We start from the raw sequence: 65861 nt of genomic DNA, 5'->3' as shown, positions 1-65861 counted from the left end.
TCAGGAGGAGTGTTAAATATAATTTTGTAATTTTTGAACTTTGCGCCTTGCAACACCAGCTCACGCTTGATCTTTTTCAAAGACAAGAGTTTGCTTCAGAATGAGACTACTTCCGTTACAAAGAATATAAGAGTAGCAGATAACTCTAGTATCCCAAACAGCAAAGTTATAACCAGTATAATATAAGTATAAATAAAAGCACGAATAAAATAAAATACCTATCACCGGTTAGAAAGTTCACATGGTTATTAAATCATACACACTTTATAACGAATCATTGTTAATAAAATGCTTGAAAGTATTTTTGAAAAATTCACGGAATTTTTTATAAACCGATTCTCTGAAACTAATTTCATGTACACATACCGACTGCTTGTACGAGTTGACCGACTGAACTTTGTAAAAATAAACTTTCTGCTTATTATTTGTGTTTCATGTGTAATTTTTAAACCATTGTTGCTTTTCCGATATCAGTATGGGTATATATTATAAATGTACTTTTTGGTCAATAATATCTCTCATTTGCTTAGTTATTTGATATGACTCTTCATAAAGGATGTACTGTTAAAAAATTGCCAATACTCTGGAACTTATGTTTCTGACCAATTATTTAAAGTATTTAGTGAAAGGCGCAATATTCTGCAAAAGTGTTAAGCAAACGCGAAACATGATAAAGTGGGTTCAATTAATTTGAGTTAAATGCAGCTTGGTGTTACATTTCTCTCGGCCACGTGAAATGTGGTGCAGCACATAAACTGGGGGCTGTAATGAGGGAATCCTCATTAAATAGATTTAATGTACACGTTAATAAATGTTTAGCAACCGCTTTCCTTACCTTAGTTCTTTAGTATAGATTAACTAGATTTTCGTAGGAGTTGTGGTTTGTGAAATGAGCCGCTTACTCAGCTTAATGAGTTACTAGTTTTGTAATGTTACTAGCAATTACATTACGCAAAGTCGATTTTAATATTATTAGGTGTTTACCTTTAAAAGTCGCTGTTATTTTGTGTTCGTGGTATAAACGCCCACGATAAGACTTGCTGCTATTAAAGTAATTATGATTGATTGTATATTTTTCATTGGAAGACTGGCCTTCCTATTATTTATTTTCGTTTTGTGATGTTTTTTTCTTCTAATTTTTTCCTGCCTTCAGTTTACAATTAAATTTACTACGAAGTTCGAGATATAACTTCGTTACAATATAGACCTTATTTTATTTATTTATACAGACTGATAACATAATACAATACAGCCAATAAAACTGCAATAGAGTGATCGAACAAACGCGATGCAGTGATAGTTAATAAACGTTAAACCTATCGCAAAGAGACGTTTTAATCACGTAGAAGCAATAAAACGACCGACGGCGTCTCTGTAGGCGCCACAACATAAATTTGCTTCACCAATATTAACTATATATTCTTCTTGCTTATTGCGTTTACTGCAATCGTATTAGCCCTAACATAGTTTCTGCTAAAATATAATAAATAGTTCTTGTTTTACATCTTTAAAAATACTCAAAGAAGTACAGTAGTATCAGTTTATCATTAATCTTTGTAGCGTTATTTGTAATATTTTATATTTTATATGTAATATTTTATGAATCTGTCTCAAATCAATGAATTGATTAATCGATCCAAAGCTTTAAACTATTTCGGACAAACTGTCGTTATTGACAAAAAAATCGTAGATACAATTTTATGTTAACATTTTGAAATTTCTAATCTACACGTAGATCGTACCAATTTATAGATTGGTTCGGTTTACAGTATTTTAATTTGGAAGACACCGACTGTTGGCGTAAACGCGTCGCCGTCGCCGTTTTTGGGTATAATTATTTAAATTAACTTTTTTTTATAAAAGCTGGTGATATATTGTTTTTGCCATATTTATTTCCTTCCACAAACGATTATATGTTCAATTTTTACCACAATTGTTCGAAATTACTTCGATGTTTCATATAAGCTAGACATTGGAGCATTTTTCAATCCTTTTATTTTCATTTACATGCCTGCATCGTGTATATGAACAATTTATTGCTTTATTAACATTTTATTTATTTAATTATGCTCAGATATTTTATTAAAGGTGTTTTACAGATCGTTAGTGACGCCACGCTCACCCGCATCTGTAAAGTAAAAGATATTTTCCTGGTGTCACAACTTTCATATCAGGAAAATATCTTTTCACAATATATTGGCGCAAAACCATAACATTTTAAGAGCGCTGTATTTCATTTAACAGGTGTGTCTCGTTCCTATTTAATTTAGCTCCGAAGTTGTTAGTTATATTTTCTATTTGTGGTGTCGTGGGTAAGGTTTAGTATTTTACATATGAGTGTGCACTCACTCTGATTAGCTTGTTTGAATGATATATAGACTACCTGTTTTATAATTCAATCGGAAAAATGCACTTTAAAACTAGATTCATTTATAAAAATTATATGTTGCTCTAGATATAAAAAATACGAAAAAAAAATTAAGTAACATTATTCTAAAGAACACATTAAGCGTATAAGTGTAATTATAACATTACTAGACGCTCATCCCAGCTCCACCCGGATATCAAGTTTCCTGTTTAATCCCAAATAAGTGTGATGATTTAAATCGTTATTTATTATGATTGGTAGTAAGTTAATTTGATTGGAAGAAATAAATTTACAATTCATTTGATTGAAACGCATTTAAGTTTATCATGGGATAATTTAGTATATGCTTCTTTTATACGGTTTGCTGGTGAAACAAGAAATCACGAGGTCATTGATATTGGCCCTTAGAAAAATTATTTTGTTCTTCTAGATGACACTTAAAAATTTATGTATGTAGGGAAAAAACAAAAGGATGATCTTCTAACTCGAAGATTAATAACTAACTAACTCGAATTAGTGGAACAGGAGCGTTACCGACGTCTTGAAGCAGTACCAATTCCATTGTGTGACAGCGATGGAGTTAGAGGACCTACATAGCTCTGTCCCTTGCCCCGCTGGAATGAGTACTGTTTTAAGACGTCACTGTGGCTCCAGATGAGAAATACCTTCGTTCGTAGGCACATCGGGATATTAGGCCTCACAATAGAATAAAGTAACGCGCCACGTGTTATCAAGCACGTACTGTTCATTGACTCCGCTTGTGCCCACGTCCTCTCGACAGCTCTTAATCACGAGTCACAAGACTCAACTAACCCATGTCCCTTTACGTGGGCTTAATATTAATCCAAGCGATTCAACGCGAATTCAAGCGATAAAACAGATAAAGTGATCCGTAGATTTGAACTGACGTTTTTTAGTTTTACGGTCATGTTTGCGAATGGTATACACGTCTGTCGCTTCGTTTCAATTGATAAAAATGGATGGATTTTTACCGTTGGAAATTGGAGTGCAAAGATGAAAAAACCGTGTTATTTTCCAAACTGCGAAGTATTTGTCGTATGAAAGCATATAAACGGTCGCGCTATTCGAATATGAAAACAAACTTAATTTATCGGCAATTATAACGTTTTTGATATTAATTTGTAGTTTGTAATTTATGTTTGTAGTTTGCAATAGTTCTTCATTATGTGTACCCACTTTAGGTACAAATGATAGAGAACTTCAACCAGTTATGAAAATATAAAATGGGACCACACAGAAGGCACCAGCTAATAAATAAAATAAGAATCTTCAAAATCATCAGTTCACCCAGTTGAAAGTTCTAAGGTAACAAACACAACAAAATGCAGTCGTATTGAGTACCTCCTTCTTTTTTGAAATCAGTTGAAAATATATGGAACTGCAATTTACAATAGAAATTGAATTATACAAGAATGAATTACCGATACTTACGACTGATTTTCCGAGGAAATCTAACGTTATCTATAGCACAGATAACATAACACTATACTCTAGGCATGTTTGTTATACCATACATTTAAAGTAATTAAAACAAAAAATACATTTAACTGCATAATCCAGCATTGATTCTAGCACTACAAGTATGGATTATCGTATGTTTATATCAAGAGATATTCAAATAAATTTTGTGGTAAGTTTTAAAATAACAGACAAATCGAAATTAAATGGGAAACAGTGGACGAAGCTGAATAAAGAGCTATATTTACAAAATATTACATGTATGCCAAGAGTTGAGGCAATAAGATTGCAAGACATTGTCACTGAATCAAAACAATAAGCGGAAGTGCATAAAGTTGTTATCAAAGTTAGTGCGGACTACGGTCTGCGGCTTGTCCCCATTAATAGTATAATAGTTTAATTTTACCATTACTTACTACAAACTAAATTGCTGAAAGTTCTAGAAACGTAATATGACGGTTTTCTTTTTGACATTTATAGTATAAAAGACAAGTGCACAAAAATTCAATCATTTCACATTCAAAATAAATCATAAAAATTGGCTAGAATAACTAATGTAATGTTAGATATATTTAATATCTCGAACCGAAAAGGCGCTTTGATTAATCGTAAAAAAGTTTACATGTACATGGCAATTCTAATGTAATTCATACACGATAATGGACATGAAATAAAACCTAACACACAGTTAATAGCTTTAACGCCGCTCATAAATTCAATATGAAAGAAACAGTGAAGAGTATACAGCACAGAATACAAAAGTGGGAGCACATTAAGAGGTGTGAGTTTATTGTAATGACCTATTATTATCCGGCGCTCATTATGGCAACTAGGAACGTCGTTTTCGCCGGATTTGCCCTATATTTAAGCATACACTTGGTTATTGTTTCGTTACATAATACATTCCCATCATATTTTCGTGATGTGAATATAGAATAGAGCGCAAATATTGTTATTATGTAATATCTTTCATATAAGCAATATTCGTTCTTTGTTCAAATAATCAAATCAAATACACATTATATTCTGCTGGATTATGCTACAGTGGATTTTATTATAAATATGTAGTTCGTATACTCACTGTTTCTGAATCATCCGGGTATAACATAACTGATGTGAAACGTTTATGCTTTTAATTTTCGTAGAAAAATATCTACTATAATTAGTCTACTTTATATATTGGTAGATGATTGTAGTTGATTTAAATTTAGTCAATTTGGGAGTTGAGAACGCTTTATTTTGAATTGGGCCAGCTCGCATCAGGGAAGATACGAACATAGAAAATGGGTGGCTACTACCACCTGTGGTGATCGCTAACCATCGCATGAACTACCATCTCGGTTGCCCTCTCTAACATAACATCATAAAAACGTTTGGTATCGCATGTGTCTGTTTTGTAACTTACTTAGCTATTTCCCGCGGCTTCGCTTTGAAATTTATTTTCTCACGACAATAAGATATTTCACAGCGGTAAAAATAAATGGTGAAAAAAAAAAACAGAAACACTTTCACATTTATAATATCAACTTTAGGATACGCTAGCTTCACAGGAGCAAAAATATTTCCATATTAAATTTCATCCCAATAGGCCGGTATTTCATTAGTGAAAGCGGAACTCCATACGAAATTTAACCTTGTAAATTATACCTAAACATCGGATTATAACAAAAAGTGTATAATATGTACATTTTCCATGTGTATAATATATAATTAACTATTTTTTTATAATTAGATATATTGATTGGAGATTTTTTTTATCTAAATACTTCATATTTTTGAATAAATATAGAACAAGAATAAATGATCCTCATCCTATTACCAGCTAACTAAAATATGTCCTTTCTGGACTTCTTTATCAGATTTTCCACTTTCCCATGAAATCAATAACTATTGAGAAAAAGCGGTGAACGAATGAGAACACGTAAACAAATTTGAGCTCTCAAATAGGAAAACATTAATCATGGAATAAAACGGAATAAAAAGCAATACATACGAACTACACTCATGAGAATTACAGTTTAATATCCGCCGTTATAACTGACGTGTCAAGAGTTGGTATATATAAACGCATTTACTGTAACCACCTTCTATCAAGCGTGTGGAGGCATAATTCAAACAATATTAAACGTTACAAGCCCTGGTCGGCAAAACATGGAATTCGTTAACAAGATCCGTCCATATTACTCACGGGAGTTTGCCAAATAAGCAAGCTTTTTTGCGTCAGTATTAAAGTTAATCGGATTGCTGTTTTGTGTTTTTGACACGTAACTCATCAGACCTACTTGATATAGCTAGAGTGGGGTGTACAGTTTATAGGAACGGAGATATGATAAATTTTAGTTGAAGTGAAGTAATATTAGTTAGTGAATATAAACTCGATATACGTGTTAAGTGCTTTCAGAGTAATCAATTTTGAGTGTGGCTAACTATCGATTCTTAGATGTTATAACACTATAGGGGTTGTTAGTTGCATCGACGTGCCACGTATATTTAATTGACTTATGTAACCAACAAGCTAAATTGAGAATTTATAGAGTATTGAAAACATATCGGAAATTTGAAATACCACTTAAAGGGAAAGTACTGTTGGAAAGTATTACAAAGAAAACATTCCTAAATTGTAATCATTTATCAATTGTGATAGACAATTAATTACCTGGGTAATGACCCAGAACCTAAGAGTGCTTTAACTTAAAAGTACAGTTTTCTTTCTTTTCATTAATAAAGGAATACTCTCTTTTGGTAAAAAATGACAGTATTAAGATTACTCTTCCTTAAAGTGGCATATAAGATACTATTTTTGAAATGAGTCACGTATTTTTACCAATAAAGCAGCTATTCGCCGGCGGCGTCACTCGTGTAGTCAAAGAAAAAGACAGTCCCGTGTTTTATAGGCATGGTTCCCGTTCCATGGGATTTCTGTGAAAAAACTATCGTAATATGTCCTTTTTCGGGTCTCAAACTACTTCTATACTAAATTTCATCTTAATCGGTTGAATGGTTTAGTGAAGATGAAACAGACAGAGTAACTTTCGCATTTATAGTAGTATGTAGGGATTCACCTAAGAAATATTTTCTATGGACATATTTTATTACAAATGTCTCAATAAATATCAAATTACGTCGTTGGAAAAGTAGCAGGCTGTTATTTTGATAATAAATTTGAATAAAACAGTATTGTGTAGGCAGACTACAGATATAATAAATAGCTGTCAATAAAACGTCATTATTACGAAATTTATTTGTACAATTCCATACGAGTTTATGTTCTATGCATAAATAAAACAGTAAAATAAAACACAATATAAGTAAAACGATTTATTATTTTAGTCAATTTACGTATGAACTTACAAAATATATTAAGACTGTAGACTGAATGTTTTGGCACACGTTGAGCTGTTAGCCACAAATGCTTTATATCTTCCGTTGTTTTTGTGAATTATCTAATATATTCCATAATTCTTTTACCGTGGTCAATTTTAAATACACAAATCTTATTTCTATCCTCAAACTTATTTCTATTTATATCGCACATTTACACTAATCGCAAGACCCAATGTTGGAGGTTACAACGATTTTCGATAGATTTTCGATAACATCACATTATACAGAAAACCAATATTGTCCAGGATTTCTGATTGTTTGAGATCCTTTTCAAAAACTAAACGCTATTTTGTTCAATAGAGTCGCTCCTGAATATTTCATTGGTCAATAAAAAAAGCAATTTGCTACAAATTTGACGGGCCAATTTCGTATTAGAATCAGAATTAACGATCAAATTTGGCAACCAAATCAAATTACACTGTTATTCGTAGCTTTGACAATATGTTGATTGCCAACATTGGATATTAACTTCTCTAACGCTTGAATATCAATCGGTAACCCGAAATAAACAAAAATTTATACCCGCTTTTATGACGTCATTGAGGTTGGTCGGATGTAGTGTAAATGAGCTGTAAAACACGACGTGAGCATTTTCAATTAATAATTGCGTAATTAGACGTACAAATAACACTTCGATTTATTTCTTTAAAACCAGTTTCGATATAATCTATTTGAATGAAATGATATTTACAATAGCTATGAGCAGCTTCAAATTACAATTATGGAAGATGACTTCTTACAGATAAATGTGTCTACTATTTACATCAAACTTGCATAATATTTGGCACAACTTTATTTGGCAAGTTTTAGTTCATTTAACGTATATCTTGAAGTCGAAAACATATCTAAGTCTAAAAATATTAAAATACGTACGTCACAACAATTTTATTGTATCTTAATTTATTCGATATGAGTTATATTATTTACACTGATCTCAGAAATACGGCAGTAGTTGTATATAGATAAGTAAATTTTTGTAAAAAGCGATCATAAACGCAACACCCATTGTACGATACATAATATTATTTGGTATATTTCGTTCCTATTATGTATTTGGCACATAATAAAACTCAATAGACAATATAAATCTGTTTGAACATGTCGTTTATAATAATTTACGTTTTAGTGTTACCTTTTAATCATTCATACTAATTTAAGAATATCTTCGCATCAGATTAATACAAGAGGCGAGAGAATTAAATTAATGACCGTCAACCAGTATCCTCGAGTTTGATATTGACGAATCGATAAAAAATTCATTACGATTTTTCCCATTTTCCTGAGTTTAATGTTTAAATTTGTTACGTTATCAGCCCATGCCTACACGTCACTGGGGGGCGCGAAGGCACGGTCTGCTCGCTAGTGGAGCTGACTTTTAGTACTGAATCCATAGTGCAAGTACGGGGAATCCGCCCCCTCCCGCGGCCCGCTGCCCCCTCCGCTCCCCCCACTTGGACACTTCAAAGCAGAACGTAGCTCCGATGCCATCTCTGAGCATAGCGACGCCTGAACGGACAAAGTAAACGGAACGCAGTAGAATTTATACTGGCGAGTAGATAAAGTAAACGTTTAGAAAAAGTTTACCTCCTCCTTCTGTTGATTAGTGTAGCATGAAAATATAAGAACCGGGTATTTATCATGGAAAATATAAGTACAACAGATCAAAGAATGGCGCTACTGTCTAGCTGTTTTGGGTAGTATAATAATTATGAAACACTCTCAAAAACACTAGCAATCAAAATGTGTCATCTGTTACATACATTTACCTATGTCGTTTAAAAATAAACCTAGAACAAAACAAAATATTAACATAAATAAAAAAGACGAAACTCCGAATTTTAAAATAATAATTATTTAAATGGTGTTAGTACTATTTAACACCATTTCAATAATTATTTCAATTTCAATGACCAGTATCAATTACAGTGGTGGCTGGATAACATCACCACTATAAGTAACGGTGAAGGAAAACATCGTGACGTAACCAGCATGCCGAAGAATGAAAAGTTCAACGAGATGTAGCATTTGTAAACCCGCATTTGGCTAAGCTGCTGGATTATTGACCTAAGCTCCTACGAGAGTCTTGTTCCTGCATTAGGAACGTATAGAGGTTGGTGAAGATGATGATGATGATGATGATGATGATTATGGTAAAACTTTAAAAAAAATATATAATCCAACATAACATGTAAAGTAAAATCTAAAACTTTTCCGCAATATATCATCATTACATCACAATTCAGAGACCAATAAAAAATATATTAAAGTTAATGAAACAAAATGGAACAATATTGAATAATAAAAGGTCATTGACTTCTCGCTCTAGTTTGAGCCCTATAAAAAATGTTATACTGAAACTTACCCGTTCGTCGACTGCCACCTTCCTAGACTTCCAGACGAATTCACAGACGGCTATGACGCAAGCGACCCCCATACCGCCCATCAGCACCACGAAAACGCCGCCCACGTTCGCTAAGCCCAGTTCGTTGGCAGTGGACGAAGATTTCGAGGTCTCGTCCTATTTATGAAACATTGAAACTGTGTGAATAAACGGGCTTCTTTTTACAATTCAAAAAATTCTAAAGAATTCCTATTGACACAATTTTTAATGCCATAGATTTTTATCTTCAGGCCTACATTTTTTTGTTGGAATATTATAAATTAAACAGCCTTGCCAGTTATTTAACGCTTAAACTAGGTTTAGGTGTCATCAAACTAAAAGCTACCGGAGATTGTAAACTATATTTGCATCCCGAAAAAGGCAAACAAAGGCGTCACACCGCAAGAGGTAGTGCATAATTCAACCACAATGAAAGACTGCTTTAAATTTTCGTCCGCTATTCAGATCATGGCACATTTTGAGTTCACAATCATTAAAATTCATGCTGTTTTTGGCGTTTAAAAACTAAACGGCTTTTGGATTGTAGGCCATGTAAACATGCTGTAAAAGCCTAACATGAACGTACTCTACAAGAGCCGCCGCCGCGTTTCTCCTTCCACCACTTTGTTTTCAATATGTGCAGTTTCCCTTCTTCTTGCAGTTTCAAAACAGCGCCACTTATAGCGGTACGGTATGGCGAATCTACAAAGTGAAAAGTTTATATTTAATGACCGAAATAAGCTCTTGCATGTTTTTCGTGTAGCGTTTGAGGACGTTTGTGGATTTCATTTTGTAGATAAGGTGATATATTAATAATTGTTGTTTGTTGTAATAGAGGCGCGTTATTAATCGTTCAATTTGTAAAGAACAAGACGACTGTAATGAGGAAAGGCTTTTTCTGTTAAATATAGGGCTCTTTTATAATACTGACTAACAAGTTATATCATTAGCATATTCATAAACTACTACTATTACTTTCATGTTTTATTACTTCTGTTAATTCTGAGGTAAACCAAGAGATAAGAATAGTCTTCTTTGGGTACCCAAAGCATATATAGAAGTGCATACCTCAATGAATTGATCCGATTTATTGACGGATAATTGTGTCGTAAAAATCAAGAACACTTTTGCGTGTATATTAAAAAATGATATTAGTTATTCCGTGAGACGATACGCCTAAATTAACGGGGTCAGTCGTGTACACGCGCAAAATGTTTTTCATAAATTGTAATGCGTTGATTCTGTCGCAAAATGTTTAGAGAATAAAACATAAGAGAATACTTTTCTTTAGAATAAGGTATTGAATTTGTAATTAGTATTTTAAAGAAGATGTTATTTAGTACATAATTTAACTGAATAAAATCTTAATAAAATAAATTACCTACTAAAGCACTTGTTGAGCTGATGGTCAATTAAAGAGATCATCAGAAATGGGCATTCCTTCACGGATTTTTTCTTCCTATAAAATCGTATTTATCTATTCTAACTTGGGAATCGAACAAAATACTCAGAATATTCAAGAAAAAGGGAATAAAATCTAATAAAATATATTGGAATAAAATGGAAATCCATTTCTACACAGGAATTTTAAGTAGGTAAAGCGACAAGGTTGTTATTCCTCACAGTACAAAGTGGATTAACAATGAATCTAATCTAATAAAAAAATAACAATTTTATTCAATTTTCAAATTGATTTCCATTATTTGCAACAAACACCTTTAACTATTACAAACGTAGAATAGTATAAACGAAGTGAAGAAACTCACTAGGCGGCATCGCTATTCCATATCCCTTTGAATCCAACATTCCACCAACTTGCGTCAAATCACAGTTTCTCTCTACAACGTATTCAATGGTAGTGGATTCCATTAGATATGCATACGACCCTTTCCCACGCATGACCCTTTCCTCCCCCTCTTTATTGCTGCTCGTAAATACCGAAGGTCTCGCAGATTCCATGAATGACCACATTCGTTGGTACGTAGAGAAATTTGAGTCCTATAGTAACAATGGTATAGTATAGATTTTGTAAAATAACCTGCTTGTAGGAATATTAGAATTTATTTTAAATCAAAATGAATAAAACACATTCATGCTAAAGTTATAAATCATATCATACATACCCTAAAAAATGCAGCTGTAGAACCTCCTTTCAACGCTCCATATTTTATTTTGGTTTGTTTAGCTAGATCTTCTGCACTTTCAATTGGCGAATCCATTCTTTCCACAGTAAGGAAAGCTGCTAAGTTAGCAGTGTACGAAGATATCATAATCAATGTAAAGAACCACCACATGCCAGCCACCATACGAGTCGAAACAGCTCTGGTTTGATAAAGTGGTGAGTATTAATAATCCATTGTTTAATGTATCATCACTCATTTTCTTATATAATAGGAATATAAATACTTTTAATAACCTTTGACGAAGTGTGAGAAGACATATATATACATATATACAGGTAGGTAGTACTATCTCAAAGATAGTATTTTAAAATGTGAAAAAGATTGTTATAGTTATTTTATATTTTAATGCATCCCTAACTTACCTCAAGAGAATTATTTCATAATTTAATAGCAATGTTTGAACTAGATACTCAAGCTTTCAACTACATCAGAAGATTGTTAGCAGAAGTTAATCTATTATCTGAACACAATTTCATAGCTACTGGAATTATGAGCTTTTACTAACACCACGAACACAGAGGTAGAAAATACAACAACATTGATTTATTTAACAATTATTATTTTGATGCAGCAAGCTATGGATACTACAGAAGCACTGTGGTGCGAGAACTTTATTTTCCTCCTCAAAATCAATTAGCAACTAAATAACAAACTGTTTAACTATCTAGCAAAAACCTGGGATAGTTGAAATCGCCAACACGCTTCTATTTAAATTGGTCGCTAAGCGGCCACCGAAACTTGAAATTCACAAAGGGCTGTGGTCGCTTTGTAACTAATTAGTTTAACGAAGTACTTTGAATTGAATGGAAGTTGTTCATTTTTTTGAGCCTTTGTGAATTCAATTTCGTAGTGCGGTGATTTCTGGCATAGATTTTCCAGTTGACTTACTTCGGTGCGATATCCGAACCTTGCTGCATCAATGATCCAATGGTGAACCATAGCGAGTTCAACAGTGTGAACTGATTCTCCAGGACTGGCGGCTCGTCAACACAGTTCCGGGGACTGTCCCACTCGTACGGACTGAACCTGCGCCCAAATATACCCCGTCATTCACTGAAGCTCCGTATCAGACGTGTTACGGAGGACTTCGACTGATCGCGGTGTCTGTTATACGCAGGTATACTTGAATGAACGTCAAACAAATGGAATTTGTGAATGTATAAACTCTATTGCAGATGGGCATTCGCATAAAAAGAACGGTAGCATACTTTTGAAATTATGAAATATTTACGTTAATTTAAAATAAGTAACAAGGAAACCTTCGTTGTTACTTTAATAGCATCTTTCAAGAAATATTACTGGGATAATGAATTTTGTATATCAACGCCGTATTTAGTAAAATATGTCAGAATGTAATCTTGATATTAATTTATGTAATTAATCTCTAAGGACATACAAAGTCGAGTTTCTATTTCGTTTATAAATCTGTATAGATTTCTTTATATGCTTTTATTTCGGTCTCTTGCTTGCCAAAATGTTCTATATTGTTCTATTGTGTTGGTTTACTTCAGTTTTCATTAGTATTTCCGATCTCATCACTCCTGTGGACTTCGCTGTGGTCACCATAAATAAAAATACCAGAAACAATCTTGCATTCAACAAGTTTGTATCTAATATCAAAGAGATCCATTGGTTTATCTTACTTGGGCAGAAAGTCACAGCTCTGTTGCATGAGCGAGCCGATCGCAAACCATAAACAATTTGCAAGGGAAAATATATTCTCCATTTTTTCACCGTCTGCCGTGCGAGATTGGTGCCATTCATATGGAGTGAACCTAATGAATTGTTTGAAACACACACAAAAAATAATTTTAACTGGAATAAAACTACGCTACGTGCTTTGATAATAACACTTTTTTACAGTTGATATTAATATAGTGAATTGCATAAAACACAAACAATAAATTCCAAAAATAAGCCTTTTAGTTGTATTTCTCTCTGCTGGAACATTTAATTAACTTACTACATGTTCTTCTTATTATATTCTTATAATGGTATTGACATTATTCTAAAATTTAAATTTCCTTAACGACTATCTTACCTTGCAAGTATAAATAGAAGAACGGACACTCCCAAGTACGCAGTTGCCATGTAGATCCAGACGTCCAAAGACAGAGGGGAGAGGAAGGAAAAGAGATTTGGTGGCTGCTTGATTGGTTTGCGGTAGAGCACAGATATACCGAGGTTCATAAACGGCATCGTGAAGTCTACGACTTGCTCTCTGGTATAATGAAACAGTTTATATTATTAGTTCTAAGGACAAGTTAAAACATTTTAGAAACAGACGCATCTATGTGCGATAGGTTATAAGGTATAGGGTATGTGCGATAGGTTATAGGGTATAGGGTATAACTTAACAGTTAAAAATACTCATAAACATAAGTATTGATGATTTTTAGATGTGGATGATTAAATTAAACTGATTTAGAATCCGATGAAAATAGATATTGTATTGAAAAAGATTTTACGCAACAGTTTATCAGCCACAGATCACAAAGAAGAGAGAAAATAAATGTTGCCAACCTAACATTTACAATTAGCATAAATTGAACAAAATAATGGTTGCGTTCTCAAATACCAACAAGTATAACCATGTATGTATGATATGAAATTTCAATCGTTACACATGTAACCTTACTTTGTGGAATATTTAATCAACGTTTATTGTGACAAGAACGTAGTCATACTCGTGATCTTATTGTTATAATGCCTAATACTTTCCCTACACAGCAATATTACTTCGCAAGGTGAAGCTAAAAATATGAACTCTTTAAATTAAATAATTAAACAAACACGTGATAACATTCCACCAGAGGAAATTAACATAGACCCAGACATGTGCATTAACGTGTAGCCCGAAGCAGTTAAATTAATGAACCTCGGAGTTAACTTGAAACATGATGACAAATTCAAAGAGTTTCACAATATCTGAAGACGTATAGTAATGCGACTACAAAAGTTTTTTGTAAATACTTAGATGATATTTCATTAACATGCTGCACATTTGCTGCGTTACTTTAACTAGATTTTTGCTTCGTCAACATTTCTTTTAATGCCACATGTAGCATAGAAATTTAAAGCAACGTTATCTTTTAAAATGTTTAGAAATATGTTAAAATTATCCAAGATGTTTTTTAGAAACTGTTATGTAATAAAATGTATACAATTTTCATTATCTGTCTGAAATTATAAATATATTCTTCCAGTACAACAAAGCAACAATCCAACGCAACAACAATTTCCATAAATGTATTTCCCGCCTAGTTCAATCCACAATTTCGCCATTATACTAAAATTGAATTCCAGTTCAATATATCAAAACATTATTGAATTACCTGTCATACGTGATTGTAAGGTCAGCGATCGCTAAATCAGCCCGTTGTTCCAGCAATTCTCGTATCATCCCATCCCACTCTTTGGTCTCACGATTGAACGAGCCGTATCGACCATCGGGAGCGAGCTTGAATGTGTAATTGAAGCCAAGGATTTTTGAAATCTCGTGAATTAGATCGATTGCGTAACCCTCAAATTGTGCGTTGCCGGTCAGTTTCTCGCTCGCCTCTTTCCTCATGCAGTAGGGTGCGCTCTAGGGAATCGATGTGAGAATTTAGTGCGATTATATCGTTGTTTATTGTTGATATACGCCGTTTATAGTTTCTAGATAAGATTTTTATAGTTTATAAATATATTGGGTGTTTAATATTTAACATTTTATTTTATTAAATCTCTGCCGAACCTCGAAAACGTCCGCTCTTTACAATTTCGAGTTAATATCGAAATTATGTTCGTAATTGAATGATACTCAACTAATTTTAATCATGCAGTAAAAGGAAATGTATTACAAAAATAAATAAATAAATTACCTCCATAACAATATAAGAATTTCATTAAGATTCATATTATCGCATGAGAAATATATCTTAAGCAAAATATTATTTTATTTAACCTAAGGATAACTTAGGAAATGATCTTTCTAACTGCTTTTAATAAACTAATTTTTTATTTTTATAAATATAAATATAACATAAGTATTTATTAAGAATCTAGTGCTTATCAGCTGAAAACGTTAGATACCCAAACGTGTCTGCATAAACAAAAATTATCAAACTTATCTCATTTATCTTTTCCCACATTGCGTCAAGCTACATAAAAATTAACGTAATCGCAGTTTTACAAACTCCAAATTGTAGCAAAGCACGTACCTCTAATAAGTGGACAACGCATACCTACACATTAAATACCGTTTGATTTAAATAATTTTCTACTTTCCTCTGAAATTTTGTGTGAATTTATCTGTTAGCTGGGCTAATTTCATTTTAGTGTGACACAGGGGTGCAATAAAATGTTTCAGTGGATGAGGTAGCACCGAAATTGTTTCTTACCAAAATTGTAGTTACGATGAGCGTTTTGTTTTGGAGTATTTCGACGATTTGCTTCTGGTTATCGCCGTAAGACCTTGTATAGTTGACGCCTTCAGATGCATTCCACGTCCCAGCCTTTTGTAGGCCATCCCTCGTCAGCTCTATTATGTCAAGGGTAAAATCGCTGCGGAAACCTTGATGATCGAACTTTATAACACCCGTTAAACCTTTCATTTCTACCTGTTTGTTGAATGGAATGAAAATTTTTAGTATGAAACTTTTAACGAAAAATCTTAAAATATATTGTAATACCTATAACAAAATATAATCTGATAAATCTTGAGTGCGTATTGGGGCATCTTGTGGTTTATGTCTTTTGTGCGTACTGCGTAGTGATTTTAAATGCGTAATAAAATTTCATATCACGTTTATAGCGGAAAATTTATAGTAAAAAGGGAAGCAAAGATGGAAAGATTATTATATATTATGAATAATAACACTTCTCCTATGAATCACACCACTGGACTGAATCGCTAATGCAAAATGTTGATAAAAGGACAGGGGTTTTTATCTTTTTCCATCATCTGATGAATTTGGATATGTTATATTCTATACAGTAATTAAGTACCATGTGATGTGAATATGAGTAAATTTAAATATCCTGTGTGATGTTTATTATTTTTACTAAAATATAATAGAAGTTTTTATAAGTTCTCCTTTAGAATCTTAATATTTTATTCTAGAACTTAGCATTCAACGAAATGAAAAATGGCAATTCAAAAGCAATTAGAACATTTGTTAATATTATGTATCTACATGCAATTATATTATTTTTATAAAATTTCAGTCCTTAAATATAACAGATATATAATACATATGTTGTATTAATTTGACCGTTTTGCTTCAAAGGGGTTAGTTCATTCAAGATGTGGTCAAAACTAATGCCCATCATTAGTTTTACACGACATGTTATAAATAGGACAGGGTACATACCATAATAACAAAACATTAGCAACCAGGAAGATTAAAACATCGTGAATGTTTCGAGGAAAGTTTTCATTCATTATGAAAGGAGCAAGATATGTTTCATATCTATAGGATGGAAATACAAATCATAAAACGTGGTTATTAAATTAAACACAATTCTGTATATGCTTTAGCGAATGCGATAATTAAAATAAACCGAAATGGTGTTTCGTATTTTAAATATTTGAAGCTTAATTATCACTTTGCTCATAATTAGGGATTGTACGCGTGTTAAAAATATAATTGATATTAGTTTTTGTTATGATTTCATAAAGTACATTTGGTAACATAGATTTCAAAGTTTAAATATATGTTTTGCTTGTATAATTGCGATTTTTTTTCAAGATTTATAATACTTTAAAACAAAAGGAAATTTAAATACAAGCTCATAAAATACGATTCGTATAAAAGTAGGGTGATAAACCGAATTTACATAATATTCTAGCGGCACCTTGTTTTTGACACTTACGCTTTCAAGGTATGTTCATATGAATGTAAATATTAATAGAATATAGAAATGTAATATACAATATAAATATATAAATGTATGCAGGTATGTATAATATATCAATTACTTATTTTATTCTCAACTTACAATTATTGCAATTTTATGACATCTGTATCAATATATTGGGAAATAATTTGTCAGCTTATGATAAAATACGGATGAAATTATAATTAACAGTTTAAGATTGAGAGTTAATATAGGTTTCTCTGTTGCGAATATTTATAAGTTTCCCAAAAGCCTAGTATAATCTTTTTAGTGTAAAGATAAAAGATGTCTTACGACCCTCAATAAATCACTTTTGGTACAGATTAAAAATTCGTGTAAGAATGAAAAAAACGTAGATACTAAAGCACTCACGCAAGGTCTTGCGAAGATTTATTTATAATGAAAACCATCCAGGTATCACGAACCTGTTCTACACACCGAATTACATTCATAGAGTAATAAGAAATACCTTTTTTATAATATATAAACCTGTAAAATACGTTTTATAAACGTATAATTTTACACAAAGTTGCTGTCACTGGCGCACACCAATCTTTAAAGCACATTATTTTAGAGCATCAATTACTCAAAGAAATGGCAACCATTTATTTATATTCGTGTAGTACTCACTATTTTCATATAGTTAATTAAGCTATATCCATGAGGCCATGTGTCCTCCGCTTCGCACGAGAGAGGCCGCACGTCAATTTGCTGCGACGTGTCGAGGTCGTGCAACGCTTTCGCGAACAAATGGACAGCGTCATACATCAACGCTGTTTCAGTCTTCATGAAAAAATACAAGATTTAACCTTGCGCTCAAAGAATACTAATTTTCAGCAACAGGTTCGCTCGAGGCATATTTTAAGCAAGATTGGTACTGCAGTTTAGTTAAATGTGGGTAGTCATTTATTTTGCCCTCGCGTTTTGTTTATTTAACTTTTTTTTTAACTATTGTAAATTAATAAATTACTAACAAGAGGGAAATGGACTCACCTTAATAAAAGTCATATTTTCCTGCGAACAAACAATACAATATTAAATCTCTGAACGTAAGCAAATACAGGATTATAAAACGAAATTACCTTCGCCGAGGTGTGTCCCAGTTGTAATTTCCTTCCCTTTCTCGCTTCATCATAAACCCAATCTCTGACTACTCTTTGTACCTCGGGTCTTTCTGGATCAAGTAATCTTAGAGCTGTTATGTTAGTACCGCCATATTTAAACTCTTCTAAGTCAACGCTGTGTAAATCCTAAATACAATTATAATATATTCAGTATCAAACTCAAATAATGAAATTATTTACAATAAAGTGTTCCGTATTGGCACATTTGAAACATAAATTACGTTTTTGAATAGGAACATAGTATGAATGGTCTTTCATGAATACTCGTTAAATGTGTGACTGGTCTACATTGATATGAAACATATATTTTGTTAATGAGTTAAGCCTCGAGCAAAATAACAGCTAAATAATTAGCAAAACGCACGATTAAAAACATTAATATGCTTATATCGTGTAATACATATTTAAGACCGCATTTAAAATCAGCCTAATCTACTGAGTTTTAAAGCCAAGAGTACTAAAGCAAAGTTCGAAAACAATAAGTAAACTTACTAAAGACGTGATGAGGTAACTGTGATAATCCGACATCATTCCAATCTGTTGCGCTTGCTGTAAAACATCCCTGATCCTCTCAGTGGCGCAGTCGAGTACAATGTGGGATTCCGCTGAGTTCTTTATTTGTTTCAAAAGTGGCCTACAAAAATAACGATAGCTTTCCGCAAGTGAGAAAAGAAACAACAATAACATGTTTATTTCAGATTTATTGAGCAAATGTGGGGATAAAATGAGTTCGGGCCTCATTGTGTCGATGAATCGCAATAACGCACTCACGAATAAAATCTATTTGTTAGATTATTCCATTGGTATTCGTAATTTTTCTATGAATATTTCTCTGCGAAATTGGTATTGAAAGTAATTGTTCGACGTTCAGTTATATCGTGTGTAGAAACAATTTCGAAATAAGCATTTTGGCTGATGTTTAAGCCATCGATTATTATGTATATTGAACATGTCATATTGTATATGACTAGACTATTTGAAATGCCTAAATACGAATCAGTAAATCACTTTTAATTGCTTTGAAGACAATGTTACGATACAATAAATTTTAGTTAATGTTGTTATAATATTCAAATCAGTGTACCGCGTAATATTGTAATTCATTGAGATGTTAGGAGGTAGTTAAGGCAAATCATAATAGGTCTCGAGAGAGACAACGCCAGCTCTCGCAATTGTAGATATTGGAATTCGTGGCATAGATATTCACAAATAATAATGAATATTTATATTAATTTGGAGTAATTGGGTTTTAAATCATGCCTTCTATTTGTGCAATGTGTTGTGTGTATATAATTGAAAATTATATATTATTTAAATTATATAAGAATGACACAAGAACTCAATATTAAGAAAAAATACTAGAAATAGAAGACAATATTTGCAAATATGAGTTGAGACTTTTATATGAAACGCTTTACAACATTCGTAACGCTAAACAATTACCAATGCCAAACAATTACCAATTATTTTTTGATGTTTAACTCACAAAAAATAAATTACGGAAATTTATGTAATTTCTATTTATGTATTATCTCTACCAAAATTAAACTTAAACCATAAATTACTAATCAACATGTTAATTAACCTGTAGTCATGAGAATCGGGCAGTTGTCTAACCGCAACCGGCAGTTCGGATGGCCCATGGGCTTTCAGTAATTCCTGCAGGCGAACTAGACCGTCGCTGTTCTCGTAAACTATTGTGAACGACTTCCATCCCCAGGCTTTGACGAGGTCTACGTATGCCTATAAGAAACATTGCATTGATATGTCTATACCGAATACCTAAACATAAAAAAATATAATGTTTTTTGTATTATTGAAATAACTGCTTATTACTTAATACATATAACGTTGATTTATACGGTACATGATACATCTACCAATTTTTTTTTTCAACTTTTGTCGGTTCCGCCTAATATAGAACTCTTGACTCGGCTCAAACGATTATGACGGGTAATTTTCTGACAGATATTTGACAAAGAATATTCTAGGCTACTTTTTGTTTCAAGCATTTGCAGGTCGCTGAATTTGAGAACATTGTTGGGTAACGATGTACCAGGGAAATATAGCTTCTTGAAAGTCACTCACGCGGCTAAGTGCAGCTGGGTGCGGGTACAAGTTGACGAGACAGGACTCCCGCCTCGTTCTATAATCCCATCTGGTCTCCAAATGTGGTAGTTCCATTGTATCGCATATGGACTGGACATGCGCCGCCGCGGGTGCCGATTGTGGTCCGAAGATAGCTGCCACTCCACTTCGTAGGAGGTGGCATACTATACCAATACATACAAGTATTGCAGGATTTTAATTTTTCTTTTTTATATACCGCCTATGGTTAATTATTTTATTTAAATGATAATAACTTTAACTCTATATTAAATAATTAAGTAAATTAGTATGTATACATTATTTTCTTATAGTTTTATCTCATTAAGCCATGTACTTCCTGTAGAATCTACGCTCACACATTCAGAAAATCTTAAGACGAAGACGACGTAACACATTTCACATACTAACTACACACAAACATATGTCATACGCTATAATTTTCAGGTCCAATCCCGTTTCCATCTTTTGTTAAATTAAAGTTTCTCCTAGAATTTAAGCAACACACGTCCCAGACGAGAGTTATATAAAAGCTATTAAAGTAACACAAAAAGAAAATTGAGCTTACACCGAAGTCTGCTACGTTTTATTTACGTATCGTACGAACCTCTTTTAGACGCGTGGAAACTGTCTTGAGGCGATATTGTTTCTACCTGAGCGAGTAATTTCGCTCGAGGCAACACAGCCCTGTCCGCGTTAACCCTTTCCACGGCGTATCGGAACGCAACTTCTTGCTTATCATCCTCGGGGTGGAATAGACCGCCTGTTACAATTATGTCACTTACAACACGAAAATTAATTAACAAGAATATCTTAAATGCGAGAAAATGTAAAATACAAGTTTAATTGGAATGAAACAATTGTGTATAACAAGTAAGAATAATTGAATGGCGAAACCGCGTTACGGAGCGCAATAAAAACTCGTCTTAACTGTTATTTCATTCATTAGTTAAAATGTTTGTGAAATGTGTATTAGTTAGTATTAGGTTGGCGCCGGTTTTTCTTCTTCTGTCTGACAATAAGAATTCGGCATATTAAGCTAAAAATTGAAGTCTACTATGTTTTCATAAGACTTAAACGTAGAAATTATAATGTATTAAAAAAAAATTACCACGTAACCTATTAATGTTGTATGTTAAAAAAATAACGAACTATAGAATAAGTAGACTTACCAATTCGTATTGTATCAGGCAGCGCTGAGAGGTGGCCGAAAAACAAAATGAGAAAAACTGCCTTCGCTCCTCTCATTCTGTAACACAGATAAAAACAAAAACTTTTACAATAACCGAAGTTTTATTTCAGTCAAGCAATATGAAGGCATTATTTGTTAACCCTTGCATGCCCTAAGATAATAAACCTACTTTTTCAACACAGATGGTGAAAATGAGACTAGCTGATGTTTAATTATTATTATATCCAAGTAAAAGCATTATTACAAATAAAAAACAAAAGTTTATTTTGATTAAAATATAGACTTACAGTCCAAAAATAATAACTGTCAGTTTTAGTTAAAGACAGACTACAAGTACAAATTTCAAATTAACTATATTAAAACAACTTGGTAAACATGCTTATGTCTAAACTTGGGTTTAATCCTAACAAGCTGTTGCCCGCGACTTCGTCCACGTGGTTATTTTGGTATTTATCACAAGCTCACTGTCACATCTTGCTGCTGCTGTGTTTTTAAGTAGAACTACAAAATAATAAAATAATTTGTAGTAAGTTAGACAAAATAATGAAATATTTTGTGAAAAATTAAAAATATAGTATTTGTGCATATAATAATAAAATATGATAGGGGTTCAAAACTACAATCATTACAAAAGTTATACATTAATAAAAATTGTCCCATAAATATACGTGCAGTACAAGACAGTACGTTTAAATGATACGGCTTCATATTTTCTTCATATAATTTTTTTTTATATTTTTTTTTTCCAACTGATATTAGCTCCCTTTGGGTTTAATTGTCAACATAAAGGTCAAATTTGAATAAGGTAATTGGTTTTTGGCAGCATCTGTAGCTATATTACAGTTATCTGACAAAATACAAATTGGCAATGTACAGCTTTTTCCTGACAGAGGACTGATAAAAAGCTTTTGTGGTAAAGTGTAGCTTGTTTTGGCCAGTTTTATCAGTGTCTTGGCACCAATGTTAAACGATTTAAAATTAAAGTGTCGATCATGGCCCGGATTAATTAAAGTATAGGATTGTGTATGTTTTTCACTTGATTTTTATACATTTACTAGCTGACCCGGCAAACGCTGTTCTCCCTTACTCTTATCATTTAGGGGGATGAAAAATAGATGTTGGCCGATTCTCATAGATACCGGATAAACAAAAGAATTTCATCAAAATCGGTCATGCCGTTTCGGAGGAGTATGGCAACGAAAACTGTCACACGAGAATTTTATATATTAGATATTTAATCATTTGAATATTTTAAGCGACGTTTTTATTTTGTATACGATATCAGCCTTATATCTTCGTATTAATAGTAAGATGTTTTTTTTTTTGACATATTTTGGCATAAAGCTTCCTAAACCCTTAATAGACGCCTTGCAATACGTATTTCGAGGTGCAGTTTAGCGAGAGACACATTTGTTATACACGGTTGAACCCAAGTAGCAAAATCTGAAAATTTCAACTAGTGGCATACCACAATCGATATTGTCGACCCCGCAGGAGTTATTTTTGATTACATGTCTAAACAAAATCACTAACCAGAATGTCCTAGATTTCAGGCTATGTAGCTTGACCACATTAATCAAACAAAACTCGTCTGCATTGAATAGGGCAGGTGGTGGGATGGAGTTTGTCGGCGCTTTATGTTAGGTGCAAAAGCCTACGCAAAAAGAGACATCGGAATACTCTAATAAATTTCACCATTACTTCGCTTCAAGGATTGCGCCAAGCCATAGCTACTTTCAAAATCAAGCGATGAAGTATGATTCAGAGTTCCCGCATACAGAAAAAAGATAAGACAGTAGGGCGACTCCGAATTGGCTACTGCAAATTTCCCTTGCCCGACGTCCGGGAGAGTAGCTCTCTCGAATTGGTTTATTTAGTCACAAGAAACATTACTCATGCATCGCACCATAAATCGCTTGAATTTTCGAATTGAGTCTGAAGACGCAAATGCCAAAGACGGCCTTACCAGTAGCCAGATATCAATTCAAACAAGCAAAATTGACGAAAAATCTATTTTGCATTTCTGAATGTTTTTCCGTTGTGTTATAAATGATTTAAGTAATCGGAATTACTGTTATATAGGTATAAGATAAGGAATCATTATAAACTAAGTCAGGTCAGCACGAAACACTACCCTGACTTAGTTTTTCTCTTGTAGAGTGTAATAGGTGTAGTCGAATAGATCTAGCTTTTTGGAACGATTATTAAAATTATGTAGTTAGCTAATTGTTACTTACAAATGAATTGGTAGTTAAGGCTGTAGGTAAATCGTATAATATTGGCATATCTGTATTCTGTAATACAACACAAGAAAATATTGATCAGGGAAACTCTACAGCGTCGAGCTGATTCCCAAACATTTTTACGATCTGAAAGGCACTTTTAAGTTAAGTTTCTATAGAAGTAATAACTAATCAATGATAACAATGGAAAAGAAAACGCGTTATGTTTAAAAGTATAATACAAAAAAAAATCGCTTGATTCGCGAATTATATAAATTTCGCTTGCAATGATTAATTATAAGAGAAATTAATAATATAACCACATCACAATATCATATGTTTTATATTAAAATAAATCCCGTCAATGATACCTGTCTAAAATGTATTTTGTCAAATGAAATGTGAGATCACAAAAGACTTACGAGATTTTAAATTTAATTGATAATTTATTATTCCGACAACCTAATGAAAGCATTAAATCTTAGATTGTAAGCTTTCTCCTTTATGTATAACTAACCTCAAGTTTCCTTGTCTTAATTGTTATAAAAAATCTGAGCTTTTGATCATCATCACTTTGTAATGTATACGTTAAGCTATAATAATGTTACGAAGTACCTAAATTATACATATATTAAGTTTGTTAATTTGTGGGTTTGGTGTTAGGGGGTGATCTCTCGATCTACTGAAGCAACTTTAAAGATTCTTTGACCGAACAGAGCAACGTTATCTGTGAGTGTCATGTCATTTTAATTTGTTTCTATCCCGAATCAACGCGAGGGAATCCGGGACGACCGGCTGGTATAAAATGAATATAGTAAAAAGAAGTTTATTTTTATTATTTTCATTAATTAAGTTAAGCACGGTTTTTTTTGTTCTGTGATATACGTATGAAAAAACACGTAACTGAATAAAACAAAAGCATGTGTAATGTAGGCGGTGTAAAACATCGTAAGTTATACAAATACTTTATACGCTCATAAATAAATGCAAATTCTAACTCACAAGGATCGTGTTAACATGAATAAGTCGTGGGTGTCGAAAATAATTCAAGATGTAAATAAAGGCTTCAAATTGGACTCCTCCTTTAGAATGTTGAATATTTTATTGTTTTTCCTCGTAATTATCAATAATTACTATACCGCGTCTATACCGCGTACAAACAAAGCAACCTTTAATTTCGCATATAATTTTTACTAATTATATAAAGATTTTAAGTAAGGATTATACGTACAATCAAGTAAAATAAAAGGTCAATCTGCAATACGCAATATTGATTAAAAATTAATATGTTTGAAACGGTGATTTAACTTTATTTTTAAATGCTTCTCTTCGTTCTTATTTACAGCATATCTTTTGCTTAACGTTTTTAGTAGTCTATTGTGTTCTTTAATTATATTAGATAAATGTGAAATCCCTTTTCTAAATAACTTTAAGATTTTATTCATTAAGTAACGGGTGCAAACCTTTTTATAAATTGAAATTAAAATGTTACAGAAATAAATAATGCATAAGGGACATTGTTGATTATTTTACGCTAATATCCGCTTTATCCGTTTATTATTTTGTTCGTGATATAAAGTATCGCATTTCACATAATCCGATACTCTAAAGTCCATAGCAAGCAACTTATTTAGTTAGTTTATAATTTGTGGTTTAAATAATGTTATATTGCAAATACTATAAGGCGCACGTGTAACAGATTTTGAATAGGAAGTATTTATAACTTTTGACGTTGGAGTACTTACTTATTCGTACAAATACCTCGCTTGCTTCTACTGTTACAACAACGATCAAATCAATCACATCTAAGCGTGGGAGCTCAGCTACTATAGCCTTTATTATTGCTCTAATTTTGCGTTCAATCCCCGATACTAAAAACATTTCTAATAACACTGACTTAGATTTTATTTCACAAACGTAGTCTCTGCTCTTAACATAACTTAACACACGTTAAAACACTAATTTAATAAAGTAAACAGCATTGACATTAACAAGGTCGTGCGTTTAGTTTTACAGAACAAAATCGCGTTTAATAAAATGTATTTTGTAAATACGTACCTGTTTAATTAATCGGTTGTAAATTCATCGCTTCATAATGATTTCATTGAGCTACGTTCATATTAAAACACTTCACAAACACCAATCACAGAAAAGGAAAAATCGTTTTAATTAAAACGGAGTCAATTTCAGGGGTTGAATGATTAGCGTAGTTGTTATGTGATTAACTCGATTTGATTATTATGATCGAGTGGGTATCGATTAAAATTCGAATCGTGAATGAATTTGGAAGTAAATAGGCCGGTAGGGACGGCCGCCCGCGAGGTTGGCGTCGTTAGGCTGGCGGGGCAACGCGTGGAAGCCTTACGGAGCATGCGCGCCGACACCCTTCCCGGTTGCCATTCTAAGGCTCCAAGACCGAATTCTGGGTTTATTAAATTACTTTAAAGGGAAATATTTTAATGATTTCCATTTTAATGTAAAGAATCTACTATTGATACTAAGAGCTTAGCAGTTGGCCTACTTAGATCAATACCGAGTAAATTATTAATGATGAGGTTCTTTGTAATTTTTTGCCCTGTCAAATTTGCTGCTAAAGAGGACAGATATAATTATATCAATGAGGAAACAGAATTGTATAAAATTCATAGGTCATTTTAACATTTAAAAGACTGCTTGCGTGTTCGATAGTGTTGTGCAATTCATTTTCTTAAACGAACCTCAACTTTTATATCACTACATTGAGGCCTTGGGTCAATAAACTGGTGAGAATTTCCATTGTTTTTTACCTACAATCTGCAAAATAAAATTTGTATCTGTAACACTAAGCACTTGTTTTGGTTGATTTAAATTAGTCAAAATATCCTTTATCAGTTTTAGTTTACTGTAACGTCCTTGATAAATCTTCTTAATTATTATAATTCGTTATTCATTAAATACGTAGCCTGCAATTAGCATGTAGGTATTCATTGAATTTAAGTCACTTAAAAGACAAATAAGCATATAGATAATAATGGCTGACGCACACCTAACAGTCGATCCGTTAGATGTGCGTCTTTAAACATGATCCTAATGGCAAAGTAATTCTGAAAGATTCCCTTATATATTTGCATTTATCCACCCGGAACAACATGAAAATCGGAGAAAAGTTCTAGAAAACATTCGAAAGCCAAAATCGCCATCAAATTATCGTGACAATTCAACCTTAATCTGTTTTATAAACATTTTCCCAAGAGATTTAAAGTTTTGGGTTACGTCCATTAGCGTAGGTCAGGTAGTCAACATAGATTTATTGTGGCGACTTGTGTTAAAATCAAACATAGACAGCGGAAGGGAGGTGAAATCCCTTCAGTGCTAGGCATAGTCGACTAGTAGGATTATTTATGTTGCTTATATTTGTATCGTATGTCGGTAACATTTTAATTGTGTGATTGACTTAAATATCTAAATTCCCTAATACATTAATATACTTAATTTAATTGTTATGAGCGCACTAACTATTCCATCATTCTCTTAATCTGATACGATAGATATTATAACAACAAACTGCATATATTACAAATATAGTGATATATAATATACTATAAATAACTATAAATCTGATAGACAAGGACCGAGGGCTGCTCAAGGGGGTCTTGGGTTGTCTGTAACATCATTCCGGTCCTGCGCTTGCTTTTTCCACATGATAATGGGTATGGTAAGCCACATAACTGTTTCATCATTCTCTTAATCTGATACGATAGATGATATAACAACAAACTGTATATATTACAAATAAAGATCTTCATATATCATCAAATCTGACAGTCAGTCGGATAGAGCTAATATTGGATGTGCAGAATGCAGATATATTTCTTGAAATTACATATAGGTACTAGCTGCGCCCCGCGGTTTCACCCGCGTAAGTCCGTATCCCGTAGGAATATCGGGATAAAAAATAGATGTTGGCCGATTCTCAGACCTACCCAATATGCTTACCAAATTTCAGAGGAATCGGTCAAGCCGTTTCGGAGGAGTATGGCAACGAAAACTGTGACACGAGAATTTTATATATATAGATGTTTTAAGCGAGCAACCATTTGAACTGCGGTCATACATTGATCGCGAATAAATCCCACATGTACTTTGTCTTTGCTAAATTGATCTTGAGTTACTTCCATTTTCGGTATATTGTTCTTTGAGCGAGATTTCGTACTTGCGATAACCTTTATTCTGTTGGCTTCTATCTCATTTTCAGAGACGTGCTGGCGACTGGTGATAAATGATTTGTATTTGTTTTATCACAATAGACAATAGTCGCAGCTCTATTGTCGAGAAATAACGTTTAATTCACTGAATGAAAGACCATTTTAAATGTTTTCAATCAATTTTTACTTTTAGCTTCATTCGAGACCATTTATTTTTTAATACTGCCTGTCCCTTTTTGCAAGCAGGGAAGTCTTGTCAGTCATGTATATGTAAATTGTTTAGTTCTCTAAAGCAAACGATTAATCATAAACATTAGCTGAATTGAATGTTGCCCAATTTGGAAGATAGCTAATATTAAAAAGCTACATATTTGCTAAATTGACCGCCTCCTTGGTACAGTGGTTAACGCGTGAGCGTAGAACCGAGGGGTCCTGGGTTCAATTCCCGGTGGGGACGCATAAAAAAAAAGAAATTCTCGGTCTGGCAGGACACAGAAGGCTGATCACCTACTTGCCCCTAAAGAAAATCGATCAGTGAAACGGATGTATATCATCTGCCCCATACCCCACTAGGGGACACGGGACTTCACTACACTATATTTGCTAAATGATTAAATGTTTTCATTTATAATCACAATAGAATAACTTAATTCCAAACCACTTATAGTAATGTTTGTAAACAATTGGTTTCTAGATATTTACGTACAACATAAAAAAACGTGATTTTTTCATTTCTTGAGATATTTTTAGTTTATCCAAAAAATCACTTTTCTATTCTCCGCTTGATCTCGTTAGTCGTTACAGTCTCAAATGATATTCTGCAAGAAAACAAATAACGGGAAACCTAAATATTATTGAAATTAATAAGAACGAACGGACATATGTAACATTAAATATATTGAACATAAATTACACTGTTAAATATAATAGTTTAAAAATACAAGCATCAATTTACAACACAAATTTTATATATTAAAATTGAAAATTGAATAAAATTAAACGCTAAACAATACTGCCTAGCTATTTGTAAGAATATAAGTAGAATAAAATCATGCTTCGCGTATATTCAAACATTTAGTTCAAACAATACATAACAAGAATCACAAGAAAAAAGAGCATAAACTTGATACATTTTTGATTTAACGTATAAACAACATATATTATTCGCTTTTTGCAAGTTATCACGTCATCGCGTTGATCTGTTAAATTTGGAATTCTCGATGAATATTGTTGGTCATCCCTCAACTGGAATAAACTGGAATAACCTCAATTGAATATAAACCGCCATCTCATGTAAGCTTATGATAGAAAAAACATATACATAACAGAGTGCTATTTTTGAGTTTTTGATACATTAGCTGCTCACCCTGGCTCTGTTCGGGTAGTCCTTGTCAATCCTAATTCAAGCAAAGACACTTCCAACAAACCAAAAACCACTATAAACTATTCAGCCGTTAATTAGTTATTCTTATGTGGTGAATGCACTTTTACGTATAAAATATTTTAAAAAGGGCATAGAATGTTACATTTTATTGAAAGGGTTTCAATTGATGTAATAAGACAATAACTAATCAAAACATATGTTTGATTATATTAATATTCATATTGAAAATATAATAAATCTTCGTATTTACGAGTAGTATATCTTTAAGTATTAATGTTCCTTCAAACTTCTAAAGTTCATCGCTACTATGACTATTATAGGTAGGTACCTACTCGAGTAGTAGTAAAGTTATTAAATAAATGTTATTCATTTCAGTGTTACGACGTACGACTTATATACGACGTTTGTAAAGAACGTAAAAATATTTTATAAGCTTTTTATTTATAGCATATATTGTATATGAATGGATTATTGGAAACTATGCACGTATGTGTCTATATTCGCTCTCAACTATATCGTGTAATTTTCTGATATTAATTCACAACCTCGAATGTCATAGAGTATGCGTATTTAACGATGCAATACTACGTTGTAATAACGCTTTACATTTCCCCGTATAGAATTAGGTTGTTGTCAATAAACATAATTAATTATTTTTAGATGTCCTCAGCATTTGCCATATACTACATCAATTCATTTGAATTTTATCAAGTTCGAAGTATTTCTTTGATAAAAAAGCACGGTGAAAACTCAGACAATTTCCGAAACAAATACATTACGCTTTTATGTGGTTTTCGACATCGATCCATATTTGCTCTCTTCAAACACGTTCATTTGAATACAATAAACTTTTGCAGGCATCTTACGGAGATAAGATATCTTTTGAGTATACTTTAAAAGGATTCTGAATAGATTCGTGAGAGCTCTAAAGTTAGGGGACATGTTGAGTAGCAATCTTTGGTTGGCGTTTCTCCAACAGATAAAAGTCAGGCGGACTAAGATGTAATACTAAGATATTAATATTCCCAATTTATGTATCCTATGCGTGGGACTCACTAATAATAACAAAACTTGAAGGAGAAAAATAAACTATAGAATGTTTTGTTAAATCTTGGCGTCAACAATGTTTAGCAGGCTAATAGAATAGGCAAATTTTGACTAATATGCATAATTCGAATGAATTATGAAAATTATCTTGCTGCTAATACAATAAGTATTCAGTTTGTGGCAACATTCAAGAGAAAACAATACTAACGTCGTAAACAAGAGGTCTCATTCCTTGAGCCCTAACGAGCAAAACTGAGTTTCAGATGACAATCCTTTGTGAAATTAACTTCGAATTTCTTATTTCGAATAAGTAACATGTTTGTTTTCTTGACATCTAAATATGGAATTATTTACCGTCGCGCGAAGCGACTCAGGGAGATTATGTTTTGCATCATTAAACGTGGCATCTTTTAAATGTTTAACTCGCCATGCCTTAAGCTAACACGCTACCATATTCTTGTGTGACATCGCATTAATTTCGGGTATTGAATAACAAAGGCTTTTTGTTATTAATATTCTTTATGTGCTTACATAAGGTTTTAAAATATATTATTTAGGAAATATAAAAACGATTTTTATTGGGTTTTGCATAATTTCTCGTGACAGTGGTGGTCAAGGTTAAGGTGCCAAAGCATTTATATCATATAGTAGGAGGTTCGAGAGCGTGCAAATTTGTTGCTGAAACCGGCATATCCAAGAACCAAAACTTCGACGACTTGTACTATCTGCCAACCAGCGTGGTGATTATGGCCTTGATCTTCATAAAAGGCCCACAAATGTGGGCTGATCATGATGACGCGGAATCTGGTATGGACTATTATGCTTTTTCTTTTTCCACAAATACGATAAAGTTGATTTTTCGTAAGCTTTATACCTACAGATTTGTAGATATTTATAGCAAAGAATAGGTTTTATAATTTAATGACTTGAATATTCTTTCTTTGGAATTAATGACCACGTAAATAGTGTATATTATATGGTATTAAAGAACAATGCTTAAAAGTGAAAATAAATGCAACGCAATATGTACTCGTAAATACGTAAACGCCTTTCATCAAAAAGGCATCACGTTTATTTTTTATAAAACTCTCAAACTAGGTTTCCCATATACGCTAGAAGGCAAAGAGTTAAAAGTTAAAAGATTTTTTCGCAACAAACCTTGCATTATTAATTCTTGTTCCATTGTAGAACACGACTAAACGAATTTTCAACCAGCTCGCACAGGTATCCAACGAAATATTAATGTCGCCTAGTCCATTGCACTCACTGCAATCTCGGCAGTCGGCGACTCTGATTAACAAGGTACTTGTGAAATGTTTTATTGGGAAGTGGTTAAAGTGTAGTGTTAGACTTAAACATTGTCGCAACAGTACTTAGTCGAGTTACTTTAAATTGGTTTGGACTTTTGTCTGTCAATGTGCAGAGTATAACCATGGAATATATTCAAAATAATTGCAAACCCAACTTATAAGCGGATATTTCATTTGTTTATAATATTTATATAAATTGAAATATAACGTTTTCTACGGCGTTGGTCTTGGATCTATCATGTCTGTGAATATGTATTTTTGATCACATGAATGTTGTTGATGGGGGGGGGGGTTCCTAAAACACAAAGATTATGAAGGAAGGAAGATATGTGGTTCCATAAATGAATATAAAAGTTATTGTAAAAAAAAAACATATTAACTTAAATAACGAATTTTCTTTTTTCTCTCTTTTTAGATTTATCACACTGCGATAATGGATTATCAATTAAACGAATCGCTATGAATCATATAAGACAATTTTACTAATCATTGAGTTCAGTGCTAAAAGTTGACGCACAAACAGCTGCCTTTTATTCCCTCAGAAGACGTAACAATGACTGGCTTGGTTGTTAAACTAGAGTGCCTCGTCAGCGGAAGGCTTATCTCGCGAAAAGTAGGTTACAGACCATTTCCTTTAATATGAAAGTTTTTCCTTAATAATATTTAAATATTATAGTTAAGAACGACGTCGGAAAATCTTTCCAGCTGCTTGTAATTGAGTTATGTGCCTTTTCATTTCGCAACTGTCAATAGGATTATTCAAAAGTTGTGGGTTTTTATAAAATGCATAATTATATAAGACGCATACAGGATACGTATAATAAGTACTCGAGTTGATAGTATATATAAAAAAAATCTTGAACCTATGGTCTGCATAGGCTTTTTTTTTTGCATAACGTGTATTGTTCGACTTATATTACGATATTTTAGTATTCCACAGCTGAATTATACGCGTACATTTGAACTAAAATTAATGATATAAGCCTGTTGAAATTTTCAATGGTTTAGTATTTAAACTTTTTATTTTATTTAGATGTACGTAGCAACGTTAAATACTAGATAGTAGATCATATCACACATCGAATAGTGAATCATAGTGCGATAAATGAATGTGCGTTGCGTTCATTATTTACTAATGAAAAGTAAGGATATTTTATTTTATTAAGAAAATAAACGCACAAACTTGTAATAAAAAAACAATGATGACACATGGGAGTTGAACCAATGTCGCGCGAAACCACACACGATCTGAACGTTGATGCGATTTCTTCTTTAAAAGGTTCTAGATGTTTAAAAAAAATTCAAACTTTTTAACGGATTTTAAACGCGATTTATTCATTATATTATTAACCCGACGTTTCGAACAGTTTACAGCGAGCGGTTTACGGGAGACTGCCCGTTAATCCGTTAAAAGGTTTTTATTTCTAAATGTTATAATACTCGCGTAAAATCAAACAAGAAAATACTAGGTTTTAGATGATTTTAAAATGCCATAATTAGTAAGGAGTATTTCATTTCGTGTGGGTTAGCCCAAATTTCATAGAGTTCAAGTAATATATAGTAATATTAAAAAGCTGAAGAGTTTTTTTGTTTGAACGCACTAATCTCAGGAACTACGGGTACGATTTGAAAAATTCTGTATTACATAGCCCATTTATTGAGGAAGGCTATAGGCTATATATGTACCACAGGCGAAGCCGGGGCGTACCGCTAGTGTTATATATATGTACACATTATAATTGTTTAATAAGTTTGTTAACATGCGGTATCTCGCTTAGGTAAATCCGATGTTGAATTTTGTTTCAGTCCAGGAGTAAAGCTTTCAGCTCTTCTCAATAATTCCCACAATCCCGGCGACCATTAACCGTTGGCTCAATATTTAATCAGAGAGCACTTTCCTACCGTTCATTGCTCTTTAGTGAGTCGAACGAAATTAGGGGTAAATATTGATGCCGTACGGAGACAATTTCATATCATTCAGACCCAATCTTGTTAATCAGTAAATTTTAATCGTCTTTCTATTTCTCCTTAACCAATATTGTAGTTGATTAAAATTAATACTATGTAATATCTAACCTGTTACAAAAGATTTTGTTATCGTTTGCCTAAGCTTATTGATAGTTAGAAATTACGGATTGTAATATTTTAAATTATGATAATTGAAACAGGAGAACGCATACAAAAATGTAATTGGTTTTTTTTTTTAATTTAAATACAAAGTAGAATGAATACATAAAAGTTCAGAAAACCTAACAATTATATTATTAAGGAATTTTTAAGGATATTTTATATTGTAAATTTGTTTAATTTTTTTCTATGCATGTAAGCGGGGGATAAAAATTAATAGGTGAATATGTCATTAATTGCGTGATAAACGACTTTTAAGTTGTAAAAAATATCATACTGCTTCTTCGAAAATAAACGAATAACAACATTTTTAAGTATAAACAAGCGAAGACGTGGTTAGTTCTAATATTCATAGGATAATAGTATGTATTAAGTTTTAAGAATTTAGTATTTTTATGTTAATGAGAAATACTCATCGTCAAACTTTAACTCTAATAATAAACAGCAATCATTAGCTGAAGTTGCTTCAAAGCAATATTTCGTCGGGCGTAATGAGTGCTTTTGTTATTCAAAATATTTCTGCGAAGACTTCGTATCAAATTGATCACATCTAATCAATAATGTAATACTTAGAAGTGTGAGCATTGGTGGCCTTTGAAAGTTTTTGGTTGCCAAGAGGGTTTTAGGTCGCCGTCCCTCTAATTAATGAGGGCTTGACCTAAGTAAAACTTCCAATCAGATGTAGGTGGTGTATTCTTGACGTTACGGATAGTTAACGTTCCCATTTCCGTAATGTAATTTTAAGGAAACTTCTGCGCAGAATAATATATAGTTCACAGTTCTGAAGTTTTGAGTACAATTGTAGGATTCCTACTTGTGAAAATAAATCACATCATGGAACCACATACGGCCAGTTTTCTAATTAAATTAATCACCTGATGAAAACTTGTTAATTCTAGAAGTTATGACTTATTCTCGAAAATAAAGCCAACTAGAAAGCTTCCCTCATTATGTTATATTAGACATTGCTTAAAAAATCTACGAATATTTACTATGTTAAAAATGCTAATAGCCCTATAAAGAGGGAAATTAAGATTGTTTTATACAAAAACAGGCAGAAGGAAAAACAATAAATTTTCATTAGATGGCGTCACAAATCTGGAAAGGGAACATTTGTTTTAATTCGTGATTTATTCTTCTGTATAAAGCACTTACGTAATCATTTCAATATTCCTTCATCCACTAAATAAATATTCTATTTATATCACTCTATTGAAATAACTATGTAGATTTTTATTTATGCAGTAACGAAAATCGATCGCTCAAAAATTTAGCATTGATAAACAAAAGTCAAATAACATTTTCTTTTATGTTTAAAACATGAAATCGGCAGATTGATATAAGGTCTTATATTAAGGTTTAAAACAATTCTTTGATATGGGTGAAGATGTTAGTTACATGTGTTAAAACAATGCATTTTCAATAATATTACATATCTCCTTTTGAATCTCTTGAGGTCGTTTAAAAATTAACCATGAAAATGATTCAATACATGAAACACTAAGGCTTCATTTTCCCTTTCCATGAGAACAAACTACGGATATTTGTTTGTAGAACAAACGCAATGTTGTTTACAATAACCGAAAAGTATGACATTATTTGTCAAAAAAAAACGAACATTTTAATTGTGAGGTACTTTTTATACAAAAGATTGTATCCGCATTCAATTATTTTATATAACGCGTTGCTACTAATAAAGCGTTAGCGGTTTACTGGTGAACGTGTAAAGCAAATTACGTGAACGTTATATGTACAAAATGTGACATGGTCATATATTAAGGAACGCGACCACAATTTTCCTTGCGACATAAATTTGCTGACTTAGAAGTTGATATTTTAATATAAAACTTCATATCTCACCGGAAACAAGAACGTCGAGCTATGAATATTAAGTGTTTTTAATGTTATATTTACATTTTGTGTTAGTGAGTTTCAAGCCACCGGGGAAAGTTTTTATGGTGTCACGGTGTGGTATCGTTCCACTCGTAGTGATGTCTCGCGTGTCTCACAAATTTCGAAATATAGGGAGAAGCTGGAACGTGAGACTCGGTTATTGGTTTACTAGTTCTATTTTCCTTGTCGTTTATTACAGATACAGCGCCACAACAACGCAGCATGATACATCAGAACGGATAATCATAATTAATGATGTATTCATAACGTTAGTTTACTTACTTTCCATTTAACATTCGAAGCGCTCAAATATTGGAAATCTCAATCATTTTGACGTTGAAAAGCCAATGATAGTTTATATAAAACAACTCTGGAGCCTCCTAAAACAATTTCAAACATTATACCAATAAATTGAACAGGGTCGACAAATAGCATAGCGTATCAATAGATATGACATGTTTCAATTACCGTGGGTTGGCGACCCTACATCGTGGTTCAGCGTCATCCAATTTTTACATGAACTGAATAAACACTGAATTTGCGATTGATAATACATTTGTTTTTCGTGATTCGATAGAGAAAATAAAGGAAGAATAAATATCAGGTTGCGTAGAGTTTCAAAAATATTTGACTATGTTATGGCTGGTTCGTTAGGAGCACAATGTAAGTACAGCAATGGATTGTTAATGTATAAAAAGGTAGAACAAAAAAACAAGATTGGGTCATCAATTGCTATTCATAATAAAAGGAGATTGTATTACTTTTAAAATATGAAAACATAATATAAGTTTCATTGCTTGCACTACTAGAAATGCAACATAATAGGAGAAATAGTAATGTTTTTTTCACACCAGTACGGCCGACATTCTACCTGGTCTCTTTTTTATGTGAACGAGGACAATGCTTTTTGCGAAATAGCTTTTAAATGATTTAGGTCTTTTAAAGCGTTTAAAGTGTGTTCAAATAATTTCAGAGTGTTATATAAGTGAATTTAAATCAAACTGAGAGGCTTTATTTGTAATTTACATGATAATAATGTTTGTTTATTTACACAGATTAACATAAAATCTGATAATATGTTTGGAGATAAGCAAAAAACATAAGCGTGTTTTTTTAATGATATTTATTTTCAATATCCAATCGAAATTATAAATGCTTAATTTTCTAGTTATTAAATAGGCTGGAAATGTAATTATAGTGAATAATTGTAAGATGACGTTATACAGTCATTACTATTGTTTACTCTAAGCATAAAGATGTTTCATAACTTTTAAAGCTTTACCTCAATGCGTTCTCAAAAGGGTCGAATAATAGAAACGACCTGTCACAAAATTAACCGTGAAGCAAAAGCCCAAGCCCAACGTAATCATCCTGCAATTTCGCTTGATTAAGGAGCGTGGATGAATCGTATTCTTTCTTTAAACGTAGGAAAATGTGCTTTCATCCCACTGATTTTGTGCAAAACCTTTCACGTTTATAATAGCTCGTAAATTTGGCAGTTATTGTGCTGTTATCATTACCACGTTTAGCACTTTTCATTATCGTTTTATGTAACGAATTCATTTTCCAAATTTTGCGGAAAGATTATTGGAAAACAAACTTGGAAAGAAGAATATGGGGATAAGTACTGGTTATGAGTCCGAGTTAAGAGTTATGGTACGTTCTTTTTAGAAAGTTTAGAAACCTTTTCTTTCTTGTTTTAGTGTTTGTTTCTTTTTAAGTGCATACAAATATCTTATCTTCTATATTTGCAAATAACCATGGATTAATGACTGTAAGAAAAAAATAAAATATATGCATTTTTAACAGCAAATAGCGAACCGCATCCACCACTGACTAGTTTAATATTTCCTGAATTCTCTCACAAAGAGTGAGATTTGTGGGACCCCATCTAGGCATAATAGCGCTATCGATATGAAAAAGCCGATGCTCTATCTTCCTTTTTCTTTACTTTTAGCTTTTTTGGAAACATACTTCAACACAAAGACTCCTTTATATGCTTATTATTTGGTAAATTTACTCAAACCAGCTCTAGCTCATATATTTACAATATATTTATCTTCATTAAAATCTATTTTGAATTGTAATGTTACAATGGCTTAGTATATCAATTTCTATCCTAACAGTGACAATGAGAAATCTAAGGAAAATTTACTTTAACTTTCTTTAATATTATAGTGAAAATACATTCCTTAAATTCTTCACCGTAAAATATCGTAGATTTTTATCGTAGTAGGCAGTATGATGAATATCAAAATTTTATTTGTATCTAAACTTTCTTAATGTTATATCTACTGTAATAGTGAAAGATGCAGCGGACATCGATGTTTTTCGAGGTCTTTAATAGATGAAGGTAATGACGATTAAATAAACTTGGTGTGAATATGGTTCTTTAAATATATAGTACTTAAATTGATCGAAGCAATTCTTAAAGAAATACTAAAAATCCGTCTTGTTGGTATTGCGTTACATTAACGATGGATAAAGGTAGATCAAAAATAAATCTTGGATCTCGGGACAGGATTACAATGAATAAGATATTAGATGTTTAGTCGAAATTTATCTTTTTTACGCTTTGTTTTATTTATGAATTGAATGTGTGAGTAGCTTTGTATTTTTTAAGTTTACACAAAAGGGGCCATCCTTAAATTACTTCACACGAATCTAAGGTTCTTTTGACCGCTTCTTTGCTTTGTTCTTTTTCCCCCTCTTTGTCACATTTTATGGAACCCCTCGCCCCCTTTTGACCCCCCTCTCCCCACATGTCACATTTCGGTGATACCCTTCACCCCTTTAACGTGTGACATAATTTATCGGTGCCCCCATTATATGACTCATTGTGTATTAATATTAATTAATTAAATAATCTATGTTTTATAATCGTCCCATTTTAATATATATTTCATACTAGCTTACCGCACGTGGCTCCACCCGCGTAGAATGAAATGTAAGCTCCCCGCGGTAAAAAGTAACCTATGTCACTTTAAGAGAGATAAACAAAAACATTACAAAACACGCTCTTCATATTTAGTATATTTTACTTAATTAAGTATATTTATTATCATAAATTTATTTGTTATAGTATATTTTTTATTCAATGTACATATCAATATAATACCCGGGTCATTTCTCTATGAAAACGGACACATAGTTACAAAATTTTTATAAGCACATGGGACTAACCCCTTCCAGAAGAAGGTACATGTAGAACATCTGATACATGTTGTTCAAAACGTTCGACCCCAAGGAATTCGTATGTAAACTACGGCAACATATGGGCTGTGTGCTATATTAATATGTACTTTGATTTATTAGCACTACATTATTGAAAATAAAGGATTATATTTCTAAAATAAAGTGTCATGGAATATTAAATATATAAAACAGATACAAATTGGAAACCCTTTTGAAATCAATATATGATTCTTTGAAGGATATTATATTCATAAGAATTTTTTTATGATGGCTGTGATCACGACAAAAATATATATTAAAGAATTAAGTGTAGCAGAGCTTCTACCTATTATAATCTAGTTTCATAGATAGAAAATCCATTATAGGTAAAAAAGGTTCAAAATCTCGTTCTGTAATGAAATCACCACGGAGAAGTTCTTTATTATTGTTCAAGCAACGAATAAAGATATTATTTTAATTGCTTGAAAGAAGCGGTTATTAGAAAATTTTGGCACGGCGATACCTATTTGAAATGAGAAATTTAATTAAGGATCCGTAATTACGATTCAAGATAAAACACGTTGAAATTTAATATTTTTGGTTGACAGAGTGCCTACTGCTGTTATATAAAAAAATATGAAGAGAATACCTACTATTTCTACATTCAATGACATTGCCTATGTTGACAGCTCATCATCATCATCTTCATTATCACCGTATGTATGTAATCAAAACATCTCCATCTCAAAAATGTAATGAAAACATTTTAATACCAAATTAAATTAACGCTTTAAAGCACTTTTGAAGATCTGGCAAAGGTTCATTATAACAGCAGTTATGCACAAGGAATCGTTTATAGTCATATTTATTCAAAAATGTGCCTTTGTGTCTGTCTCTTCACTTATCTCACTCTATTCATTAAAAATTAGGCTTCACTCTAAATGTGCCATGGCTACACCATAAATTTACTACTCAAATAGAATTAAAAGTTTTCAAATGTCACTTATTTTAGATATTAAAAATGTGTTCTACATTTCAACGTCATCTGTTTTTATAACATAACAATGATATAGTCCGATGTTTTATGAAGAGCCCTTTTCAGTCTGGTATGGCGAGCTTTCATTTTGTTCCAATAAGAAGAACAAGATGGCGCTTCTTTTAATATAATTCTAACAAACAAATAAACATTTTCGTTTCACTTTAACAACATCATAGCGTTGTTTTTTTGACAGTGGCTATTACGATATACATCATTTTTAACTGTTTAAGTACTTTTAAAAAAATAACATTAATCGTAGCCAGGTAACATAATAATTGGTACATGTTATCTACTATAAGATTATTATTACATTTTACAAGTCAAAATCATTTCATGTGATTTAAAGAGGTATGAAAAATTAAAAGAATATTATGGCCAAATTTAGGTTATTAAATATATATTAAATTCGAAATGAACAATCAAAATATTATCCTTACAAGGTCCAAATTTACCTACAGTTGAAACATTAACACGGTACCATGAAATGAAAATAACCCAGACTGTCGGGTTAAAATTTAATTTCAGCAATTATATAGCTATGAAAGCCCGAGTGAGACTAATGAAATGTGGTTTTGCTATTTCAAACCGCCAACACAGGCCGTATGCGCCAACTATACGCGACGTAATTATGACCAACTGCACAATACTAGAGATCCAAAAATATAGCGCATTTGCATTTATCTCATAGGAATCAAATTAAATTTAGTCGCCTTACACACTTACGCAAGCTAACCCTTTTAGGTTATGTGGAAGATATTATGTTATAAATGAATTATTTTTGTGTTATTCTAACAGTTTTATGTGTTATTTATAATGAAGGAGAGACAAAAACAATAGGTGAGTACAGGTGATAAATAAAAATAAAAACATTTTAAATGTTCTGCCAATTCCGTAATTAACTTTAGGAATTAATTATGACAATTACTTGATCGTAACTGCTATGCTATGTAGTGTATTATAAAAATGTACTTATTAATTATGGTCTGCTAAAGTTGCTTTTTGTCTATATCAGGAGCAATTTTTGACGATGGCTCTTTTTGGTTGGAAGCAGCTTTTAATTTGGGTGTTTTGGATGCATCTCAAAATGAAGAAAATCCATTTGAAGCAAGTGTTATTAAGACTTCCCCTGGAGATTTGATTGAGGCAGAAAACGCAATATGTTCACTTTTAGAAGTAAGTGAACTGTATTTAAAATGCTTATTGACCTAATTATTATTAACATGTTATATTGCATGTTATTTGAAACAATAATATTTAAAAATTAGATGAATAGTAAAAGAAAAGTTTTAGAGTTTTTTGTGGTTTGAAACTACAGACATGTATTTTAAAATTCTGCATGTTTACAGAAAAATGTTTTGGGTATATTTGGACCTACAAGTAAAGCAACAATGCAGCACGTTCAAGTTATTGCCGATTATCTTGAAATCCCACATATAATTACCGAGCCAATGACAGCACAGAATAGAAATTGGTCTGCAGTAAATTTATACCCGAATCATATGGCGTATTCACAGGTAAACTATCACAAATGAATTATATCGTTTCACGTGGAATATTTTCTTAACTTTTGTTACATTTTCAGGTTTTCGCAGATATTATAGCTATGAAGGGTTGGACAGATTTCACTATTATTTATGAAGGCGCTGAACTTTTGCCATTCTTGGATAACATTCTCAATATGGAAGATTTGGATTCAGAAGAACATATTGTAATAAGCGTGGTTCAACTACCTGACGGAGACGACTTCAGGTGCGATTTAATAATAAGATTTACTTTATTTAAAGATGTAATGTTAATCAAAGTTTTTTGAGTCTAAATTTATAAAATCGCATGAATCTAAATTAATATTTAAAGCTAAAGAGATTGTCTGTTTATTAGTTTGGTTATCGCGCTAATCGCGCGAAACTACTTGTCCGATATAAAAAAATTATTTCAGTTTTACATTGCCCATTTATATATGTACCACAGGTGACTGGGGGGATTTATGATATGCTTAAAAAATGGAAAATTAAATCATCATTGTGCTTTTTCTTTTTCTCGTTACAGATCTCAATTAAAAACTATTAAGGCATCAGGCTCAGTCAACTATTTAGTCTGCTGCAGCAGGGACAATTTGCCATTGTTCCTCGAACAAGCACAGCAAGTTGGCATTATGTCAAATGAACACAGTTACATTATTATGGACCCTGACTTTCATACAATTGATATTGATCCGTACAAACACGGAGGATCGAATATCACAGGTACCTATCTAAATATAATTTTTTCTTCTATTCTCAAAATAGACATTAAAAATCGGTCAAGTGTCAATCGCACTTGGGAACCTGGTATTCGTCCAAGCGTAGCTGCCTAGCTATCCACGCTTCATGAGTTACAGCCTGGTGACAGTTGGACGTGTAGACAGACAAACAGATAGAAGGGCAGCGAAGTTGTCGTTATAGGGTCCTTTCATATCCTTTAGATGCAAAACCCTCCCGAAAAAGGCAATTGTCTTGACTTTTGTACACTTTTATTTACGTAAAGAACACGGTGCGGATAGTTGTTTTAATGTTAGAGCGGGTTATGGTGATTCGCCTGATGGAAGGCGTTCACACACACCCGTGAATATTTACAGAAGCAGGGCCTCTTCAAATGGGTAACATTTAATCGGACGAGTGATAAGGAAAGGATTAGGAAGGGCGAAGAAACAAACTTGAGCTCAGCTGCCCAATCATCGCGCTACACCCATTAGCATTCGCATGCTACAATTTGTCACTGATCTTCTGAAATCCAAATTCTAATTAAAATAACAATCAAGTAAACTGAGAGTGAATCAAATAAATAAATGAATTAATACGGTGACCGCGATTCCTTAAATTGGCGACAGAAGCAGATATTTTAAGGGGAATAACATAATGTTTTGATTATGATTGACAATACATTCAGACAATAATTCAGACATAATGTGTCGGTATATACCACTATAAAAAGTTTTTTTTTTGTTTTCATGTAGGTACTATCACATTAAAAGGATAAATTAATTTATATTATACATTTTGTTTTTTAGGCATCAGGTTTTTTGATCCCGAATTAGATGAAATAAAACAATTTACACAAGCTTTAAACGAAAAAGTAAATGAGCTATCGGAAGGTCAAATCGACATGGCAAATCAAGAGCAAACCTTAAATTTAAATTTGGCTTTAGTTTACGACGCTGTTATTTTATACACTTCAGCTCTTAAAATAATGGGCTTAGAGGAAGGCGGGAATGTTACGTGTGATGCTAGTGAAAGTTGGAGTTTTGGATCAAGTATAATTAATTTCATTAGAACAGTAAGTATTTTATAACCATGTGAGACATTATAATACAAGTCCTTCACGTCATTTGCTGCATTTAATATTTAACTCGTTTTTAAGATCCTTTATATATAGAAGAAAAAGTTATGAAAATAGGTCTCTAGTCTTCAATCGTATTTCTTTAATTTTGTAATACTTAACATACAGTTCATGATTACGTATGGTTTTGTTGAAAATATTTATTTACCTTCTTTCTACATTAATTCAACTAACTACATACAACATATAATATGTATGTATGTACATTGTAAATTTTTCTCTTTTTCTCATTCTCCTGATATAAAAGGTATAAATATTTCAACAGATGGAAAAAGATGGCTTAACTGGTACTATAAAATTTGACGAAGATGGTTTTCGTTCGGATTTTGAAGTTGATGTTCTAGAAGTTATGGCTCATGGCTTTGAAAAGGTAATGCATAGCGTATCAATATTATACTCTACGTCTGTTCACTAACATATACATCAACGAGCTGTTGCCCGCAGCTTCGCCCGCGCTGTCTTTAAAAATTTTTCGTGGTACAAACTTTCATCCCCTATTTTATCCCCTTGGGATAGAATTTATCAAAATCCCTTCTTAGCGGATGCCTACGTCATAACGTCATATATCCGCATGCCAAATTTCAGCTTGATCTTTCCAGTCGTTTGGGCTGTGCGTTGATGGCTCACTGTGACATGTCAGTCAGTCAGTATATATATAGATTGTCGAGGATTTAACTTTAATTTTAATTTCAGATTGGAACTTGGTCGATGGAAGATGGTTTTACAGAAATGAGAAAAATAGTACCGGCTGTGGAACAAGAAGGAACGGAGTCTATGAAAGGCAAACATTTTATTGTTCTGACCGCATTGGTATATAAAGTTTTAAAAGTATTTTTATAAGAAACACTATCTTAAACATGACTCAAATATAATAATTAGAACTTTTCTTTAACAGAGTGCTCCCTATGGAATGCTCAAAGAATCATCATTGAAATTAGAAGGGAATGATAGATATGAAGGTTTTGGTATAGAAATTATTGAGGAATTAGGGAAAATGAATGAGTTTAATTACACATTTGAAATTCAAGAAGATGGCGTTTATGGGTCCTATGATGCAAAGTTAAAGAAATGGACTGGCATGATGGAGAAAATAATGGACGGCGTAAATATTCCCAACTTTTTCCTTTAAAATTATATATGCACGAATGCATGATACTTTTTAGCAATTTTTTTTGTAATACCTTAAATCATAATATTTCGATATGTTCTATAAACCTTTATACATAATTTTTTTTTTTATTACAGAGAGCTGATTTTGCAATTACCGATTTAACAATAACAGCTGCACGTCAAAAAGTAGTAGATTTTACGAGTCCCTTCATGAACTTAGGAATAACCATTTTGTATAAAAAACCAACTAAACAACCTCCAGATCTTTTCTCTTTCATTTCACCATTTTCGTATCAGGTAACAACAGACTTTGTAACAAAATCTATAAAATCAGATCAGAATCAGAAAAGGTTCTTCTTTATAGGTTTGGGGGTGGCTAGCCGGTGCATATGTTGGAGTATCAGTGTTGCTGTTTATTTTGGGAAGATTTGCACCCGAAGAGTGGCAAAATCCATATCCGTGTATAGCCGAGCCTGAAACATTGGACAACCAATGGACTTTAGCTAATTCATTTTGGTTCACATTAGGGAGTGTGTTGACACAGGGATCTGAAATTGCTCCAATGTAATTATGATTGCTAAAATTTTAAATACATAAATTTATATTATTATCTAATATTACTTATTTATTTTTTTGCATATCGAATGATTATTCACTTTCCAGTGCTATTTCTACTCGAATGGCAGGCAGCATGTGGTGGTTCTTTACATTGATTATGGTCTCATCATATACGGCTAATTTGGCTGCTTTCTTGACTGTCGAATCAAAGTTTTATGCTATCAAGAGTGTGACGGATCTGGCAAGCAATCCTTATGGCATAACATATGGTGCAAAGCGGGGTGGAGCTACTTTTGGGTTTTTTAAGGTTTTGTTATGAAATACTTATCTTGTATCGTGTTTACTATTATTAAATTTAGAATTTAATCAATTATAAGGAAATAGAAATGTTATTGTTGGAAAAGTATGGATTTTCAATTCACTTTTATGAACAAAAGTATTGTGTAGATGTTATGAATTAAAATGATTATTACTATTTTTATATACTGTTTCTATTATAGGAATCCGATAACTTATTGTATCAAAAAATGTACGAATATATGGATACTCATCCAGAGTTAATGACTCAAACTAACGACATAGGGCTAGAACGGTAAGACACTTATAAATAATAATTCATCATTCATTCACGCATAGATAATGCTTACAAAATAAATGTTATAATATGCAATTTTTAGAGTAAAATCTGATAAAGAAGATTATGCTTTTTTGATGGAGTCTACTTCAATCGAATATATGGTGGAACGAAACTGTGACGTAGCTCAAGTCGGTGGCTTATTGGATAGCAAAGGATATGGTATCGCTATGAAAAAAAGTAAGTCAAAACAACTCATCCATATTCCAAAGGTCAGATAGAAAATCATATTTATTTAGAAGCATCTGAGTTTTGTAATAATGGCTGAGCTAAATAAAGCTGATGGTTCTCCTAATGCGGTGGAATGCGAATGCGCTGCCCGCTCTAAAGAAGTACGTGATATGGAAACGCTTGACGACGGGAACAGCTAAAACAACTGGGAAGGGTGGAGAAAAGGATAAAGTCCGGCTGTAACTATACAATAGCGTAATGACTTGAATTTATTACTTTGCATAACTAGTTGCATATCAACTTTTGAAAGTTGAAAGTCAATTGCTTCACGAACTACCTACTATCATCTGTTTAATACCTGATCAAACTCTAATCATCCTTATAGTATTCTGGAATGCTATAAAATGCCAAAATACTATTTAATTTTTATTTATTTCAGATTCGCCATATAGACAACCAATGAGTGAATCAATTTTGCAATTGCAAGAGCAAGGGAAAATAACGAGAATGAAAGATAAATGGTGGAAGGAAAAACGAGGCGGTGGCGCTTGTGCTGTGAGTTAATAATCTTTAGTAATGCTTTTTTTATGGTATAGGCTAGCAACGAGCAGACGCGTCGCCTGGTGTAAAACGAAACACGCCGTCCATAAGCACCTACTTCGCAAGGAAGTGACTGTGTTGCTGTCCTCAAATAAGGATTGGGGGGTTTGCTCTGAACATAATATACGTTTACATATTTTGTATTATGAATTTGTTATAATTAGTGAAAGAGAAACCCTTATAAAACCACATTGAACGAATGCTCCCAATAAATCAGACAGATAATTTATCATATCATGTCAATTAAAAATTAGAAAAAACCAATCATCAGGCGACAAACAAACGTACTTTGCTTTACTATTATGATGTCATAGGTCATAGATGATTCATGATTTCACCTTAGCTATCTAGACCACTGTTTCAGTCTTATGTGCCTAAGCGACACCCTGTATGATCGAAAATTGTCGATCGGAAAGGCTTCTAGAAGAATGAAATTGAATTAATACTTTATTTTCAAATGTATATAAAATAAATTAAATATATGCTACAAAGGGAAAAAATCAAATTATTATTTTGTATTAAAGCTAAATTTTGAGTTGAGTCAATTTCAGCCAGACTTATTATTCATCTATCAAGAAAACAAATGATACCTAACTATTTTTAGTGAGGAGGTAAATTAATAGTCTGTTGAAATTATTTAGGATGACGACGCAGGTAGTGGAGACGCGCAACCTCTCGTCCTGGCTAACGTGGGCGGAGTGTTCATTGTCCTCGTAGCTGGCTCCGCTCTTGCAGTTATTTGCGCTTTCTTCGAAATGACTGTTGACGTGTGGATGATTGCCCGCAGGGAAAAGGTGCGTAATTGCTTAGAAAAATATTATGCGTTTGGTATTTCGAAAATAAACTGTATTTATCAAAACCATTTGTTTCGATCGCATGGAAGGAGCCTTTTGGAAACGTTTTAATGAGACGTGATATTATTTAATTACGCCTTTAAAAGTAATGTACTGGCAGAAAATTTGTGAACAGAGTTGTGGTTTTAAGAAATATACTTTTTGCGACATATACAGATGGTATCTTTTAGCTTAATGACATACATTTTATATCTTACAAGCTTTACATTTAGTTGAACGATAATAGTTGTAACAAACATCTTTTTACAGCTGTCATTCAAGGAAGAGTTGATGGCTGAATTAAAGTTTATATTCAGCTTCAGTGGTGACGTCAAGCCAGTGAGGCACAGAGAATCTACTGGCAGCGGTTCTAAAGGTTCTAAGAAAAATAATATTCTCAATGATGAAGAAGAGGATGCTAAAGAAGAAGATGCTGATCCAGTTCCCACTCCTCGGTCGGAGAGATCAAGTCACTCGCGACACACCTCCCACAGTCGGCGACAAAGCAATGTCAAACAAATGAATCAATTACGTAAATTGATTAAAGAGAAGTCCTAATAACAGTGAATTGTATTATGTAGCCTGAATTAAAGTTTGGATACAAAGTTTATTGCAAATTATATATTATATTATATTTATTTATTCTTTGCAACCTATGTTTAAGTGAGGAGAAGGTCGATTTCATTAAAAAAAGAGTCTCTGTTATATCATCATAATCATCAGGCCTCCTATTAGGGTTCAGGCCATAATCCCGCATAGTCCCTGGCTATGTGCCGGTTAGCAGATGTCACATGTCGTCGAATTATTGACCTCTTGACATATTTTCCTTAACCATTTGAGAGGTGATAATGCAAACCATGTGCAGATAAATTGAAAAATCTATTTATTTCTTTCACGCTCGACCAGTCTCGAACCCCAATATTTCACTTTAAGTCCAAGGCCCTAACCACTGAGCCAGCTATTATACAATAAATCATTATATATAAACATACGTAAAACAAAGGAAGTTATGTTCGTGAAGAAATCTTATAAACATTCAAAGGAATTCAGATGGTGAATTCCCTAAAATGTATCTATGTCTTTCTAAACTAATAAGATCTCGGTTTGAGAAATTGCGAATCATTCCTTACCGAAGAATCCTTCGTCAAGACACTCCTAATGAAGTTACTTTGATTGAAGAGGTCAAATGCGTTGAGAAGTCTCGGGACTTCGAACACGGATAGCGGATCACATCGCTTGAAAAGGTCGAACTCTGACTTGAAACTAATAACCATATAAAATAACAAAGGGAAAAGCCTATGTTTCCTAAAACTGATTTACATTATTTGAGACATTATTCGATTTACATTATCTACAAACAGAAAAAACTGAGAAAATTTATTACATGTAAAAATAATAGAATATTCCTGGGAAATGGCAAAAAAAATAAAATAAAAAAAGGTGAAGAATTAATAAATTTTAACAGGGAAAGAAATGCACCACAAACTTCACTATATACGTTACCACTAAACTTACACCGGTATTTATATTAATCAAGTTACCAAATTTTTAACGTATTCAATTATTCACGATATGAAACCTGCCATAAATATCACACCCTGTATCAATTACAAACGAGACATTTATTATTTTTATAAAACTATACGACGGCGATTCTTCGCAACAATTTGTCCAGTTAATGGATACTACTTGAAAGATTGTGGTCATCGAGGTCGGTGTCCATTTCGCGGCCGCCACTGAAATAATGGCTTATATATATCATGCAGGACTATGCAGATCTCTAGACTTGTTATAGAAAAACGCAGTTTGTTTTAGTCGAGATTAACCATTTGTTGAATTACTCATATTTGTGTGAAGCACGCAACGCATACTAATAGATTAACTTTACGTGTATTTATAATTAGGAATGTTGTAAACAGAAGTTAAATATATAATAATTTGCTATTTGGTCAATATTATATTTTAATATATTAAAGAAGTAAGTTTTGCAATAACAACAGCATCCAGTAGATTCTACTTATCGTTTCTTACGTTAAAAACCACAATTAACTAATAAAAATGAGGTAATTTGGAATACTTATTTGAGTGGAAACCTCCACAGAAAAAAGAGCTTGCGATAAAATAAATAAGATTATAGCCTTGAAATATTTTATCTAATATTAATAATAATAGAAATGGAACTAAAATATTATGTTTTCGCGTCGCGGAACACTTTCGTCGTAAAACAAAAGAAGTAAATAAATCTCTGAGCCTGTGTGGAGCTGAAAAGAAAGTAATTATTTCAAAGGTCACATATTTTATACTCTCTCATTTTCTATAATGGTTTATGTAGTACATTAGCTGGGGCTCATAAATTGTCAATTATTTCCAGAAATGTGTTTGCGTTACGAATGCTTCGTATTCATTTGAACATGACAAGCGATAAAGTTTACTTCAAATTATACATCTTTCTGAAAATTATGTTAGGAATACATTGAATGAGTGAGACGCAGCTATGATTCTCGTTTTGTTATATTAATATATATCAAAGAGCTTATTTTCTTATAAAAATAGTAGGACTGCAGAAGAAAGTAGGCAGTCATATTTTAAATATACTTTTCAATAAAATCACTAAATTTTAACATTAAATCAATCTAAGACCTACGAATATGAAAGATACTAATTATTTCACAAAAGGCATTGTAACATTTTACTGCATAACTCTATATTGCTAGTCATGACAAATTTAATATGGAAGTGTTACTTATATTAAACAATTAATATCACTACCTACTATCTATAGTATTACTTAATAGGTAACAAATTTTAAACAGCAATAACAATGTATATTATTGATAATATATCTGTTCAATAAAAAAATAATCACAAAGAAGCTGTCGAAATCACTGCACTAAAGAATTGTTAAGTATATTCCCTCCTTCTAGCAAAAGCGACGCTTAGACCACTGGACGAATGCCTCGAACTGTGTGAATGGTGAGTTCTGTGCGTGTCAGTAGATCTTCCAGAGCGAATTGATTTAAGAGACTTCACTTCGTCCTTGCCTTCTTGCTCGGCCAGCGCTTCAGCGCTTCCAAGCGCTCGTTGCGGGCGTTTTACTGGTTTTATGTCACCGCTGAATTTGAGCGCGAATTTTAACTCCTCTATCAATTCGTACTTGAATGTTGTCTGGAAATTTACATAGAATCCATAGTTCAGTTCTATCTTTTTATTTATTATAAAGACGGACAGCACCGGTATTAAAACCAAATAAATACAATTGAATTAAGAACTTTCTATTTATGAAGTCTGTTGAGAAATAATTTAATTTTTGATGTCGATTTGCAAGATCCGTTTATTTTCTAAAAAAAAGTAAATACTTACATTATATTTAACAGACCGCTTAAACACTCCCCATAGCATGTCCAAAGTCGATATCAGTAGACCAATGCAGCATCCAACTCCGAGAACTACGAATGCTCCAAGCATGTTCTTCATACCCAATTGTTTTTGTTCTTGGTCTTGCTTTTTCTACATAATCAATATAATCACATTTATAATATCATTTATAATAAGTGCATTATTCACAAATTGTATGATTAAATTTCAATGTAAGTTTTTTTCATTATTAAAAAGACTATATAACCTTTTTAGGGTTCACAAATACTTTTATTATCCAAAAATATAGGACGTAAATAAGATAATAGTAACGAACACATTTGATTCGAGCTTCAGACATTACTTTCTATAAATTAAGACAAAATGAATGATGCCAGCAATATGTTGATAGCAAAACCTCAACATGTTGATTCAACTAAAATGTTCACCATGAATATGGGGCTTAAGTAAATCATGAAGGAAATAACGTAAATAATTAGTTGCAAACCTTCAACCAGTTAACCCTACACCTAGTGGCTGCCAACAAAAAACCCGCTTTAATTAAATCAAAATTCTAATACATATCACTTTACATCTCGCATGTCTCGCCATTTGCCAATTACGAGCAATTAGCATAACAACGTGTACCGGACGTGTGGCATGAACGAATATGGGATTGTATTAGCAGCGGTTCTAATTACGTTTCCATTTAACTGACTGACTTGTTGATCAGTCGTCAGTTCAGCTGAATCACAGTTCAACAAAGGAAATACTGGATACTTACCGAGGCGTAAGGCCTCTGCATATATTAGTATATAAACGTTTACCACCTTAACTTTACAACTACACCTACTGGTGGGTCGCCTGGTGGGGGGGTGACTCTAACATTAAAAATATCTTTAATCTTCAAACTGAGTTAAACACATTATTGGCTATAAATCATCGAACTGATTATTGTTTTTACTAAAAACACTCATTTTTTATGCATTTTATTTTGTCTATATAGCTAGTCGTAATTTATAATTGAATGACAGGAAAGTGGTATATTTCAGCTTTATACACAAACAAAGAGTAGATACAATTATTGGATAAAGGAAAAGAATGAACTACTTTAACGACTTTATATAAATGTATGTTATAATATTTTAAACGTCTACGAAGAAGAATACTTCCTGGAACAAACTGACAGAGATTCTCTCAAGAGTATTAGCTGCGAAATAAAAAGTAGTTCAGTTTCTACGTTAACTAGCTTTTACCCGCGGCTTCGCACGCATTAACCTTCCTCTTAAATCACTCTCTCTATTAAAAAAAAAACGTCAAAATCCGTTGCATAGTTTTAAAGATTTAAGCATACATAGGGACAAAGAAAGCGACTTTGTTTTATACCGTGTAGTTCAGTACAAGTAAAAATGAATATTTCCTACTAGAATATTGTGTAGATAGTGTTACACGGAGCACGAAATATAAAAAAGGTTGTAAACTGTATTTAAATATAAATTTATACATACCCCGCACTTTCCGCCGCCCCTTTTTTCTTTCCACCAAAGATCCTTCAACTTTTGTATTTCTCCGGTTTCTTTGAGTTGTATTAAAGCGTCGTTTATAAAGAATCTGTATGGTGAACCTGTCAAAAGTGCAATTGATAAATGAAATGAATAACGAAGTTTTGGGATATAAGACGTTTCTACAGTAATTTTATAACAATATTTTTTGAAACCTATACAAACATGCCTATAACATAATATTACGTAATATAATTTTTACTGAATTAACCTTTTTGATTTTACGTGAGTTTGTCTATCTTTATAGCTATCAATAGGATTTATTAATTATATATGCCATATAAAGTTAATAAAAACAAATAAATGTTACCTTTTTTCATACCAATACCATAACTTTTAGAATCTAAAAGGCCACCCACTTGTAGCAAATCACAATGTCTTTCAATTGTATACTCGATTGATGTAGACTCCATGAAAAGTGCGTAATTTGTCTTCTCTACCCTTGAACGAAAACATTAAATTTAAATATTATAATACAAAAAAAAAATCTCAGATATATTGAGCATTTTACTTATTAATGGAGGACTAAAAATGATGTTTACAGGAATACGAAACTTGCTTGTAAATGATAAAATTATTGTTTTTAATTTTATTCTATTAAATTTTGTATGAATAAATACCGTTGCAAACTGAACTGCGCTTAATTATGATTTCCAATACCACAGTAACAATAATATTACCGTGCTAATACCCAGGTATCCCCTATAGGCAATAATCAATATAATATACTAACAAGTCCACACCAACATCGTTATCTGGAACCAACCATTCTTTCGAATACATTTTTTGGTACATTTTCTGATACACGGGATTAGTGGAATCCTAAAACAAATTATTAAGTGCAATAATAATATACTTTTATACATTACAAAAACCTTTAAAAGATTAAACCTTGATAGGCTTAAAAAGATTTCATTTATAATATAATCGCCTTGTTGAGTTTTCACAATAATATTAAAAAAGCAGCTACAGAGTTTCTTGCCGGCTCTTCTCTGTAGTAACTGCCTTCCGAACCGGTGGTAAATGTTACAACTGTGTAATATGACGATTCAAAAGTGCTTCTATAGAAAGTCTAGTTGAATGAATAAATGTTTGAGTTTGAGTTTGAGTTTATTTACCTTAAAAAACTGTTTTGTCGATCCTTTACTCTTGGCACCATAAGAAATAGATTTGTGCTCATAAAGCTCCACTACATTAGAAAATGGGAGGACATTCTTTTCCACCGTGAGGAAGGCAACAAGAGTACCGACGTAAGACGCCACTATCACCATGGTAAAGAACCACCACGCGCTAGTTATAATACGTGGAGCTAATGCACTGAAAACATTGGTACAAATAAATCTTTGCTAATTATATATTATTTATTTATTTTATTTTATTTCAGGCAACCTGTATCATCCAAGTCAGCTCATACCCTGTCTGTATACCAAATTACATCAAAATCCGTTCAGTAGTTTCAACGTGATTGACGGACAAACATCCAAACAAACAAACATTCACATTTATAATATTAGTGTGATAGTGCGATTATTGTAAATATTATAAAGCATTTAAATTTGGTAAAATATAATGTAATACGACTTCTAAAGGGTTCACTTACATTGGAGCTATTTCAGACCCTTGCTGCATAACGGAACCAATAATAAGCCACACGGAATTGGCAAAACTGAACTGATTGGTTAGCTCTTCAGGTTGTTCGATACAAGGTACTGGGTTCTGCCATTCTTTGTGAGAGATCCGACCCACAAATATCATGATAACACCTAATGCTGATTGTACCAACACCATGTAGTACCATACCTGAAGACATTTGTTTAAAAAAGTAATGAGGAGAAGGAAGAAGACAAAGAAATATATATTAAAAGATATAAAACATTTTAAAGGCATTCCCATTCATTTAAACGAATTTATGAAACAAAACTTTTATTTTTTTTTAATGTTTACATGTAAAAAAGCCAAAGAATACAATATGTATTATCTATTGTTTGTATACGCCTTAGTTTGTATATGTCTTTTCTTAACATTTTTAATATTAGAAAGTCTACAACAAAGCAGAAGTAGTTTCAAATTTGTAATTAAATTCCATTGTTTGTGTGCAAGGATCCATTACAAACCTTTTCCTTCATAATAATAAAACCACAGATAATTTTCAATGTAAAACAAAGTTCTTTCATAACAAAACCGCACCTCCATTGCTCGATTACAATTCTATTCTACTGCATCGAAGTCAATGTGTGACAATATATATTTGGTTTGTATTGGATTTAAATAAGAACTAATTTATTCCTGTTATGTACACTTCGATTTCATTACAGATCTATTACATATTTATTACATAAATATCACAGTTTTGAACATTGTCCACGGAATATTTTTGTTTGTTTTAGCAAAATTAATGAATGAATATTTATATTTAATTTTTATTCCAATACACAAACCTCTTTAGAGAAAACAGCCATAAAAGAAAACATCTCTGGTGGTTGTTTGCTGGGTTCTTTATACAATATTCCTATGCCCAAAGACATAAATGGAGTTGAAAAGTCTATGCCACTCTGCCTCTCTGCTGTTATTGTAAAGTCACAAATTGCGAAGTCCGCTTTCTAAAATAATAATTATGAGAAGATATAAGTTAGTTTTTTTTTATGTCATAGTCGGCAATGGAGCTGGTGGGTCGCCTGATGGTAAGCGCTACCACCGCCCATGAACATTTGGAGAGGCGTAAGTTCAATTGCAGACCTTTCGCCTCTACAAATGGATTGCCGACTTTAATTGGGAAGCGAATGGGAAAGGATTGATGAGAGGAATAAAGGAAAGGACTGGGAAAGGTAAGGAAAAGGATATGTTACCTTTAGAATTGAATTAATAATATATCGATTTTAAAAGAAACATATTCAAAGCTACGTTATTTTTTACGTTTAAATTTAACAAATTAAAAAATAGTGCTATAGAAAAAAATTTGCATTGATAACATAATACTACATATATATTTTGCATGCAAAAAGTAAAAATAAAACAATTAATTGGCACTGATGCTTAGTTCTTATAATTTATATAATTAGTTTTTCTCATTTTATCATTTCGGCATTAATTATATAAATAATGATTCTTAAGGAAGCATATGTATATTTCAATTTAATATGATATATTTTTATTAAATTACTTTATAAACTTCAAGAAATTCTCAAACAACGAGTGAAGTATTCTGCAACTCCAAAGAATAAAGTTTACAAAGCAGCGAATAGGTAGTTACAAAGTCATAAAATTCACCTCCTCTCGCAGTTTTAAAACCATTCCGCTCCATTTTTTAGTATCCTGATTAAAACTTCCATAATCAGGCTCAACTTCAAATTCGTAACTAAACCCGAGTTTGTCTGCTATTTTATCGATTAGGTCTATAGTAAATCCTTCATAACGATCATTTCCTTCAAGTTGTAGAGGCGACTCCTTCACATAACCATACGGTGGTGTCTGAAACGATTCGGAGCCAGTTATCTTGTGCTAATGGTCTGTGGTTACATTATCATTATAGCCTAATGGTCTCTTGCAAGCTGTTATATAAATGCCGAATGTAACTGTTTAATTCGTTTTATAATTTTCTTTAACAATCGTACCTCCATTTTCTCCCTGGTTAATTGATAAAAAGTTCAACTATGTCACTCAGGAATAATATTGCTTCACCTTCATAATGTCGAAATCAGCCTTCATAATGGAAATTTTAATTTTAGATAGTCATTTTGCACTAACCCGTACCAATAAATCAAAATATGGGATGTTATTACATGAATGTAGATAACAATCATGTTAGCTCATAATCATCTAATCAAACGATATCATTTTAAACCATTAAGTATAGATTTGCCATACTTAAGTGGTCTGCAGTTGTACGACGATAAATTGTAATATTTAAAATCTAAACAGTCACAACGAAAATAATGATGTATTGGTGTGAGAAATTACAAAATATGTCAATAATCTACATTTAAATGCTTAATTCCTTACCGTAGAAATAAGAACTTTAAACGTTTTATTTCTCATTATAGTCTCTTCTGCTATTTCGGCATTAGAGACGAACTGTCTCGAAATTTCTAATTTATTGTTCTCCCATTTACCAATCTGAAATTCAATCACAATTATATTAACCAGTAAATTCTTATAAAGCTATGTTTAATTTTTACATACAGTTTGGTTGCCTGCTGGAGTTAACTCCACAATATCAAAAAACACGTCGGTCCTCTGTCCGAAACCGTCAAAAATTAACGATCTTGTCAAACCATTTATCTTATCCTGCAGAAATAAGCATATTAAACAAATGAATTGTGCATGATTATAGAAATTTGGAAAAAATCTAGCACAATATTACCGTCTTCATAAAATCAATCAATGTCGATCCGTATACCCACGATTGATAGTATTCACAATTGAGCTGCGCTGGTTCGATCTCACGCCGTCTGAGGTATCGGACCTTTGACAGAGCATTAGCGAACACCATTACAGCATCATGAATTAACACAATCTTCGTCTTAACGTTGTCCGGCTCGATCGCATAACCCGACGCTTCATTGAACTGAGCTGTGTAGTTGTACAACATAACATCACCTAAATCCATTAGACGGAAACCTGGAAAACAACGTATGAATAAAACATTGGCTTGAGAATACTTTTGCTTAAAAATTTTCATACACATTGCCTCGAACGCAGACTTAGTTTGATTGAATGCGTCTGTGGATACGTGAAATATCAGCTGGAAAATAAATTTGAAACTTTGATGTCTGACTCGGCACATTTGAAATGAAAAAATTAAATGTTTGGTTAGAATACGAAATGTATTTAAAAAATAAGTACGAAAAATGGAAAAAATTTAGTCTCGAAAGTACCTATAACGCTATTTATTTAATGAGAAAGGAACATACTCTCCTTTAGATTTGATTAAATTTTTTGCGCTTTTAGCACCTAATAAATTTTTTAAATTATTACACAAGCTACTGTAATTTGTTCATTTTTTATACCTGAAAGGAGCTTTACCTACAGCATATGAGACACGAGTTGTGGTAGATTTTTGTGAGTAGTATTGTATTTTATTTCCATTTCGGCTCAACCAAAAAACATTAATCGAAACTGAATAAAATGTTATTCAAAAGAGTGAAGGTACACGTACACTATTCATATAAACTTACCTGTCATATTAACGCCTCCATATCTATATCTGGTCAGGTCTAAAGAAAACAGATCAGGTGAGAGAAAGATGTACGAGTGTCCATCCGCCATTAAACCAACTTGCTGCGCCTGACGTAGTACCAGTTCCAATTTGTTGGAAGAACAATCAACTACAAAGTTCGTGTATCCACTGTGTTTTGCGTTTATTAGAACTTCTCTGAAATAGTCTAGAGCATTAGTCCAATAATGTCAGAGAGAAACAGAGTTTAAGGAGATTTGTAGTTGCGCAATTGGATTTGTTTTATGTTCGAAGTAAATTTAATAAAAAATGAGTCTTTAAAGTATTCAATTAAAAGCATTTTATGAATACAATAGAATTCATAAATCAATCGTATGTCATTTAAGCAAGCTTTAACATTTCATTTCAAACTGAGATTTATCTCATCAAGTATTGTGGAACTTTTTTTAAACAATTGTTAATAAGTGTTTCTACTTCCTTTTATACACACAATTTTAAGACAATTTTCATGTGAATGTTGCATTAATTTTTTCCCCTAAGCCTCGTGGGAGTTTAATCTTAAAGTCGTACCAATGAATAACGTTGGCTTACCGGTAATTGTCGCCTCTAAGCTCCCTGACGGAGACCGCGTCTAGTTCTATAGGATTGCTTAGTTTTAACAAATCCTGCACTTTTACCATGCTGTGACCTCTTTCGTATAATACAGTGAAATTGTTCCAGTTGTATTTTTTTACTAACTCCTGTACCGCCTAGTAGTAAAAAAAATGTAAAATGCAATCAATAAACTAATGGATAAAATCCTAATAATATTATAAATGCGAAAGTTTGTAAGGATGTGTGTGTGTGTTTGTTGCTCTTTCACACAAAAACTGCTGAACCGACTGCAATGAAATTTAGTACGTAGACAGCTGGACAACTGGAATAACATATAGGCAACTTTTTATCCCGATATTTCTACGAGATACGGAATTACGCGGGTGAAACCGCGGGGCGCAGCTAGTACAATATAAAAAAGACGAAATTGCTACAAACTCAAACATTTAAAAAAATGCCTTATGTAATTACTCAAATTCTTTCGATTCAGCGTTATATATTCAACTCATACTATTAAATGAATTATCTACTTCATAGATTAAAAATAATTCCCGACGCAACTGTCTTCATTGTTAATTATATATCATAAAAGTTTGGATGCAATGAAATAATTTCAATCAAAATAATATGTTGTTTAATAACTTCTACTTGTATTAACTGACAATATCATAGGCAAGGTATTGATATAAATTGATTAGCGGCCCATGATCTATCACTGTACAAAGTTATGAAAAAAAAATCAGACGAATCAAATGATTTCAATCGGAAGAATTATTTATAACTCCAAGATATACGCTCACCATATTAAAGGCAAGTGGGCTGGGGTATAAATTGATTAGCGACCAATTTCTGCTATAAAGGTCGTTATGTTGTAGCACTATGAGGGGCAATTCCAAGCCATCGCAAATAGCTTGCGCGTGCTCCGTCGCCCTGCCGCCCGTGCCATCTATGAAACCTATTACACCTTCCTGGGAATAAGGATAGTTTATATTACCTTTTCTAGGTATCAAAGTTGTAATGAACTCTCATAATAGATATTACGGAATCTCAAAGGCTGAATAGAGTGAACAATAATGTACTTATAAATGTAGGAGGCGAGCACGCTTCAGAAATTGTGCTCGCTCGCACCATGGAAGGTACCACACCTATACTGAATATCGTTATACGAATACGAATTCTCCTACATTTGCAGTATATTTCGTTCGGTGTAGTGGAGCCGGTGGCCCATATCTTTTTTCTCACCCTCTCCATTATATTCCTTAATCCATGTGGTCCTTTATTTATTTATCCCTTACCCCTTTAAATCGGACAGTATTCTTGAGTTTTAATGTTGATTTTAAATATTTATATATAAGAGCTTTTAATTATTAATTCATCCAGAGTCTTCAGCAGCCTTTATTCGTACGTACTTCATACTAATTCATACCTTATGTTTAAAATCTTTAGATACAAAATGAATTTTTTGACATCTGTTACTTTTTTTTATAGTATTCTGAGCGGGAATCGAGGCATTTAGCAAAATGATGCAGTCTCTTTTTCATTCCATACATATCCCCTATATATTAAACAGCATTACCTCAGCCAGTTGACACACGTTCTCACTTATCTCAAGGATCGCTCCTCGCCTGGACACTTCTATTGTTAAAGCGGTAAAATTGAATTTTTCCGCACTCACTTCCAAAGCTATTTTTGAGTCAATATCATCGGCATAAAAAATACCACCTGAAAATACAACAAAACCATATATACATATTAAAGAAATGCTCTATAAATAATACAAATAAGACATACAAAAGCAAATTACTGCATCACGCATATTGTAATAAATTAATGGTTCGAAGTAATAGCTTCTGGATAATTATACAAATTTTATACATCAATCATTTTTATCTAAATTGCATAATAATAGCACTCGCAATTAATTTCAATTTGTAGACACTGTGTTTTGTTTCCAGGGACATTTTTATCACAACTGACATCGCTTAAAATCATAATAAACGCAAAGTGATGTAAGCTTTCGCGACATAAAATTGCTCTTAGTGAAAATGTTTAAAAATGTTTAAAAATTCTTGACTGTGTAATGCATATGTAACAGTATAGACTAAATAAATATTTTAAATTTAATATTTGACCACTTCATGTAATTTGCTAAGCATGATTAATTCTATCAACGAAATCTAATCCACCCTTCTAAAAAATATACAGATAATATGTAATACAGCATATAGTCAAGAAAAATCAACAAAAGGATTAATAAAAACCGGAACTTCAACATACGTATTTAAATAATAACAGTGACATACCGATATTGGGCGGGCCTGTTAGAACACATCTCGAACAAGCGAACAATAACAACAATTTAACAATCATAACGATCACGAAATTCACTTCACAACCATAAAGGATAAGCAGTTCTAAGTCGTAATGAGATTACCATCATTATAATTACCGCAGTAATAGTTAAAAACGTAATAAACGTAAGCTCAGACAAAGAGCGGTAATGTGTTTAGGTTAGCGAGAATCGCGCGCCGCGACACGCCGCGTCCAAAATAATCCACGCCCTATATTTAGATCGAGTTTTCCACAAACGACACACTTATTTCAATAGACTGCGTTCACAATCTGGTCTAGTTTCACAGACATTATGTTATATATGACTAATTGTAAAAAAAAAATTTGAATGAGATTTTTGAAACATTTGAATCTACTTTTTTCAATTTAGCCCAGTACTAGAAAGAACTCTGTTTTTAGTGCATACATTTTAAGACTTTTTATTTCTCTATTAACCCTAAGATCTGAGTAAAGTACAATTTTCTTCGCCTTTATAAAACAATACATTGTATACTTACCAAAAAAGTCGCTTGCATTAGATGGTTTTAAAAAATAAATACACGACCAATTTAAGTCGCAAATAAAAGTAAAATACATTGATTTGAATGAATGTTATTATATTAACGTTTAGTGTTATTTCTTCGTACCAACGAAGAGGACATCTAGCATATCGAAAACGAATCAAATTCGAACGTTTTATTTTTAGATATACCTTTAATGATTTCAGTATTTACTAAATATAGTAAATGTGTATTCTTATTTTAGACATTGTAGAAAAGGAAATAGTATAGTACCTATTGCTAATTAGTTAATTACATATCAATATACATGTAACTTTATTCTGCGACATCTATACATTAAAACACACTCCCCAACTTCCAATCTAATTTCACATCAACTCTTTCTTCCCGTGACGTTATAATAATATTTAAAAGTTCTTTCTCAGTCAGTTCAGGCATCACCGCAACAGTTCATAATTCATAATCCTTCACATATTCAGCTCTGCTACAATGCATCTGGAGTGCAAAATATGAAATGTAATTATGTAATTATATTCTATTATCCTAGTTCCATTTGAGACGAATCCAACGGAGAAACATCATTAAAATCCGCTCATATATTCTGGAGTTATGAGAAGTATAATATGAAAAAAAGATTGTCCTTTATAAATATAGATAGAAAAGCATGTTCTAGAAAGTTAAGGAACTAAATTGTGAAAGCGATAGAAATTACTGAAACTTTGAGAACCTACGTCTCTTCAATATAGGTGTAGTAAAATACATCGTTTGGAAGTAAACAGCAGATGCAATAAATTGAAAGAAATTGTTCGATAATAAAATGTGTTTGTTTATTGACGTCTTAAATAGTAGACCACTCAACAGTATTTTTATTGAACATCTGTCTATTTTATGGGAGACGCGTATTAATAAGAAACAGATTTTCGTTATTTATATTTATAATCATGAATATTTTGCATTTATTCATTATTATTTCCATGCTAGCTTTCTTACAGTACTTACATTAGAAATGCTATATAATAACGAAGATAGTTTTCTTTTGTAATTCACATTGCAGTTACCTGTATCAACATATATATTTATACTTTTGTACCTACCATTAATTAATTTAATTGTAATAGAAACCTGAATAGTTTGTTCGACTGTTTGAATGTGCTAATCTCAGGAATTACTGGACCAATTTAAGTATTCTTTCATCGTTCATTTTAGCGTAAAGCCAGCGCAGACAGCCGCATGTATTTAATATAGCTTATTGCCAACTTATTTGGCTATGCCATCATCATATGTATAGGTACGGGTATTCATGATGCAACGTTTTTCATTCTCATATTAATTATCAAGAATTATAGACTCACTACTAGACACACTACTAATAAGCTTCTCTGGTCTTTACACGTATGGACTCAGGGGTGATCTCTAAGATTATTCATTACAAATATTGGATCTGTAGTACATCAAACTCGCTTCAACTTAAGTGGGTGTGTTTATCCATTGTCACACCACAAAAGATAATTCATATCACAAATGTTGAAATACAAACCTGTATATGAGGTTGTGAGTGTAACACATAAAATGTTTAATACTAATGTTTAGGAAGCTTGAGCTATTTATTTATATAACTTTTGAAGATGTAAGGACTCAGGACTGTCTGTGAATGACTACATTTTATTTTTATTCGGTGTCAAACTAGGCGGAGCAGAGACGAGCGATTAGTAATCAATACAATTGTAATATACAGCCCGTGTTCTATGAAATCAGCGTTATTGATACTACCTTTTTTTTAAGGTGGGCCAATATTTCATAGATACACACGGCCTCCGGGGAAGGAAGCCGTGGGTTATGACGGATTCCTACCGACTATAACCCCATTGTGTTCCGTCAAGCCGCTTTATTGAAGGGGTCGCGGGAGCTGGTTAGTATACATGCGTTATTAATACTACCTACAGTTTCTTTGGAAATGTTACCAACCAATTCATCGAAACTAATTGTTATTGTAAATGTACAATATTTCTTAGCCAAAATACGTTTGTACATGGTGAAGACGACACTACAACAATAAATTATCATAATGACGTTTCTAGTCTATATATACCAAAAATAAGTTTCATATGCTCCATAATAAAGACAGAAAGCTGATAGAATGTATAAATTGCAATATTCGTGAAAGTATCACTGTTTCTATCCACCTCTCATCGTCCTATACGTTTACAAAATGTCTAACAAACATCGTCTGGCCATTACGGAGAACCAAACTTTTTGTTTGCTTTTTATAACGTTTTATGCTCGGAGTCTTTATTGAATCATTTAATCACATTCTCTGAATATGAGCATTGTTAACTTAAGGAATTTTAATAAATTTGACCAATGTGTGCGTTCATATTTTCATCAATGGAGCTGGGAAAAAGTGATTTGTAATATATGAAAGACAATTTTATAAGACCTTATTTCAATATATTAAGGTTATATTTTTCACTAAATATTTCCTAGAAAAACGATCATCAGACCAAATGCCAACAATTTCCTGTCAAACACAAAAAACAAGTTAATAAGTTTGCATCGAGTGACAAAACTGAAAAAAATTACTCCGTTTTTGAGAACATGTGTAAAAGCTGAAGAAACTAAATTGAAATTTCATATCGCATCATGTACATATTATGTTTCTAATTAAAAATAATATAATACATGAAAATTCCTTACAACCCTGTGGCAATATATATTGAAAATATCTTAGATAATTGACAATAAACACTGCCTTCATTTCAAACGTTCCATAGACCATAAAGTTTGTGATTTTAGTTTTCGCAACGCGTCTATTCACTTTAATCGTCGTTAAATTTACGATCAAATTGAAAATAAAGCAACCCCCATATAACGACATATCAATATAGTAGGTAAGCCCTTACAACCCTTACATACATAGAACTGAACCGTTTTGTCTTACTTCAAAATTATTCACACATCCTGAATAGGTTATGGTTCGCCAGTCCCTTTTTGTACTGGGTTCTTCCAAACACGGTATATACAAAACATTTAGCATCTATATTTCATTCAAAACTGTCTAAATAAATCCTTAAAATATATTTTGAGTCTTTTTCTTTTTGTTTGTGTACCTTCACCTCACAAAGGAGCATTTTATGATAGGATTATTGTGTCCGGAGATGGGATGGCTAAAGATTGATATAGGTTTCTTTTTACCGCTGTAAAGACGTAATTCTCACGAGAAATTGCTTTGACTTCTTGGGCAAAGCCGCATGATAAAAGGTGATAGATAAATTTATAAAATTGCTTGTTGAAAACAATGACTACCAATCAATCTCCCAGAATCGGCTATATTTTTTTATTCAGTCGTCAAACGTTAATAATAATTCCTCCCCAGAGCAGTAAAGTGAAGGATAATTTTCTAGAACAATTCGTTTTACTTTCTTATAAAAGCAAAGTGTCAATTTCGTCTAACAAGACACGTCATATTAGTCATAAAGTCGAAAATCGGCGGCTATTGTTGAATTATTCAAGAAAAATTGAAAAGATGCTATGAACGATCTTGATATGTCCAGACACCGCCTGAAATATATTACTTTCCAGGTTTTTAAAGTCAATTTTATGTGACGTTAGCTTTAAAGACGCAATTTTAATAGAAATTCCATTATAGAGCTTTACGAAATATCGACTCATTCGTCGTAAGGTTTCCGTGTAAAATATATGCCTATTACTTAAAGTTCAATTTGCTTTCTGACTAAATTACAAAAGAAACTTAAATGCGACACGCGTAATCGTAACAAAGATATTCTCGTATAGCTATCTAATACATATATTTGCGTTAGTTTATACCTATTCTATTTGTAAATAATCTGTATAACAATGATTTGAATGAATAGTGTTTTAATGTTTAGTCCATGAAGTGTCTTCATACAGACCAATAAGTCTACTCCCTGTAATTGGAAAATTAATGGAAAAAATAATCCTAAACAGAATGCGAGAATACTTAGCAGATGTAATCCCAACTCACCAGTTCGGTTTTAGAGAAGGGCACGGTACCATAGAGCAAGTACATCGGCTGGTTGATGTAATAGGTAGAGCAATGGAAAATAAAAAATATTGCTGCGCAGTCTCTCTTGATATAAGCCAAGCATTCGACAAAGTGTGGCATAATGGGCTTCTTTTCAAAATAAAAAAAAATGCTCCCACATTCGTTTTTCCCGCTCCTAAAATCTTACCTTAGAAATAGATGCTATGAAGTAAAATACAATTCTGATACATCAGACATGCATGCAATTAATTCAGGAGTGCCTCAAGGGAGCATATTAGGGCCAGTTCTCTATCTTTTGTACACAGCAGATCTACCAACTCATGACAACACCATTGCTGCGACATATGCAGATGATACGGCTCTCCTCACGTCCCATGCAAATCCAAATATCGCATCAGAAAACCTTCAATCTCACCTGACCCAAATCGAAAAATGGCTTAATAAATGGCGCATGAAGGTTAATACAGATAAGTCAGTTCAAGTAACTTTTACTCTTAAAACGAAAACCTGTCCTCCAGTCAAGCTTTACAATATTGAGATCCCAC

General features: G+C 32.5%; 3 protein-coding genes across 7 annotated transcripts; 1 reads left to right on the top strand and 2 right to left on the bottom strand.

Moving 5' to 3' along the window:
- Positions 1–7170: 7170 nt before the first annotated feature.
- Positions 7171–26644, bottom strand: LOC119833774 (glutamate receptor ionotropic, kainate 2). 5 transcript variants are annotated; one of them, XM_038357945.1, is made up of 19 exons: positions 26377–26644; positions 22077–22153; positions 21512–21667; positions 20887–21071; positions 20384–20541; positions 19291–19432; positions 18757–18924; positions 18668–18688; positions 18305–18457; positions 16177–16395; positions 15130–15380; positions 13836–14015; positions 12683–12820; positions 11735–11933; positions 11378–11609; positions 10198–10313; positions 9594–9749; positions 8816–8824; positions 8591–8737 (listed from the first exon to the last, which is right to left on the bottom strand). In XM_038357945.1, exons 2-19 carry the CDS (start codon positions 22150–22152, stop codon positions 8591–8593), a joined length of 2706 nt encoding a protein of 901 aa, XP_038213873.1. In that variant the 5' UTR covers position 22153; positions 26377–26644. The 5 variants fall into 5 exon arrangements, with proteins under 5 accessions (XP_038213874.1, XP_038213873.1, XP_038213875.1 ...); XM_038357950.1 differs by lacking the exon at positions 26377–26644 and adding an exon at positions 8992–9018 and having other exon boundaries at positions 8674–8737; positions 22077–22152; XM_038357948.1 differs by lacking the exon at positions 26377–26644 and adding an exon at positions 8998–9018 and having other exon boundaries at positions 8676–8737; positions 22077–22152.
- Positions 26645–41154: 14510 nt separating this feature from the next.
- On the top strand, positions 41155–48409 carry LOC119833803 (glutamate receptor ionotropic, kainate 2-like). The gene is made up of 17 exons (XM_038357989.1): positions 41155–41313; positions 41489–41649; positions 41823–41990; positions 42059–42225; positions 42523–42719; positions 43523–43788; positions 44117–44221; positions 44545–44661; positions 44747–44953; positions 45097–45258; positions 45326–45525; positions 45625–45826; positions 46020–46111; positions 46197–46333; positions 46764–46879; positions 47566–47718; positions 48028–48409. The coding sequence occupies exons 1-17, from the start codon at positions 41244–41246 to the stop codon at positions 48313–48315; spliced, it is 2808 nt and encodes a 935-aa protein (XP_038213917.1). The 5' UTR covers positions 41155–41243; the 3' UTR covers positions 48316–48409.
- A 1248-nt stretch (positions 48410–49657) lies between these two features.
- LOC119834121 (glutamate receptor ionotropic, kainate 3-like) lies at positions 49658–60960 on the bottom strand. Its single transcript, XM_038358410.1, has 17 exons — positions 60744–60960; positions 60017–60162; positions 59241–59408; positions 58438–58595; positions 57848–58044; positions 57034–57290; positions 56853–56957; positions 56673–56786; positions 55941–56141; positions 55112–55273; positions 54274–54473; positions 53792–53990; positions 53407–53495; positions 52984–53114; positions 52620–52735; positions 51118–51264; positions 49658–50922 (listed from the first exon to the last, which is right to left on the bottom strand). Exons 1-17 carry the CDS (start codon positions 60808–60810, stop codon positions 50659–50661), a joined length of 2721 nt encoding a protein of 906 aa, XP_038214338.1. The 5' UTR covers positions 60811–60960; the 3' UTR covers positions 49658–50658.
- Between the last annotated feature and the right edge of the window lie 4901 nt (positions 60961–65861).

Source organism: Zerene cesonia, chromosome 18, assembly GCF_012273895.1.
Source record: "Zerene cesonia ecotype Mississippi chromosome 18, Zerene_cesonia_1.1, whole genome shotgun sequence".
Classification (NCBI taxonomy): Eukaryota; Metazoa; Arthropoda; class Insecta; order Lepidoptera; family Pieridae; genus Zerene; species Zerene cesonia.
Note: the sequence above shows the minus strand (reverse complement) of the source record. Positions and strands in the feature narration are given on the sequence as shown.

Excerpts from the sequence above, each read along its gene's own strand:
- LOC119833774 (XM_038357945.1), bottom strand. The coding sequence starts at position 22,152 with ATGAGAGGAGCGAAGGCAGTTTTTCTCATTTTGTTTTTCGGCCACCTC. Across the intron at positions 21,668-22,076 it reads GCCTGATACAATACGAATTG|GCGGTCTATTCCACCCCGAG; the intron begins GTAAGTCTACTT and ends TAATTGTAACAG. Across the intron at positions 20,542-20,886 it reads ACCCAGCTGCACTTAGCCGC|GCATACGTAGACCTCGTCAA; the intron begins GTGAGTGACTTT and ends TGTTTCTTATAG.
- LOC119833803 (XM_038357989.1), top strand. The coding sequence starts at position 41,244 with ATGAATTATTTTTGTGTTATTCTAACAGTTTTATGTGTTATTTATAAT. Across the intron at positions 44,222-44,544 it reads TGGCTCATGGCTTTGAAAAG|ATTGGAACTTGGTCGATGGA; the intron begins GTAATGCATAGC and ends TTTTAATTTCAG. Across the intron at positions 45,827-46,019 it reads CTACTTTTGGGTTTTTTAAG|GAATCCGATAACTTATTGTA; the intron begins GTTTTGTTATGA and ends TTTCTATTATAG.
- LOC119834121 (XM_038358410.1), bottom strand. The coding sequence starts at position 60,810 with ATGATTGTTAAATTGTTGTTATTGTTCGCTTGTTCGAGATGTGTTCTA. Across the intron at positions 57,291-57,847 it reads TGGAGGCGTTAATATGACAG|GTTTCCGTCTAATGGATTTA; the intron begins GTAAGTTTATAT and ends GTTGTTTTCCAG. Across the intron at positions 50,923-51,117 it reads AGCGGTCTGTTAAATATAAT|ACAACATTCAAGTACGAATT; the intron begins GTAAGTATTTAC and ends GTAAATTTCCAG.